Source organism: Eschscholzia californica, unplaced genomic scaffold (assembly GCF_041429995.1).
Source record: "Eschscholzia californica isolate CP2 unplaced genomic scaffold, dmEscCali1.0.p SCAF_1, whole genome shotgun sequence".
Lineage (NCBI taxonomy): Eukaryota > Viridiplantae > Streptophyta > Magnoliopsida > Ranunculales > Papaveraceae > Eschscholzia > Eschscholzia californica.
This window is the reverse complement of record NW_028238198.1, coordinates 42,131,701-42,202,837: the sequence shown is the minus strand read 5'-3', so window position 1 is coordinate 42,202,837 and position 71,137 is coordinate 42,131,701. Positions and strand designations below refer to the sequence as shown.

General features: G+C 36.5%; 6 protein-coding genes and 1 pseudogene across 19 annotated transcripts; 4 read left to right on the top strand and 3 right to left on the bottom strand.

Moving 5' to 3' along the window:
- The first annotated feature begins 26,936 nt into the window (after positions 1-26,936).
- On the top strand, positions 26,937-29,963 carry LOC147566942 (protein IQ-DOMAIN 3-like). 2 transcript variants are annotated; one of them, XM_086653516.1, is made up of 6 exons: positions 26,937-27,265; positions 27,500-27,588; positions 28,033-28,323; positions 28,620-28,835; positions 29,044-29,151; positions 29,244-29,963. In XM_086653516.1, exons 2-6 carry the CDS (start codon positions 27,514-27,516, stop codon positions 29,676-29,678), a joined length of 1,125 nt encoding a protein of 374 aa, XP_086509642.1. In that variant the 5' UTR covers positions 26,937-27,265; positions 27,500-27,513; the 3' UTR covers positions 29,679-29,963. The 2 variants fall into 2 exon arrangements, with proteins under 2 accessions (XP_086509642.1, XP_086509641.1); XM_086653515.1 differs by having other exon boundaries at positions 26,937-27,330.
- Positions 29,964-30,360: 397 nt separating this feature from the next.
- LOC147566941 (uncharacterized) lies at positions 30,361-34,791 on the bottom strand. Of its 10 annotated transcripts, none has more exons than XR_015230621.1 (10): positions 34,543-34,669; positions 34,225-34,301; positions 33,786-33,837; positions 33,313-33,586; positions 33,161-33,225; positions 32,221-32,419; positions 32,018-32,114; positions 31,754-31,836; positions 30,580-30,676; positions 30,361-30,446 (listed from the first exon to the last, which is right to left on the bottom strand). XR_015230621.1 is itself a non-coding variant. In XM_086653518.1 (9 exons), exons 2-9 carry the CDS (start codon positions 34,275-34,277, stop codon positions 30,669-30,671), a joined length of 831 nt encoding a protein of 276 aa, XP_086509644.1. In that variant the 5' UTR covers positions 34,278-34,301; positions 34,597-34,791; the 3' UTR covers positions 30,361-30,668. The 10 variants fall into 10 exon arrangements, 4 of the variants coding, with proteins under 4 accessions (XP_086509644.1, XP_086509645.1, XP_086509647.1 ...); XR_015230620.1 differs by having other exon boundaries at positions 34,597-34,669; XR_015230623.1 differs by having other exon boundaries at positions 30,361-30,676; positions 32,225-32,419; positions 34,543-34,769.
- A 4,933-nt stretch (positions 34,792-39,724) lies between these two features.
- Positions 39,725-40,517, top strand: LOC147566940 (uncharacterized; annotated as a pseudogene).
- A 4,721-nt stretch (positions 40,518-45,238) lies between these two features.
- Positions 45,239-55,566, top strand: LOC147566939 (uncharacterized). The gene is made up of 13 exons (XM_086653522.1): positions 45,239-45,601; positions 45,700-46,123; positions 46,429-46,615; positions 46,701-46,750; positions 47,767-47,859; positions 47,940-48,028; positions 48,883-48,961; positions 49,103-49,185; positions 51,677-51,755; positions 51,843-52,521; positions 54,240-54,314; positions 54,391-54,988; positions 55,166-55,566. Exons 1-13 carry the CDS (start codon positions 45,570-45,572, stop codon positions 55,302-55,304), a joined length of 2,607 nt encoding a protein of 868 aa, XP_086509648.1. The 5' UTR covers positions 45,239-45,569; the 3' UTR covers positions 55,305-55,566.
- A 737-nt stretch (positions 55,567-56,303) lies between these two features.
- Positions 56,304-60,004, top strand: LOC147566938 (uncharacterized). The gene has a single exon (XM_086653510.1). It carries the CDS (start codon positions 56,363-56,365, stop codon positions 59,444-59,446), a length of 3,084 nt encoding a protein of 1,027 aa, XP_086509636.1. The 5' UTR covers positions 56,304-56,362; the 3' UTR covers positions 59,447-60,004.
- On the bottom strand, positions 59,983-63,255 carry PAP16 (purple acid phosphatase 16). Of its 4 annotated transcripts, none has more exons than XM_086653513.1 (6): positions 62,706-63,049; positions 62,350-62,610; positions 61,849-62,070; positions 61,054-61,330; positions 60,509-60,677; positions 59,983-60,312 (listed from the first exon to the last, which is right to left on the bottom strand). In XM_086653513.1, exons 2-6 carry the CDS (start codon positions 62,591-62,593, stop codon positions 60,100-60,102), a joined length of 1,125 nt encoding a protein of 374 aa, XP_086509639.1. In that variant the 5' UTR covers positions 62,594-62,610; positions 62,706-63,049; the 3' UTR covers positions 59,983-60,099. The 4 variants fall into 4 exon arrangements, with proteins under 4 accessions (XP_086509639.1, XP_086509640.1, XP_086509638.1 ...); XM_086653514.1 differs by having other exon boundaries at positions 61,054-61,327; XM_086653512.1 differs by having other exon boundaries at positions 62,350-63,255.
- Positions 63,256-67,100: 3,845 nt separating this feature from the next.
- Positions 67,101-69,880, bottom strand: EMB3131 (Pentatricopeptide repeat (PPR-like) superfamily protein). The gene has a single exon (XM_086653509.1). The coding sequence runs from the start codon at positions 69,552-69,554 to the stop codon at positions 67,362-67,364; it is 2,193 nt and encodes a 730-aa protein (XP_086509635.1). The 5' UTR covers positions 69,555-69,880; the 3' UTR covers positions 67,101-67,361.
- Positions 69,881-71,137: the final 1,257 nt, after the last annotated feature.

Genomic DNA, 71,137 nt, shown 5'->3' with positions numbered 1-71,137 from the left:
GAATAAATACCAAGTTTCCGACTTTATCTCCATTCAAAATTCTACATTCAAGTACCCGAGACGCACATCTGATAACCATCAATCTCGTGACATTACACATCCCATCTTTTGGAGAAAGATTTCGTGACAACATAACAGGACAACCAACTTTCAATTCTAATTTGGACGGTGGAAATCCAGGTGGATTAAGAGAATTTAATAATTCAGAGGGATAGCGAGCAGCGTTAGTGTAATCGTTTGCTTCAGCTTCAACCATTTTGTCGGTAGCAAAATAAGTAACTGTTTCTCTAGGAAATATATTTAATGCCAAAATATTGATTTCACTAACATCGTCATTACGTGCGGAGAGAATGGTTCTTCCCGTAAAAAATTCAGAAGAGCTTGTTCCCACCACATGTAATCCTAGATAAGTCGAAGAAATCAAAGAATGCAAATTATTGCATCTGTTGATAGAAGACGGCAAGTTAACTCTTTCGGCTGTACTTGATCCAACCTCCGGAAAATATAAAAGATGATGTGTAAAAGGATATATAGTTGGAAAAGAATATGAAATTAAATATAATGCTTTATGTTACCTAAAGAAAATAAAAATCACCTCGAGTAAAAAATTTGAAAAATGAAGGTTCGCAGGTTCTTCGAGACATAACCGCATGTTTTGATAAAGAGTGAGGACATTAATAAAGTCCCAAATAGATGACCGCCTAAGCGACGCACCTACGATCTGCTCCCTAACTCCTTTTGGTATCACAGGTAAAATTTATCGAAAATCTCCCCCCATGACGACTGTTATACCACCGAACGGTGTGGTGTTATCACGAACATCTTGTAAGGTACGGTTGACTGCCTCAACGCAATATCTGTGTTGCATAGGAACTTCATCCCTAATAATTAGACGTGTTTGTCTAAATAGATCTGCTTGTGGAGTCTGCTTACAATGTTGCATATTGAATCCTAATGAACATCCAAAGGGATACGAAAAGTGGAATGGGCAGTTCTACCTCCAACTAATAGTAAAGAAGCAATACCAGAAGAAGCTACTGTGATAACAATAAAACCCTTTACACGACAGCTAGCATCAATCGTGTTGTACAAAAAGGTTTTACCTGTTCCTGCTCCACCATTCAAAAAAAATATCACACCTCTTTCTTCATTAACGGATTCAGTTACAGAGTGAAAAGCTGTTTTCTGTGCGTAATTTAGACGTTCAACATTAGAGTCAACATCTGAAATCTCAATAGCAATTTGAAGTTGTCTGTGCTCCCAAATAAATCTATCACCAACAATTTCAGTCCATATTCCAATCGGTTTTGGCATGGAGGGAAAGTCGTTTTGAAGGTTTTTTCCGGACTCTAGAAGTAGCTCATTGAGAAGAAACAATCCAAAATCAAGTATTTGTTCCTCAGTCGGATTAGGAATGTCACGCGTGGTACGAAGGTTATGTGCAAGATCATCACATATATAAAGTGCAAATCGTTCCCATAACACGTGTGGGTTTAACGGACAACATTCAATGAGAATGACACAAAAAAAGCCTCCTCAACTGGTAACCAGAATTCATAAACTTTGCCTCTTCTAAACATTGTATTCACTCGTCGTCATCTTTCAAAAGACCCGCAACGCATGCCAATTTAAAGGTATCATGTACATTACCGTCTACTGTGCGTAAACATTCAAATGATGTCGGACCTGGTACAACTGTGAGTAGCAATCTCAAGTAAAATCTCTCGCCTGCGTTTGGACTAACAAAATACATTCTGCCCATAGAAAAACCTCTTTGTTTAGGTTTCCATATTTTATGACTTTTGTCCCAAACGAAGTGTTGTGGGAACTCTTGATAAGTATAGATTTTTGCATCTGAAAATTCTCTACAACACAAAAAATATCCCATCAACGTCGACATTTGTAGTTCTGCTCTGTGTTGAACAACTTCAGGTAGATCTGTAGGATCGAACACTACATTATGCATACTTGATAGATGTACTGTCAATCTCACAACAGAAGGATTTTTCTCATGCAACGAATGACCGAAGAGTCTCCAAGCAGCTTCAGGCGGAGCAATGTACCTTGAAGCGAGATACTGTTTAATCTCATCTGCCCCCCCCCCCCAATAACTATAGTCATGCGATCCCCCCCTTATAAATATATTTGTTGATATATTTCACACATCTGACGCTTGCACACACTTCAACGTTGATGTAGAGAGGTACGGATTATATGGAACCACATTTAGGTTGTTAACTTTACGACCACGGACAGTAAAAACACGTCCATCATTACGACGACGATAGAGTGGATAACCATCTTCACCCAAAACTATAGAATCTACAAATTTTACAGGATATCCTTTCGTACACTTACCCTTGTTCATACACGGTGCATTTGGTTTTTCTTCTCCGCAAGGTCCGTGGATCATACAATTTTTAACAGTATTAAGTAATAAAGGATCTTCCTCTTCATCTGGAAATTCTGCACAAACAACTCTGTCGACCTGGTCTGCATCTCGAATCTTGTCTTTTTTTCCAAGGAATATAAGGGCATGCATATGTGGTAAACCACGTTTCTGAAATTCAATCGTGTAGACATGAGAAACAACTTCTGGCTAACTACCAACATAATAATCGCAAAATCTCAATTTTAACTTACAAAGTTAAACTCCATTAAAAAGGTTAATGTAGTCAACAATCACAAGATTATAAAGTTATACAAAATTACCAATCATACAACATTAGAAAATTTTAGAGTTCGCATCTTAATAGTTTAGGATCGTATCTATAAAGTAACAATACCGGTTAGGTAAGTCGGTTCATTTGGTTGTAATCACATTTCTCTTATGTCTAAAAAATCTGAATCTGGAGAACATATGAGGTAAAATAATTAACTTTCATAACACAGTCATTTGAATGTGAAACGTGCATTGTACTGTACACATGATTCTAATAGTCACTATGCCATCCTTTTAAACCAAAAGGATTCACTTATCTTTGAAGATTTATTATTTAGTCATGCCATAAAAGTTATTGAAAAATCTGAACATTTTGAAGTCTTCTCCTGTTCTACTACTTCAAACTTTATGTCACATAAAAAATTTGTGTTTGTCAAAACAGTAGCCTTTTTTTTAATCCAACTTATGATAAGTTTTGAAATATCTTAGGTCCGAGTCAAAATGAGATTGGTTTACACACACGCACACACTTGACACTTCATAATAAATGGAAGGGTTTAGTCAACAACCCAAAGGAACACAGATGATAGTATCCATTTTGGTGCAATGCAACTCTGCTAAAGTTGGATGTTATCACGAACATCTTGTAAGGTACGGTTGACTGCCTTAACGCAATATTTGTGTTGCATAAGAAACTTCATCTCAAACTTTGCCTCCTCAACTGGTAACCAGAATTCATAAACTTTGCCTCTTCTAAACATTGTATTCACTCGTCGTCATCTTCCAAAAGACCCTGTGCAACACATGCCAATTTAAAAGTATCATGTACATTACCGTCTATTGTGCGTAAACATTCTAATGATGTCGGACCTGGTACAACTGTGAGTAGCAATCTCAAGTAAAATCTCTCGCCTGCGTTTGAACTAACAAAATACATTCTGCCCATAGCAAAACCTCTTTGTTTAGGTTTCCATATTTTATGACTTTTGTCCCAAACGAAGTGTTGTGGGAACTCTTGATAAGTATAGACTTTTGCATTTGAAAATTCTCTACAACACAAAAAATATCCCATCAACGTCGACCTTTGTAGTTCTGCTCTATGTTGAACAACTTCAGGTAGATCTGTAGGATCGAACACTACATTATGCATACCCGGTAGATGTACTGTCAATCTCACAACAGAAGGATTTTTCTCATGCAACGAATGACCGAAGAGTCTTCAAGCAGCTTCAGGCGGAGCAATGTACCTTGAAGCAAGATACCGTTTAATCTCATCTGCACCTGCCCCCCCCCAATAACTATAGTCGTGCGATCTCCCCCCTTATAAATATATTTGTTGATATATTTCACACATCTGACGCTTGCACACACTTCAACGTTGATGTAGAGAGGTACGGATTATATGGAACCACATTTAGGTTGTTAACTTTACGACCACGGACAGTAAGGGCAAGGTTAATTCGCTTTCCTCTAGTTGGCATTCTTATTGGGTTATCCGCTTTCCTCTAGTTGGCATTCTTATTGGGTTTCATGGACTACAAGGGCAAGGTTAATTCGCTATCCTAATGTCACTCCTAGTGGCTAAGGAAATTGAGCACACGAGATCAAATGAGCTCTTTTACAAGTTACGAGGTTGAGTTGCTCTTCATTCTACTCGGAGTTAGCGCGGAAGAGTACACTCGAATGGCAATTTAGGCTTTGAGCTCTCACATGGGTTAAGTCTCCACTAATGACTACTTTAGGTCTCTTAGAAATGTTTCTTCTTCACTAAGATGTAACTCACATGGCACAACACAAACACTAAAAGACTCGACTTTCATGCAAAGGCCATTAGCAATCACAAAACTCATCAACTCGACACATATGCATCAAAATTCATAAAACTATCACTAGAATCACATGCAAATCTACTTAAAATGTTCAAAATTTTCAAATTTTGGCTAATTTGAACTGTTTTGTCTTTGAAACCCATGGTCATGCATTGGTTATGGTTATATCCCGCATCCCCAAACTTAAACCTAACATTGTCCTCAATGTTCTAAGCATATACTCATCAAAAGATAAAGAGACACATCAATCTAAAGAGAAGAGTGGAGAGATATTACCATAACCGAAGGAGATAAAAGATAATACTACCAAGGCTCATGTATAAAGAGGTTCCAAGTTGATGCCAAGCTCGCGCCATCCCCAAACTTGGAACAAGCCACGCCTTAGAAGTAAAACATATAAGAATTGCTCCTAAAATATCAACAAATATCATGAGAATGAATCACATAAAAGACATGACCACATACAAAGCTACCACTAACGTGGGTATACACGATTGCATTTAGCTATGCAATTAGCCTTTAGTTCTCTTGATTTTTTACAAGAACACGAGTTATGTCTCGTGGAGGGTTTCCAGAGATGATACCCACAAACATCAAGACCCATTAATCGGCCTAACGATCATAAAGCAAAAGACGAAAAATTTGGGGGTCAACCCAAAGAAAGCTATATTCAAATGAAAATCGTCTCACAACTAAGTACAAACTATAAAGTGTAAGTAAGACGATTGAAGAAGATAAGCCATCCCCAAACTTAGTGGATGCACGGTCCACTAAGTAAGCATAAATGCGACGACTAAGAAGTCGTCAAAAGGATCGACATACAAGTGAAGGGCTAAGAGGTCAGTCGAAGGCAAAAAGTCATCTGGAAGCTTAGTGGATAGAACATCCACTATGTCCATAGACGTCTTCGGAAAGACGTCTGAAACGTCCCAAAAGAGATCAACAACCGAGTTTGAGATCATGTGGAAAGTCGAACTAGATTCTAAGGGTAAGGCAATAGGCTCGGGGACCAAGTCAAGGTCCATGGTTTCCTTAGGTAAATAGTCTGACAAACTATCCAACATGTCTCTAACTACTACGTCATCGATATCCTCAAAGGCACCTGGAGCCTCGCAGTCAGTTATAACATCATGTCTGGCATCTAAGACTGACTCCCTACAAGTGTCGAAAAACGGAAAGTTCAATATAGTCTCATCCCCAAACTTGTTCATAGAGCCACCATCTTGAATCTCAAAGTCTAATATAGTTCTATCATGATGAGATGACACATGGTGAGGAAACGAGACCACAGGGTTATCAGTTTGTTCACGCTCCTGGTCCCTCTCAGTTGATTCGTCGACATTTAACTTAGTACTAGGGTTAGACGTATTACCCTCGCCATCGGACCTAGTACCCTCTTGAGTTTGGGGTGGTAAAACCCCTTCCTCGTCGACTAATAACTGTGAAGCAATCATCTCTAATTGATGATTTAGAGACTCAAACTTCTGATGTAACTCTTGTTGCATTTGAGCCTGCGTCTGTTGAAATCGATCTTGTGTCTCTTTAAGTTGTAACATCATTTCAGTCAGACGACTCACAAACTCTAATTGAGAACTATCTTCAAGAGTCTCTTCATGATAAGGCTCACTAGTGTAACGAGATGAAGACTCTTGTTGATAGTTCCCACCATACACGCTAGGATGATACCTACCTCTAAAATCATTTGTCTCAGAAAAGTGTGAAATGTAAGGTCTCTCATACATATTTGATGTCGGACCATATCTATCACTAATCTGATCGTCTCTACACATCCATCCGTATTCTCCTAGGGTCGTACGAGATCGGTCAGGCTCAAATGGTCTATTCCCCTCACTAATCGGAGCATCTCTACACATCCTTTGGTATTCACCTAAGGTCATATCAGGTCGGTTAGTGCGGGGAATCCTTGAAATAAGCTCATCATCATCAACAACAAATGGCCAACCGTTATAAGAACGGGCCATGATCTAACAATGCTCAAGGAACTAACAAACAAGCTATCAATGCAAATCAAAACTTATCCAACCAATCACACACAAGTAAGAAAGAAAGAGATAGAATACGATACTAGCGGATGCTCTTCTCGTTTCGTTCTTCCTTCCGATTCCTTTCTGATTCTTTTGTTCCCCTTCGCTCCTATGTTCCTGTTTTTTGGCTTTTCTCTTAAAGTGGTACCTAAAAAAAAGAAAAGATAAGTAACATCGAAAAGAAAGAAAGAAAAACGTCTAAGTTAACAAATAACACTAAACTAATGAACAAAACGAGCAAACAATATCCGAACTACTAAACCTATCCCCGGCAGCGGCGCCAAAAACTTGATAGGCCCAAAATAGGTCTATTCCCGCAAGTATACGGGGTCAAGTTATAGTATTTATAATAAGATCGAGTATCGTCCCAAGGGATGAGTAGGCAATTTCGGATATTGACGACAAGTTTAGCCCAATAATCAAAATGTCAATATCTAACTTAGACTAAAACACACACACACCCCACTCATAAATTTGATGATTGATTTGGAAGAAGTAAGAAAACAAATAAAACTAACTAAACTATCTAAGAGAGAGGTAAGAGGATATCTAAGGTTATAAATTCCACCGCATAACTTCACTTTATAAAACAAGCACTTAATTACTTAAATCTCTTTTGTATTTACTCGGGATCCAATATAATGAACTATTTGGATTCCGGATGATGTTCTAGATAAAACAATTTTATAATCACTAATTCTAATTGTCTTCCTTATAAAGATTCGGATCACTTAACTATTATTCATCATCTAAAAAGCATACTCCATCTAACAACTTAACGAAAGTATGAAACATCTAATTATGAGGCATGAGTAATGGAAAGAAAATCCAATCCATATAGATAAACAATCAATAGACATTAAAGCACATCAAAGGATTTAATTAATCAAGAACAAGTATTATAAAGATCCAAAATGGGTTTCATTCACAACCTTAGATTGCTAAATTAACTATACATGGAATCTAGAGTAACATTCATTGACATTGTAAAATAAATGAAAATACTAAGAAATTAATGGAAAGAAATCACCAAGAATGTTCAAATTTCATATCCCCATGTATCTCCAATTTGTCCAAGATTTGCTCCATTTATGCTCAAGAATTTTACTCCAAGAAATCCAAGTAATAGCTATTTTATTGCCACCCAAATAAGAAAAAAGAAGGAAAAGGAAGAAATTAGATGTAGAAAGAAGTTAGAAAGAAGAGATGAAATGGGATAAAGATGATAGAAGAATGTGGAAGGAAGAAGGAGAAGACTATTAATGGAAGAAAGAATAGTGGTAGAGAAGAAGATGGAAAAAGAATGGAAAAGATGGATTTAATAGTAGAGAAAAGGGATTGAGTAAGAAGAGGTTTTAGGTAAGAAGAGGGATCTTGAGAGGGTTTGCAAGTCTAGGTTTTAATGGAGGAGAAAGGTGCTATTTATAGATGGGTTAGGGTTTTGGTTGGGTTAAATGGTAAAAAAAACTAAATGGTAAAATGAATTAAAAGGAAGGGTTACTTTTGGAATTTAAGGGGTTTAAAATATAAAAACCCTAAATCACACAAGTATATGGTCGGCTGGGTTAGGGTTTGGAAGTCCGGATGTTAAGGTGCACCGCGGGTAATGAAGATACGCCCGGCAGCAGCAGCATCCGTTAGATCTGAGAAGGCAAGGAAATGGATGGTTCGGATGAAAGACACGTGCACTGGATTACGGGAATCGGCTGCTTCGGGCGACACGGAATAATCAATAAAGGTTGGGAGCTCAGCAGCCATCGGATCTGGGATACGCGGAGAAGAACGGTCAAGATTAAAACGTTGAAGTGGGACTACTGAAGCTAAGTTGTGACGCGCTACACTCAAGTGTGCTTTTAGGCTCCATTTCGGTGCTTAGCGGGAGTACGGAACTTCGATATAATGCTATCGCTGACGCGCCATGTGTCCAGAAGTATACCGCATGCCAGAATCTTGCCCGAAGGTGTCCCACCAGTCAACATCCTTTGACTCAACTTTGACCTTGATTTATTCCTTCGTCCGGACTCCGATTTGACTTCTGTTTTCTCCTACGGACTCGTCTCGACCTCTACTTTTCAACCACGCACTGACCTTGGCCAAATTACCAGAATTTCCTTCACTCCAAATGACCAAAATACCCTTCATGCACCTTTTCCTCGTTTTTAACCGTTTTTCACACCTAACTCTGCAAAAGACACCTAATCAAGAAAACCAATCATTTTATTATAATAAAGATTCGAAACCGACTAACTTGGCTAAATTAAACGACTTAGATGGGACATTTTCATGACCCATCAAACATCCCCAAACTTAGATTTTGCTAGTCCTCGAGCAAAACAAAATGAAAGAAAAACCTAACTCACTTTCGGAGGCAACCCGGTTGCATTTAGCGTATGCAACAAGCCGTTAAACCCCTAGGTTGTCCTAGTGGACGAGTGTGGTCTCGTGAGGGTTTCCATAGATGACACCCACAAACATCTTGGTTTCAAATACATAAGGGTCCAAAATCCAAATCGTAGATAAGCATGATATAGTAAAGGGTTTAAGCATGTCAACACATAATGAATCAAGTAAATAAGCTCTTGTAAAAGCTAAAGGCCCCTTCACTAATGATCTTACCCTAAAATGCAAGTGTCATACCATAATAAGCACACCAATGTTCCGAAGTCACAAAACCTTGATTCCCAAGTTGGTACATTTCGCCTCGACTTCGGCCTCCCGGACATACACTCCAAAAATGAAATCACTCAAGAATGGTTCGCTCGTATGTGTGAGTGTGATCACGACTATAGACTCAACACATAAAAAGGGTGAGGACAACATTTTGGAACAAATGATCTTCGAAAAGGAATTAACCACTAAATAGAGTGGGGAAGCTCACTCGCCCTTCTCACCCATTCTACCCTCTAAAAATGCCTTCTAAAGTTTAGCGGATACTAGAAATGGATGACGATGGTGGATTCCCGAGAATTTCGACCTCTTCATTATGGTAGAACCTCTTAAGCATCTCAACATTTGTTTCTTGCTTCGAATACTTATTCATGGACAAAAACACCAACACATATATACAATCACATCACTCACACAAAAGAGCTAACACATGCTCAAACATACACAAAAATCACTTTATTTCACTCTTTTTTCTTTTCTTTTTTTCATATCACTTTTTTTTTTCATTTTTCATTTTTCATTTTTTTTTTTTTAACACAAATACAATCAACCAAAACAAAATACAACACACACAACTCTATTCTTGCAATCAACTTTTCATTTCATACTTGCTTTCGACATTCTTCATTCTTTTATGTCATGTCTTCATTCTCGGGATATAAGATGATGGATGGTGATGGAGTATCCGCTTTCCTCTAGTTGGCATTCTTATTGGGTTTCATGGACTACAAGGGCAAGGTTAATTCGCTATCCTAATGTCACTCCTAGTGGCTAAGGAAATTGAGCACACGAGATCAAATGAGCTCTTTTACAAGTTACGAGGTTGAGTAGCTCTTCATTCTACTCTGAGTTAGCGCGGAAGAGTACACTCGAATGGCAATTTAGGCTTTGAGCTCTCACATGGGTTAAGTCTCCACTAATGACTACTTTAGGTCTCTTAGAAATGTTTCTTCTTCACTAAGATGTAACTCACATGGCACAACACAAACACTAAAAGACCCGACTTTCTTGCAAAGGCCATTAGCAATCACAAAACTCATCAACTCGACACATACGCATCAAAATTCTTAAAACTATCACTAGAATCACATGCAAATCTACTTAAAATGTTCAAAATTTTCAAATTTTGGCTAATTTGAACCCTTTTGTCTTTGAAACCCATGGTCATGCATTGGTTATGGTTATATCCCGAATCCCCAAACTCAAAACTAAGATTGTCCTCAATGTTCTAAGCATATACTCATCAAAAGATAAAGAGACACATCAATCTAAAGAGAAGAGTGGAGAGATATTACCAAAACCGAAGGAGATAAAAGATGATACTACCAAGGCTCATGTATAAAGAGGTTCCAAGTTGATGCCAAGCTCGCGCCATCCCCAAACTTGGAACAAGCCACGCCTTAGAAGTAAAACATATAAGAATTGCTCCTAAAATATCAACAAATATCATGAGAATGAATCACATAAAAGACATGACCACATACAAAGCTACCACTAACGTGGGTATACACGATTGCATTGAGCTATGCAATTAGCCTTTAGTTCTCTTGATTTCTTACAAGAACACGAGTTATGTCTCGTGGAGGGTTTCCAGAGATGATACCCACAAACATCAAGACCCATTAATCGGCCTAACGATCATAAAGAAAAAGACGAAAAATTTGGGGGTCAACCCAAAGAAAGCTATATTCAAATGAAAATCGTCTCACAACTAAGTACAAACTATAAAGTGTAAGTAAGACGATTGAAGAAAATAAGCCATCCCCAAACTTAGTGGATGCACGGTCCACTAAGTAAGCATAAATGCTAGGGGCGACGACTAAGAAGTCGTCAAAAGGATCGACATACAAGTGAAGGGCTAAGAGGTCACTCGAAGGCAAAAAGTCATCTGGAAGCTTAGTGGATAGAACATCCACTATGTCCATAGACGTCTTCGGGAAGACGTCTGAAACGTCCCAAAAGAGATCAACAACTGAGTTTGAGATCATGTGGAAAGTCGAACTAGATTCTAAGGGTAAGGCAATAGGCTCGGGGACCAAGTCAAGGTCCATGGTTTCCTTAGGTAAATAGTCTGACAAACTATCCAACATGTCTCTAACTACTACGTCATCGATATCCTCAAAGGCATCTGGAGCCTCGCAGTCAGTTATAACATCATGTCTGACATCTAAGACTGACTCCCTACAAGTGTCGAAAAACGGAAAGTTCAATATAGTCTCATCCCCAAACTTGTTCATAGAGCCACCATCTTGAATCTCAAAGTCTAATATAGTTCTATCATAATGAGATGACACATGGTGAGGAAACGAGACAACAAGGTTATCAGTTTGTTCAAGCTCTTGGGCCCTCTCAGTTGATTCGTCGACATTTAACTTAGTACTAGGGTTATACGTATTACCCTCGCCATCGGACCTAGTACCCTCTTGAGTTTGGGGTAGTAAAACCCCTTCCTCGTCGGCTAATAACTGTGAAGCAATCATCTCTAATTGATGATTTAGAGACTCAAACTTCTGATGTAACTCTTGTTGCATTTGAGCCTGCGTCTGTTGAAATCGATCTTGTGTCTCTTTAAGTTGTAACATCATTTCAGTCAGACGACTCACAAACTCTAATTGAGAACTATCTTCAAGAGTCTCTTCATGATAAGGCTCACTAGTGTAACGAGATGAAGACTCTTGTTGATAGTTCCCACCATACACGCTAGGATGATACCTACCTCTAAAATCATTTTTCTCAGAAAAGTGTGAAATGTAAGGTCTCTCATACATATTTGATGTCGGACCATATCTATCACTAATCTGATCGTCTCTTCACATCCATCGGTATTCTCCTAGGGTCATACGAGATCGGTCAGGCTCAAATGGTCTATTCCCCTCACTAATCGGAGCATCTCTACACATCCTTTGGTATTCACCTAAGGTCATATCAGGTCGGTTAGTGCGGGGAATCCTTGAAATAAGCTCATCATCATCAACATCAAATGGCCAACCGTTATAAGAACGGGCCATGATCTAACAATGCTCAAGGAACTAACAAACAAGCTATCAATGCAAATCAAAACTTATCCAACCAATCACACACAAGTAAGAAAGAAAGAGATAGAATACGATACTAGCGGATGCTCCTCTCGTTTCGTTCTTCCTTCCGATTCCTTTCTGATTCTTTTGTTCCCCTTCGCTCCTATGTTCCTGTTTTTTGGCTTTTCTCTTAAAGTGGTACCTAAAAAAAAGAAAAGATAAGAAACATCGAAAAGAAAGAAAGAAAAACGTCTAAGTTAACAAATAACACTAAACTAATGAACAAAACGAGCAAACAATATCCGAACTACTAAACCTATCCCCGGCAGCGGCGCCAAAAACTTGATAGGCCCAAAATAGGTCTATTCCCGCAAGTATACGGGGTCAAGTTATAGTATTTATAATAAGATCGAGTATCGTCCCAAGGGATAAGTAGGCAATTTCGGATATTGACGACAAGTTTAGCCCAATAATCAAAATGTCAATATCTAATTTAGACTAAAACACACACACACCCCACTCATAAATTTGATGATTGATTTGGAAGAAGTAAGAAAACAAATAAAACTAACTAAACTATCTAAGAGAGAGGTAAGAGGATATCTAAGGTTATAAATTCCACCGCATAACTTCACTTTATAAAACAAGCACTTAATTACTTAAATTTCTTTTGTATTTACTCGGGATCCAATATAATGAACTATTTGGATTCCGGATGATGTTCTAGATAAAATAATTTTATAATCACTAATTCTAATTGTCTTCCTTATAAAGATTCGGATCACTTAACTATTATTCATCATCTAAAAAGCATACTCCATCTAACAACTTAACGAAAGTATGAAACATCTAATTATGAGGCATGAGTAATGGAAAGAAAATCCAATCCATATAGATAAACAATCAATAGACATTAAAGCACATCAAAGGATTTAATTAATCAAGAACAAGTATTATAAAGATCCAAAATGGGTTTCATTCACAACCTTAGATTGCTAAATTAACTATACATGGAATCTAGAGTAACATTCATTGACATTGTAAAATAAATGAAAATACTAAGAAATTAATGGAAAGAAATCACCAAGAATGTTCAAATTCCATATCCCCATGTATCTCCAATTTGTCCAAGATTTGCTCCATTTATGCTCAAGAATTTTACTCCAAGAAATCCAAGTAATAGCTATTTTATTGCCACCCAAATAAGAAAAAAGAAGGAAAAGGAAGAAATTAGATGTAGAAAGAAGTTAGAAAGAATAGATGAAATGGGATAAAGATGATAGAAGAATGTGGAAGGAAGAAGGAGAAGACTATTAATGGAAGAAAGAATAGTGGTAGAGAAGAAGATGGAAAAAGAATGGAAAAGATGGATTTAATAGTAGAGAAAAGGGATTGAGTAAGAAGAGGTTTTAGGTAAGAAGAGGGATCTTGAGAGGGTTTGCAAGTCTAAGTTTTAATGGAGGAGAAAGGTGCTATTTATAGATGGGTTAGGGTTTTGGTTGGGTTAAATGGTAAAAAGAATTAAAAGGAAGGGTTACTTTTGGAATTTAAGGGGTTTAAAATATAAAAACCCTAAATCACACAAGTATATGGTCGGCTGGGTTAGGGTTTGGAAGTTCGGATGTTAAGGTGCACCGCGGGTAATGAAGATACGCCCGGCAGCAGCAGCATCCGTTAGATCTGAGAAGGCAAGGAAATGGATGGTTCGGATGAAAGACACGTGCACTCGATTACGGGAATCGGCTGCTTCGGGCGACACGGAATAATCAATAAAGGTTGGGAGCTCAGCAGCCATCGGATCTGGGATACGCGGAGAAGAACGGTCAAGATTAAAACGTTGAAGTGGGACTACTGAAGCTAAGTTGTGACGCGCTACACTCAAGTGTGCTTTTAGGCTCCATTTCGGTGCTTAGCGGGAGTACGGAACTTCAATATAATGCTATCGCTGACGCGCCATGTGTCCAGAAGTATACCGCATGCCAGAATCTTGCCCGAAGGTGTCCCACCAGTCAACATCCTTTGACTCAACTTTGACCTTGATTTATTCCTTCGTCCGGACTCCGATTTGACTTCCGTTTTCTCCTACGGACTCGTCTCGACCTCTACTTTTCAACCACGCACTGACCTTGGCCAAATTACCAGAATTTCCTTCACTCCAAATGACCAAAATACCCTTCATGCACCTTTTCCTCGTTTTTAACCGTTTTTCACACCTAACTCTGCAAAAGACACCTAATCAAGAAAACCAATCATTTTATTATAATAAAGATTCGAAACCGACTAACATGGCTAAATTAAACGACTTAGATGGGACATTTTCATGACCCATCATCTATCTCCAAACTTAGATTTTGCATCTGTTGATAGAAGACGGCAAGTTAACTCTTTCGGCTGTACTTGATCCAACCTCCGGAAAATATAAAAGATGATGTGTAAAAGGATATATATTTGGAAAAGAATATGAAATTAAATATAATGCTTTATGTTACCTAAAGAAAATAAAAATCACCTCGAGTAAAAAATTTGAAAAATGGAGGTTCGCAGGTTCTTCGAGACATAACCGCATGTTTTGATCAAGAGTGAGGACATTAATAAAGTCTCAAATAGATGACCGCCTAAGCGACGCACCTACGATCTGCTCCCAAACTCCTTTTGGTATCACAGGTAAAATTTATCGAAAATCTCCCCCCATGACGACTGTTATACCACCGAACGGTGTGGTGTTATCACGAACATCTTGTAAGGTACGGTTGACTGCCTTAACGCAATATCTGTGTTGCATAGGAACTTCATCCTTAATAATTAGACGTGTTTGTCTAAATAGATCTGTTTGTAGAGTCTGCTTACAATGTTGCATATTGAATCCTCATGAACATCCAAAGGGATACGAAAAGTGGAATGGGCAGTTCTACCTCCAACTAGTAGTAAAGAAGCAATACCAGAAGAAGCTACTGTGATAGCAATAAAACCCTTTATACGACAGCTAGCAGCAATCGTGTTGTACAAAAAGGTTTTACCTGTTCCTGCTCCACCATTCAAAAAAATATCACACCTCTTTCTTCATTAACGGATTCAGTTACAGAGTGAAAAGCTGTTTTCTGTGCGTAATTTAGACGTTCAACATTAGAGTCAACATCTGAAATCTCAATAGCAATTTAGACGTTCATTAACGGATTCCAATCGGTTTTGGCATGGAGGGAAAGTCGTTTTGAAGGTTTTTTCCGGACTCTAGAAGTAGCTCATTGAGAAGAAACAATCCAAAATCAAGTATTTGTTCCTCAGTCGGATTAGGAATGTCACGCGTGGTACGAAGGTTATGTGCAAGATCATCACATATATAAAGTGCAAATCGTTCCCATAACACGTGTGGGTTTAACGGACAACATTCAATGAGAATGACACAAAAAAAAGCCTCCTCAACTGGTAACCAGAATTCATAAACTTTGCCTCTTCTACACATTGTATTCACTCGTCGTCATCTTCCAAAAGACCCCGTGCAACACATGTCAATTTAAAGGTATCATGTACATTACCGTCTACTGTGCGTAAACATTCAAATGATGTCGGACCTGGTACAACTGTGAGTAGCAATCTCAAGTAAAATCTCTCGCCTGCGTTTGGACTAACAAAATACATTCTGCCCATAGCAAAACCTCTTTGTTTAGGTTTCCATATTTTATGACTTTTGTCCCAAACGAAGTGTTGTGGGAACTCTTGATAAGTATAGACTTTTGCATCTGAAAATTATCTACAACACAAAAAATATCCCATCAACGTCGACATTTGTAGTTCTGCTCTGTGTTGAACAACTTCAGGTAGATCTGTAGGATCGAACACTACATTATGCATACCCGGTAGATGTACTATCAATCTCACAACAGAAGGATTTTTCTCATGCAACGAATGACCGAAGAGTCTCCAAGCAGCTTCAGGCGGAGCAATGTACCTTGAAGCGAGATACTGTTTAATCTCATCTCTCCCCCCCCCCCCCCCCCAATAACTATAGTCGTGCGATCTCCCCCCTTATAAATATATTTGTTGATATATTTCACACATCTGACGCTTGCACACACTTCAGCGTAGATGTAGAGAGGTACGGATTATATGGAACCACATTTAGGTTGTTAACTTTACGACCACGGACAGTAAAAACACGTCCATCATTACGACGACGATAGAGTGGATAACCATCTTCACCCAAAACTATAGAATCTACAAATTTTACAGGATATCCTTTCGTACACTTACCCTTGTTCATACACGGTGCATTTGGTTTTTCTTCTCCGCAAGGACCGTGGATCATACAATTTTTAACAGTATTAAGTAATAAGGGATCTTCCTCTTCATTTGGAAATTCTGCACAAACAACTCTGTCGACCTGGTCTGCATCCCGAATCTTGTCTTTTTTTCCAAGGAATATAAGGGCATGCATATGTGGTAAACCACGTTTCTGAAATTCAATCGTGTAGACATGAGCAACAACTTCTGGCTAACTACCAACATAATAATCGCAAAATCTCAATTTTAACTTACAAAGTTAAACTCCATTAAAAAGGTTAATGTAGTCAACAATCACAAGATTATAAAGTTATACAAAATTACCAATCATACAACATCAGAAAATTTTAGAGTTCGCATCTTAATAGTTTAGGATCGTATCTATAAAGTAACAATACCGGTTAGGTAAGTCGGTTCATTTGGTTGTAATCACATTTCTCTTATGTCTAAAAAATCTGAATCTGGAGAACATATTAGGTAAAATCATTAACTTTCATAACACAGTCATTTGAATGTGAAACGTGCATTGTACTGTACACATGATTCTAATAGTCACTATGCCATCCTTTTAAACCAAAAGGATTCACTTATCTTTGAAGATTTATTATTTAGTCATGCCATAAAAGTTATTTAAAAATCTGAACAATTTGAAGTCTTCTCCTGTTCTACTACTTCAAATTTTATGTCACATAAAAAATTTGTGTTTGTCAAAACAGTAGCCTTTTTTTTTTAATCCAACTTATGATAAGTTTTGAAATATCTTAGGTCCGAGTCAAAATGAGATTGGTTTACACACACGCACACACTTGACACTTCATAATAAATGGAGGGGTTAGTCAACAACCCAAAGGAACACAGATGATAGTATCCATTTTAGTGCAATGCAACTCTGCTAAAGTTGGATGTTGGGTGCAATTGTAAGAGGTCTGCTGTTATAAGAGGTGGGATGGTATGGACCAAGAGTCAAGACCACTCAAATGTTGCTTCTTTCAACTATCTCTATCTCTAGCTTCATCTATCTCCAACTCTATAATCCAGCTTTTACTCTCTCTCTCTCTCTCTGTAACTCTCTCTATAAAAAAAACTCTCTTGTCTCTTTCTCACCTTCATTGTTGTGAAAAGGGATACGAAAAGTGGAATGGGTAGTTCTACCTCCAACTAATAGTAAAGAAGCAATACCAGAAGAAGCTACTGTGATAACAATAAAACCCTTTACACGACAGCTAGCAGCAATCGTGTTGTACAAAAAGGTTTTACCTGTTCCTGCTCCACCATTCAAAAAAAATATCACACCTCTTTGTTCATTAACGGATTCAGTTACAGAGTGAAAAGCTGTTTTCTGTGCGTAATTTAGACGTTCAACATTAGAGTCAACATCTGAAATCTCAATAGCAATTTGAAGTTGTCTGTGCTCCCAAATAAATCTATCACCAACAAATTCAGTCCATATTCTAATCGGTTTTGGCATGGAGGGAAAGTCGTTTTGAAGGTTTTTTCCGGACTCTAGAAGTAGCTCATTGAGAAGAAACAATCCAAAATCAAGTATTTGTTCCTTAGACAGATTAGGAATGTCACGCGTGGTACGAAGGTTATGTGCAAGATCATCACATATATAAAGTGCAAATCGTTCTCATAACACGTGTGGGTTTAACGGACAACATCCAATGAGAATGACACAAAAAAGCCTCCTCAACTGGTAACCAATCCAATCAAAGTAGTAAGAAACGATTAAAGGAAAAGAAAAAATAAAATATACCTGATGAAGATTGAACAATAAATTTTTCGTGCTGGAATTCGATTTCTGGATCGAAGACGCAGTCACAGAACCTAAAGAACTAAGGGATTAAAGGATTAAAGAACCAAAAGAATTAAAGGATTAAAGATTAAAGAAGTAAAGATTAAAAGCATACCTTACTCAAAGCTTTAACCTAAAAACAATGAAACTTTAACCTAAAATCAATGAACTAAAACAATGCCAGTTAAGTTTTTAAAGAACTAAATTCTAAAAAATTAAAGGATTATAAAACTAAAGAATTAAACAATGTCAGTAACAAAACTGAAAAATTAAAGCATACCTGACTCAAAGCTTTAACCCAAAATCATACTCCACTTCTGAAAAGCTTTTGAAGACACCATTTGATTTTGGATAGACTTCGATGGAGAAGACGGTTTCGAAAAATCTCGGAGATAGAGAGATGTTCTGAAGATTTTGGGAGAAGACAGTTTTGATTTTTGATTTTGGGTAGACAGTTTTGATTTTGGGGGAAGAAGGTCAGAGTTATCCCTGCGTGGGGTAGACGGTTTCGAAAATGACTGTAATACCCTTTTCATGTTATTGTATTTACATAAATGTAGTTGGTATCGTCCGTCGGATTTAATCAAAAGTAAATCTCTAAAATAAAAGGGACGGCCAGACTTATCCCCTGGAAAACCGACTGAGCTGTTTTAATACAATAGATGGCTTTACTAAAAAGAAAAGTACTAAAAACAACTTTCACAAACAAAAGAAAAGTACTAAGTACAATATCCAGATCAAATCAAATGTCGGTCTAAAAACTGATTCTCTCTCTTCCCTTCTCCCTTTTCCGTTCTCTAAAAACCATAGAACATTATAGGCGCCCCAATTTATTGCTATCAGCGCCCCTATCACCAATACATCATAAATTATTCATGAAATTTGGCTTTAAGGGAGCGCCAAAAGAATAAAGTGGTGGCGGGCTTACAACTTCCCTAAACAGAAACTTGTGTTTGATCGTCCATTAGAGAGAGAAAGAGAGAGTTACAATTGTCATTGAATCAAACGCAGAAGTATATTTTCTTACTGCTATAGCAACAGAAACCTGTTTCCTATAGCAATGAAGAAAGATTAGGTTCTTAGACTTTTCATTCATGGTGTGTTTAGTTGCAAGATTCCTAAGTAGGATTCCTATCAAAAGTGGGATTTGGTAGGAATCATGAATCCTTGGTTTGCTTGGCTACCAAGAATCCTAAGACTCTTGAATTCTAAGGATTCCTAATTCCAAAATTTGTGTTGGACTAAAATCTCACCCTACCCCCTCGGATTCGCTAGGATTTTGGATTAATTTATCCAAATTTCAAACTTAATATCAACAAAAAAATATTTCCTTCGACAAAATAATTATTTTAAAAATATTATTTTTTTCAAAAATCATTTTTTCTCAGAAATCATTTTTTTCCCAAAAATCATTTTTTCCCGCGAAAATATTATTTTTGAAAAAAAATAAAAAAATTCCGAAAAATCAATTTTCCCCCGAAAATCTATTTTTTCAAAATTTTTTTCCTCCAAAACATGTTTTTTCCCAAAATCTGATATTTCCACAAATGAAACGATATTTGAAAAAAACGAGTTTCGAGAACAAGGTTGATACAATATTTTTTTTCTAAAAAAGCGTTTTAAAAATACTAAAATAATAATAAATCATAAGATTCTTATTCGTTGCCAAACAACCAAAAAATATTACTTGGATTCATGAATCCGTGGAATCATGAATTCCAAGGACTCATAAATCTGCGGATTCATGATTCCGTCATCCAAATACACCATCATTTCACTTGAAAGCTTATTCTAATTGGGTATAGGGACAAACTGGGGATATAATTGTAGGGCGTGTTATTGAGGTATCAGTGAAAATCCTGATAACATAACTCAGATGCGATTTAAAGTGTGTTATTGATTTGGTTGAAAACAAATCTAGGTCGCCAATACGTGGACAATAAAATTTCTTAGGTGGACAACAGAATTGGGTGTGAATAACTATAATATGTTCCAACCAAAGTAAAGGATCTAAAACTAATTTATTTTGTTTTTCTCTTAATTCATTTTCATCGCCATCTTCACGGCAGGCAATCCACCATCTACTTCCGGCAGCACCATTTTTCCGGCAGACAATCAAATATCTATCCTGTTTATAATATTCTTCAATCATCATCATTCCCATCTTCATCTTCTTTACAACCAACCCATGAGCTTTCCCTTTCTCTTTATCTTTTCTTACAATCCTATATATTAAAACAGGTCAGTCGGTTATTTAGGGGATAAGTCTGACCGTCCATTTTTGTTGGGAGTTTAATAGAGATCGCATCCGACGGTCGATATAAAATCTTCTTCTTGTAATTCGAATCAAAACAAAAGGGTATTATTGTCAATAATTAAGTTCTAACTATTTGAAACTACCATTAGAGTTTTATATCCTCATTTGTGTTAGAGATCATATATGCCCGCTTCCAACAGATTAACTACAAGGCTGTTGTTGACATTTAATTTACTATATACCCAACAATTATGGGAGAAGATCCTGGGAGGAAGATAAATTAGTGGGGAGAAAATCTCTCTTCCACATTCTTGATCGGTTTTTTTTTTATAAAAAACTTCCCAAAGTAACTACTTCGAAAAATATATAAATAGGACTCTTGTGAGTGATATCTTTTCAATGTAAAAAAAAACAATCTCTCACGTCTATTTTATAGTTCAGGCTTCAATGAAATATTATTTTTCTTTTTTAAATGTAAAGAGTGATTGAATGAATGAAACAATATCTATTTTTATTGAATGTTAAAACCCTATAAACAACATGAACTATAAATTACTATAAATTAGTTTCCCAAAGTTTTAGCCTTTTTTCTCTCTTTCTCTCTCTTAAACTCTCTTGTTGCAATGCGGCAATAGTTTGCTTTACTCCATTAGGTTTTCTCCTTTCTCCATATCACACATTGTTCTTGTTGCTTACTATCATAGATGAAGGGGAAGAACCCCATTATCGGCCACCCCAACAGGAAGAGGGGAAACCCTAATTTCTTTTGAAAAAAAAAAAAAGAAAAATTGAAAAATACAGAAGATAATATGTTGATGGTGATGACGATGAAGAAAGGGACGATGAAGAGAGGGACGATGAATGTGGTAGTCGTCGGAGAAAATGGTGTTTGCCAACCTAGGTGGTTGCCGGTGAAAATGGGTGGCTGCCGGTGAAGATGTTGATAATTTCCACCACTTAAAATCGATCATCGTGCAGCTCGAGAATGCTCAATTGCTCACAATACCCCCTTATTTAGTAAAGAGACTAAAACAACATTTCCACCACTTAGAAGCGCATGGCATTGATACAATATGATTATTGATGATCAAGAGTCTAAATCAGAACATAATAGTAAATACGATCTTGTTGTCAAATGAAAAGATAATATTAACACAATTAGATTCTTCCGCACTTGAGATTATTTCATAACTTGAATGTCATTCTTAATTTCTGATATGCCCATTGGCACAACTTTTTTTTTTTTTGTTGAGGTCCATTGGCACAACTTGCCATATCAAATTACAAACTTTTTGGGAGCGAAAAATAAAAAAAATCAATCAGATAAAACAATTTAAATTCCTATTCAAACAAGTTAGTTTCAATCACATAAGATTTAAACCGGTCAGACTGAGACACTAAAAGAACATGGACTACCTTAGTCCTAACTAATTATCACTACTACTTACACCCTCAAACTTTATACTAATACTGATTAGACATAAACCCTAATTTTACCCTTCAAAAAAAAAATACTAATAAGAAGCATTTAAGACATGTCTCTCTTGTTGTTGTTGTTTCCCATCATAGAAGGAAGAGTTTCGTCGAATAACTCATTCCACTGTTCTTGATTATGATTATGATTATGATTATGTTGATGATGAGGATGATTCATCCGATGAGGATGATTCATCTGATGTGGTGATGATGATGACGACGACCCCAAATGCATCATATGAGGATGCATCATCGGCCCTTGATTATGATGATACATCTGAGACGAATGCATTATCGACGGTTGAAAGTTCATCTGACCCGTCAAAGAACCTACCGCGTATCTCGATGACGATCCATGTTGTACAATCGATGGTTCCGATGCAAGCATTGGCTGCTGCTGTTGTTGCTGCTGGGGCATATAATACATAGATGATCCTCGATTTACGTACTCATTTTGATCGTAAAGCGATGGATGGTTATTTCCCATTGGATAAGAAAAATTACCAATCGGCCAACCGCCTAAATTCCCATAGTCGAAACTATTGGCCGGGATAATATCCTGAGCATCCTCGAAAAACGTATTCGGGTGATCTGATGAATAATCGGTTGGTATTGGACGATGATGATCCACCGGTGCAACATAACAAAGTGGTTCCATCTTCAGAATATCATTATTATCAGTATTATTACTACCACCAGTATAGTAAGGGTTCTGATTGGGTACTCCAAATGAGTAGTCAATCAACTCCTGGTTTCCACTCAACAAATGATCCTGACCCTTGATCAACGCAATCGTCCCATCCAACGATTCCATCTTAGATCCTAACACATTGACTAGATCTCCAAGTTGGTCAACGCTAAAATAGTTGACTCGATCATCCCACAAGATTTGATCATTCTTTGACCTTAATTTAACAACTTCATCTTCCATTTTCTTGGTCTGATCAATGAAGTAATCACATATTTTGAGACTACGTTTTCCGTGATCGTCGTTGCCGGTTTGATGATACCGATTGATAATTCGATGAACTTGATCTTCGTTGTTCGGCCATATCTCAGGATCGATCGGACGGTCACCTTGTTTGGGACCATAGAGTATCATACAAGCATCAACACCACATAATATCGAAAATTCTTGGATTTTCTTCTTTAGTCCTTTCCTTCTTTTGATATAAGTCGAATTCCTCGATTTCTCCTTTTGTATCAAATTCATGCTCAATTTTGCTCTTCCCATATTTTAGTTCTACACCCTCAAATCAGTGTCACACAAAAACATCAGAATACTGCTAATACATTAAAATTACAACAGTTATATATATCAACATACTATTTCTGCATATATACATAACTGAAACCAATAAAACTATAAAATAACAATTACCTCGATAACTGTATTACAACAAAAAATAAGAAGGTCTTCATCAAACTAATAATACAACCAAACCCTTAAAACGAAAAACAACTTCATACTACGATTTTAGTCAATGAAAAATAGGTTTTATGTGAAAAGAAATTACTAACCTTAAATAAAGCAATCGAGTTATGTTGTTTCCTTGAATTTCTTGTTAGTTCACTCCTTTCTAATCTTGAAAATCCTTCCCCCAAAGTAACTCCTTTGGAAACCTTTAATGTCCTATAATGGAGCCCTTATTGTAATCTATGTTAGGGATGAAAACCCTAGAAGAGAGACAAGTCTGTGAATGAATAAATGTGAGGAGGAAACATTGCAAAAAAAAATTGATTAAAGTGGGACAAATGGTAACTTGGGTTTTAAGACAAACATTTAACTTACTATTAATATCTATTGATATTACAAAAATTACCAATTAGAATCTTTTAAATAGATTTTTAAATTTTGGAAGGTTCCATTTATATGTTCAATCAAACAGCTAATTAATTTGCATATCTTATATATTTTGGAAAATATTAAACTTTTAATATCTATTGATTTATTATTTCCTATTTTGTATAGTTTGGATGAAGTCCGACTCATCCGCTGGATTTTCAAACATTTTGTATTTCTGCTTGGGTGACCTCATTGGAAATAATCTAGGGCCACTTTATTTACCCGACTAAAAATTACTATTATTATTTTTTGCCCACAAACAAAAATGCTCACAGTAGTCAATCTTATTCACCAACTCTTATTTCTAACTATCCATAATTTTTGAATGATACAAGTTTTTTTTTAGAGAGAGAAACAAAAAAAACCTAGATAAAATCATCATGAATTCCAAAATCAGAAACTTAGTTTTATAACCCATAATTAAAATAGGCCGCGGCTTTGGAGAATAAAGAAAATTCTCCGGGGAATAAAGACTTTTCTTAAAACTAGTCAAATAAGATTGACTTTTTTATGTTTCTTTTTATTGTTAAGGGGCTTCTAATTTTAGAAGATGCTATAAAAAAGGTTCCTCCATCTCATCACCTCTCTCTGCCACTTCATCTTCTCGACACCTCATCATCTTCTCCGGCGAAAGTCGTTGGCCGGAAGCCTGCCGGCGACCTTCAAACATAAAAAATTTCTCTCTCTCTCTAAATTTTTTTTTTCTCTCTCTCTACAACAGATCTAGAGAGAGAGAGAACAGACCTTCAATGGTTAACTCAGATGCAAATTAACTCAGATGCAAAATAAGTAGTAGCAGCAAGCCACAAAGGTTCTATATCTCTCTATTTTGGTTTGGGTGTTCAAATCATGATTATGGACTCAATTAAGAGATGGGTTGGTAAAAGAAAACTCTAACATTTTCCTCATAAATCATATTAGTACACCTCCAATTCACACTACATAATAGGGTAGAACAGAAACCCTAAATTCCCAATTGAGAATCCATTCACAAATTACAGGAACCAAGGCCATAAAGCACCAAAATTCAGCTCACATCTCTATATAACCACTGTAAAAAATCAATCTTTTTTTTTTAAAAAATCAACAATGGAGAGAGAGAAAGACCTGGTAGACGACTAGGGCTAAATTAGCAATGAGGAGAAAGAAAGCAAACACCCATGTTAAGAGATCCCACACCATCCTCACTTATTTTCTTTCTCTCTAAGTTTTAGATTCTGGATTGCCCCCAACCTCGTTGACGATCCCGTTAGATAGATAAAGAGAGAGCAAAAACTAGGTCTCGGAGGTCCTTTCTCAATCTGCAATAATACAACAGTTGACAGACAAATAGGGTTCCTTGACTTTCCTCTGAAACACGTTAAGCACTTATTTCATACAAAAAGTTCAAAGAAGAAGAAGATGAAGAAGAAATATGGTCAACGAGAATCTGTTCGTGAATACCTTCTCTTTCTCTCTAGATCTGTTCTAGAGAGAGAGAGAAAAGAAAAAAAAATAATTTAGAGAGAGGAGAGAGGAAATTAATTTTTTTTTTTTTTTTTTTTTATGTTTGAAGGTCACCGGCCGGAAAATTGGCCGGCCGGCGACTTTCGCCGGAGAAGATGATGAGGTGTCGAGAAGATGAAGTGGCAGAGAGAACAGATGAGATGGAGGAGAACTTTCAAAAAAATGTATTCTGTATTCCCCATAAAAATTTATTCCCCGGAGAATTTTCAAAAAAATCTGGATTCCCTCGAGAATTTATTCCCCAGAGAATTTTCTTTATTCCCCAAAGCCGCGGCCTTAAAATAAAAGATCCAGTTCCATACTTCCATTTGAGTTGAATGATACAAGCTCTTTTAGATTTTTTTTAAACCCTAGATGTATTAGGATTTTTTTGTTGAAACATATGTATTAGGATTTGGGAGGAGGGAAGTTTTTTTTTTAATAAAAAAGAATGAAGTCTTTAGCTGTTAATAAATTATAATGTAGAAATTTTTTAAGAACACTATGTAAATTACTAGTTTTGAGTTTTGACCCATTTAATTCGTGGGACTTTAGACCAGTAGTAATTCAGTAGTTATCGTGCTTATCACATCTAGGAGCGGAACTACATGTGAACTAACTTAGGCTATAGCGTGGGTTAGCTATTAATAATGCCGGACCAAAAGCCAATTACTTGTATGAGTTAACCCTGCTGGATGAGATTGGTTTCTTGCCCACTCAAGAACACATGTTCGAATTCACCCAAAGTGTGATTTTAAATGTTTTTTTAGCTGTTGGAAACTTGGAATGGAATAATTCATTTTTGACCCCCAAGTGATAACAGAGTACTGATTTGGCCCTTAACTCGTATCTAACGGTAATTTTGACACTCAATTATTTCAAAACATTCTTTTTGACACCCATTTTTTGTGCTTATTCTTTTGTATTTTAATTTTTTTTCTTCTTGCATTTTTATCTTTCTTTTACTTCATCTTTCTCTCGTGTATATTTTATATTTCTCTCTCGTATACTTCGTCATTCTCTCTTCTTTTTCGTCTTTCTTCACTTCCATTTTTCTCTTAGTTGTTGTGGCGAAAGGGAGGGTCTCCTTTCCCGAAAATTTTCGTCTTTATAGATGGGTAGCATTATATGTTTACCATATTTTGTTTCATTTACTTGATATGGCATAATATTTTATGTCCTAATTTTTTGTTTATTTCGAATTTAACTTCAAAAAATTTCCCCGCTTCCCAAATCCTAGGTACGTCTATTAGTAGAAAAATAGAAAAAATATATTATCATAAAATGAATAAACGTATAAAGCAATTGTAATTGAATAAAAAAACGTCGTTACATTTTGCAAGCACTAGCCTTTGAATACAAATTTAATATGCAAATTTTACTTAAGTTAACCCTACTTAAACCTAAATCCTAACTCCGCCTCAGATCACATCGTATCAAACTATGAATGTGGTATTTGTCATGACCATTCTTAGTCAACATTCAAAAGAAAAAAAAAACTCTCAAGGACTCTGTAAATACCTCTGGCCAAAGAAAATAATTGGACAGTTTCCTCTTTTCTTTTTTTTTGTTGAACAAAGACAGTTTCCTCCTTGATTTGCAGTTTGAGAGAGAAGTGAGTGAGCCCCTAGGGCTAGAATAGTGAATGAATCATTGAGGAGCAACTGGGTCTTCCTTTTTGCATGATATCCTTTCGGCTTCCAGGCCCCTCACACACTTTGATCACTTTGATATGACCACTTCAAGTCATTAAAAAAACAACTTTTTTCTATCCATTATGAATGATAGATATAATACACACTTGTTTATGTTTTCTTCTTTTTTGACAGATCATTAACTCTTATTTGGAATCAGAAAGTTGAATGTTCTAATCTTCATTTATTCATTCACTTTTCTTTCAGTTTTCAGGTCTCTATTTATCACTCACTATCTTTTCTTTTTCAGAACTATAGACTGTTGTCATTGTTTTAAAGGTAACTAAACATTTTGTGTTAAGATCACACATTATCTGATATTATTTGTCGAAATGTTATCGAATTAGTATTTTGTAACTCTTTCGTACAATTGATTTTGTTCGAGGAAATGGGTAAGAGATATTTCTTAAAAAATGACAGGTTAAGATTCTGAAAGTTATTTGTACAGGTTATGATTCATCAATGGCAAGGAGGAGGAGCTGGTTTCATTTTGTAAGGAAATTCTTCATAGCAGACACAAAGGGTAAACCTGAAAAGGTAGAGAATTTATAGTTGATATGTTTTTCATGGAATTCATTCTATCCCAAAGAAGAATAAGAGAAAAAAAAAATCATAGTTTTCTTGTATCTTGATTTTCGAACACAAACCAAACGCATTTCATCGACTATTGAAGTTAGGTGGTGCTCGTTTTTTCTTCTTTCTTTCTTGTGATTCTCTAAATCTAATTCGTCTGAGTCTGACTCGGCTAAATTTGAATAGCCGGAGTCTAACTTTGTTCTGGTTAGGGGAATAAATTGTTATTTCGAAATAATTAAGACAGGAAGGCTCTTTACACTTATTGTATGTCTAACTTCACTAGACCCAAAATCAGCCCGAGTTACCTATTCAAACGAGTCAAGATGCATGATTAGACAAGAAGAAACATCCTGAAATCTGGCTCGAACATAATAATGAAATTGCTACTCTTGTATTGAATTTCAGAAAGAAAAAAGGAGATGGTTTCTTGGGAGGTTGAAGTTCAAATGCTTACCACCAGTACTCGTACCATCACATAAACAGAGGACATTAAGGGAAGCAGAAGATGATCATAAAAAACATGCATTAACTGTTGCCATTGCAACTGCTGCTGCAGCTGAAGCTGCAGTAGCAGCTGCTCAAGCTGCCGCCGAGGTTCTCCGTCTCACAGGAGCTTCTCAATCATATCGTCGAACTAAAAGCAGAAGATGGAACCCAGCTGCTATTGTAATTCAAACTGCTTTCCGGGGCTACCTTGTAAGCTACTTGACACTTTTGCCTCTTCTTCGGTTAACGTGTTAGCCTGTTTGTGGTTGTCTAACTTGTATGAATCTAAGTCAGTCTCAGCTGACTTGTTTTATTCAGGTTATTTCAGTCTATAAGCTCTTAAACCATACTTATCTTATGTGTAACTTGTCCTGTACCAAAACTGAGTCATTCAGACGAGTCAGACGCAAGAATATAGAGTGTAACTTTTAGACATTCATGTGATTCTTTCTCAATCTTTTACCTTCTTTAATAGAACTTAACTTTTACTTGAGAGAATGAAACAGGCAAGGAAAGCATTACGCGCACTAAAGGGACTCGTAAAGCTTCAAGCTATAATTCGAGGTCAAGCTGTGAGACGCCGTGTATTGACAAGTCTTAAGAGGTCGGAACCCCTCTCAAAGATACAACAATCTCATACTCGAGAACGAAGATTTGTAGTTGTTAAGGATAGTCGAATCAATGAAGACGATGAGCCCTCATTCCGACCGAACAAAGATATGGTATTTCAACGCCTCCTCGATTCTAAACCTTAGAAACCTAATTTATCGACTAGTTTATACTTGGTTATTGAAATTTACTTTCACATTCCAACTTACAAAGCTCAGTACAGCTTACCTGGAGATAATCCGAAGGCTGATATTCGTAGAGGTTCACTTTTTTTTATCCCACTACAAGTTGGTTAAAATTTACATATAATTGTTTAAACAGATCGAATTCATTACTCAAAAAAAGCGGATTGAGGATCCAACTTCATTATTGGAAAGATGCAACTCTATAATTTTAAGCAGGCAGGGGAGCTTGACTAGGAGAACACACGTAAAATAATCTTTACTCAATTTTATATTCGTTTTGAGTTGTTTGATTTCTCATTTAGTTTCTTGAGTTGTGTAATCTTAATTTCTTTTTAGGAGAAGACTTCAGATTTCGTTCTTCGTTCATACCCATCTTACAGAGAAATAGAAAGACGATCAGAACGTAAAATAACAGAATTATCAGATGAAGAACAATTTACAGGATTGAGATCAACTGCTATATCACTTCCAAGAAGATCATTTTCAAGTTCATCATCTTCTTCTTCTACTAGAAACTACATGTTGACAACAGAATCAGCTAAAGCAAAAACAAGATCAATTAGTATACCAAAACAAAGATATGGGTATTCAGATTCTTCTTATTCTGATTCTGGTTTCTCTCCATCTAAAAACAGACTTTCTTTCTCTTCTATGAGTGCTGATTTCGGTGTTCCTTCAAGAACTCTTAAAACTTCTAGTTCTCAACCTAGAATAAAAAGTCTGGGAATTCCTATAAATATACAGAAAAACTTTGAAGTTTCTACACATTGATCTTTTATAGATTCATGAGTAATGGAATGAAGAAGAAAAAATCATGGGGTTGGATTCGATCAATCGATATGTTAATATCTCTGTCCCATTGATTGTTTTAGTAATTTCTTAGTCAAAGGAGTATTGTGTGGGTGTGTGTGTGTGTGTGGGTGGAAATGGTGGGTGTTTTTAATTCTTGACAAGTACAGTATGATTTATGTTGGCTTTTTAATTGGTTTTGGGAGCAGAGATGATGCCTGTAATTACTATTGGGTTTTAATGAAATACACAGATTCTTCTATTTTAGTGCATTACCTTTCATTAACTTTCAATGGAGAATCTACCCATTCATCATAAGATATCAACAAAAATTTCTAAACAGTTCAAATACTAGTTAAATCAGATTTGACGAAATGCGACAAGCATGTGAGATGTGACCTGCCTACCGCAATAATTTCGACCAAACTACACATACTAGTTAGTTTGTTGCTCACAATCTACTTATACCTTCAATGCCTATCACGGAGAACTTATTTAGTAGACCCAATATCGAACTTATTTAGTAGACCCAATAAATCCGTCAAACTTTTCATTGACATTTACAGATTTCAATATTTCTAATCAAAAACATTTATAGGGGTTTAGAGACTGAAACATTCACTCTTCGTCTTCTAAAAATATCAAACATTTAAAGACACCGAGCTTAAGGAAAACATAGATATAACTTATCTCCTCTAAATAATAATTTGTATGCAAATCCCATTCTAAAAGGTGCCTATAAGTTTTGACCTACACAATATAAAGATTTCGGTATGAGCTTAAATTTATATAAGTATGTTTTACTTAAAGTATTTATCTTGTTAAGAATTGTTTACAACTTCCAAATGTTAATAATAAACTAGTACTAGTAGTACTCACAAACCTAAAACGGAGTAGTATTTGGGTGCGCCCCATTGCCTTGCTTTTATTTCCATTATCCGTGCCTTCGTGCTACTCAGGCGCCATTACGAGTTATGTACCTGATAACATTGACATTAGTTTATTATCAAATAACAAAATACTCCTGGAAGTAGAGTAGAATTAAATGACAAGTAGGAAAGTAAGGAAATAAAGAGCAGAAGAAACAAAACGAAGAAATTGGTGTCTCAACTGATCTTTTTTTTTTTGAGTTGTCAGCGTGCCTCAAACCCTTTTTTTTTTGAAAATTTGAATTAATATTAAAACGAAAAGAACTAAACAAAGGGAAGACCAAGAAAATCCCTCACGAGATCCAAGCCTCCCAATTCCGAACTACATCATTAAACGAGACATGACTATACTTCGGCAAACATTTTGCCCAAATCAAAATACATGCTTTGATATCTTCCACGTCTAGGCTAGAGTTGATATTGGTGTCTTTAAAAATTTTGTTGTTGCGATCCTTCCAAATGCACCAAATTATCGCCACTGGAAGCGTGCCTCAAACCCTTGACCTCTAGGGTGGAAGATTAAACATCTTGCAGACTCCAACCAAGAGTTGTTGGCACCTCGACTGATTTTTTCTCAGATAGCAGAACCTTCTAACTTTAACGGATATTGAACAAGTGTAAGATTGGACGGGGTTTTCTAATAAACCATGAGTCTCTCATGACACAACCCAAGTTCTAATTTTTGGTTCATTTGTCCAATTTACCATGAAGATTATCCTCAGGAAAGTCATGTTATTGTGAAACTTCTAACCCCGCCAAAAGGTATTTGATTATGCTCAAAATCGGTGGTTCAAAATTAGTGCATGTTAGCATATCGATTTGGCATGGGATAATTTTTATTAAGCATGATTTTCGTGGTTAGAGTTGACCACATTCTGTAATTGGACCATTTTCATGTGACCCAAAAGGGAGTTAGCATTAGAAAAATCATTTATCAATAAATACTGATTAACCAAATACTCAAAAGAAAAAAGATAAGACCAGCGGATCACTAAGGTTAAAAGAAATAATAATAATAAATAACAATGATAATAATAATAATAATAATAATAATAAATAATGATAATAATAATAAATTCCTAACCATATAACAATAATAATTATTATTATAATTTTGAAATCACTAACCATAGTTTTGTTTAACCATAGTGAATTCTTGAATGGTTTTCAGTAGTGCACCAAATTCCATAGACTTGAGTGGTCCCATATGCCTGTATAAACACAAATGCTGTTGTTAGTACTAGGAGCCAAACAGATGGCCGCTGCTCACATCACACCCGGTGTAGAAATATGTTTAGAAAACAGACGAAGCAAACAAAGGTTTTTCGAAGATTCTGTAATTTTGAAGTGATCAGTAAAAATAACTATTGAAAGAAGTCAAAGAACACTCACACAATCTCTGTATATCGCATTCTCCAGGCAGGAAATCCGAAGTGGCATCTAACAGATCCATAAGTTAGAAGCAGATTAGGTACTGGCCCCTCACAACCTAAGATGAAAGAACTTCATCGAGTAAGAGAACTACGGCAGAAAAACTTAATTGACAAAATAGATAATACGAAACCAAAGAAATGTAGTTAGAGAACGAAATAAACCAACAAGATGCAGAACCGAAGAAATGTCAGTTTCTGTAAAGATTGGGCCCTCCGAAATCCCATCTGAACTACGAGTTTGCAAATGCTTCGAACAAAGAAGATCAGCTGCTTTAGCCATCCCTTCTTTCCCATCGGAGATTGAAGCAAAATCCACAATCATTTTCTTTTGATCAAGAAACCTATCATTATAATCATTTCCCTGCAAGAGAGCTCTAACATCAATAATAATATTCATTTACAGCATACAAACAAAAATATCAATATACATAAAACTAGACCAACATGAATGCCATAATACAATACTACAAATAAGAATTGGAAGCAAAAGAAGGCAGTTGCTTTGGAGACGGAGAAAATCATTGCAGGAACGGAAATTTTAAGGGGACGAGGTGAAACTTTTCCAATTTTGTGGGTATGAAAGGTTTAAGGCCACTCATTTTAGAACTCCCTAAACTTATTTTTCACAAACAGCCCCCTTCATCTTTACTTTACCATCATAACCACCATCACCACTGACCACAACCATCTCACTCTCCTGCTATGAAGCCCAATAAAATTAGGCTTCCCTCAAACCCAATAAAGTCAAATCAGATTGACCCGTTTCTCATAAAAGTGTTCCGTCCCCGCAACAATTCCGTCCCCGAAGCAATGGCCTGAAAGAAATACATACCATTTTCTCGACCAATCGTGACAAATTGTTTATTCAACCAAAATTATTTGTCCTGAAAATGAAACTTGAGTACTTGACTGCAATAATTTGGTTAATTTGTATTACTTATTGATTAACTTAACCGCAGAGCTCAACAGCTCAACCGGAAGAAAATGGGAATGATTATAAGAAAAGTCGTGAATGTACTTTTGATTCTCCATTGTTTAAAACTTTTGATCATATGTTTCTTGGCTTTTCGTAGAAGACCATTATAAGGAGACTAGATCATACCAGTTCTCGTGATCCAGCATTGTCAAACTCCTGCAAAATGACTCTCTTGGCTTTTTTCAGCTCGCCTAAAACAACAGAGTGTAAGCCTTGATCACTTAGTTTAGAGATCAAATTGTGAAATATTAACTGCGGTATGTGAGATGCATCCTTACCCTGCATATCATATAGGCAGACATGCTTCAAACCAATTCCTGACAGCCATTGCAAAAGCTTAATAACTCTTGAAATATCATAAGCATCTTCATTCTCTACGACAATGGCTAGGCACTGAAGTTCATTCAAATCCAGAGCATTGTACTTCTTGAATAATCCACTCGAGACCATGTAGCTCCGAAGCATTTGTGTCACAGACAACAGAACATGCCAAATGCTTATGATAAGGTGAACAAAGTGCCAAAGTAATTGAAGCACAATAGTGCAAATTTTCTGAAATAGATCACAAAAATACACCAGTCAACAAGCAATTTCCATCCGAAAATGTAGAATTAAGATTGGGTAACTTGATGAAAAGTTCAGCGCCTCAATCACCAACATGCATCTAGCTCACCTCTAACGGACACAATACGAAAAGACACGAGACAATTATTTAAGATACAGGAGTAAAAGATAGAGAGGAGGAAGTTACCTGAGAAAGTAGATTAAATATTATCATGCTTCCATCTTTAAGAACCTTGAGTCTGTTTTGGTCATATCATCCGTCAACTTAACTTTTAATGTATAAATAATATTTTACACAAGCAATTAAAATTTATGGAATTCCTTTTCTATACGATAACATTAGTTTCAAAGTTTCCGGCTTTGCTTGTTACTTTCAACTGCACTCTCATTGAGGTATCAAAGTATAAGACATAGAGTAACTAAGAATCTATAGCTCTAGACCATTCGAAAATAACTTTTTTGTGATGGGTTTCTCAGTTTTGCAAATTCACCTTTTAGTGTTACTAGCAAGTAGATTTTCTTAATAGAATGAAGCGACAAATGAAAGGCCGAAGAGAAAGCATAAACAAACAACGAAAAAAACGAGTTGAATGTAAAATTAGAGTTGTTACTGAAAGGTAGATAACCTAATGTAATTCTCCATTAGCTTGTGCATTAATGTTTTTCCCTCTACTTCCATAGTCAGTGATCAGATAGTTTTCGGCTGGAGTCAAATGTCAAAGCAAACCAAGAAACTCTAATCAGATTGATTTCAGCATCATATGATCAAATATAGACCAAAACAATAAAAGGAATCCCAACAAATGCTTTCCAGTAGTGATTAAAATTAATAGATAGATATTAAGTTAGGGTTTTAAGCTAAATAAGAGAAGTTAGACATGCTCCAATTTGATCTCACAAATAGCAAACAAAAAAGAAAGTATAAGTTTAGAACCCTAACCAACCCCACTAATATAAGGTTGAGCAAACGCATTATAGAAATTGAAGAAAACCCTAACCAGTCAGGTACAATCATTCAACAAAGATAGACACACTAAAATTCCTTCCGCAATTAGAGAGAGATTTGGGAGTGAAAGAAAAAGAAAGGTGACAAAAGAAGTTTATAGAGTGAGTGAGAGAGATAGGTTTTAGCGGGAGGAGGTTCTTTGCCTGGGGTACACATCCCAACCGTGTGTGCAACTGAATCTGACCCCAAGTGTTGAGTGGTTTTTGGCTTATTTGTCTGAATCTGGCTCGTCTGACTCATTCAATTGAATTTCGATCAGCAGACTTGTCTGAATCTCACTCACGTTATTCATGTTAATCAAATGGATCAAGAGTATATGTCGATAATTCGACCTAAAATGCTTATAGAAAACTACCATTGTGCAATAAGAAATAGAAAGGTCCAAACCCATTTTTCTTAATCCCTATTACCCTCTTCTAAATGTAATATAAAAAAAAAAAAAAATCTGGATTTAGTGTCTTAATTTTCTTTCTCTCTAGTCATATTTTCTTTTGCCTTACGGAACTTAAAACCCGCCGTCTTCATGAAAGCAGATCATTCGACTGGTTATTTGTTCTTTGCCTCTCAGTTTCATCAAACAAGCCTATAGATCGTATTCATTATGTGTTGATCTACTTGAATTTCATCATAATTGAGTAAGGATATTTTTCGTTTTCTTCCTCTAAAAGATTTGATGTATCGAGCATAAAATCTTTCTTTCATGTCTTTTACTTAACAAACAATCTAAACATTTGTCTCGTGATCAGAACAACTTTTATGTAGTTTTAATCGATACTAGGGGTTTCTTGCTCTCAAGATTGAAACTATTAGATTCGTTTTTAGGGTTTTAGTTATATATTTAGAACCCTTATATTTTTCATAACACATGAACTACCACAATACATTATGCACTGCCAAATTCGAAAGAATTTTTTGAACTTACCTTGAAAATATTGTGATTAAACTTGCACCATTTTTGATTGGCAGTTGGATTTATCCCTTCCGTTGTACCGCCTTTCAATGGGGCGTTTAAATTGCACGTGGAATTCACGTGCTTTGTCTGAGACAAAGGGGTTGTTGATGGCAAAGGGAACTCCTCTGTCGACATGAGAGAGTAAAGGGAGGAATGTGGAGAGTAGATATGGTGGGCATAAATAGATGATAGAGAGAAAAAAAATGAAAGAGATACCATGGTCGTAGTAGGTAGACGTCGTGATCCGGGATGGTGGTCCACGACGGTAGTGGCGAAGATGAAGGTCGGGATAAAAATGAGTGTTTCTGCCAAAGAAAAAAAATGGGAGACTTAGACATACACCCCCATATTATATAGATATTAGGACTTCACCCCCGATTTTTGTAAACTTTTGATCTGTACCACCACTTGGACGGAAACCGTCAACTCAGTGTTAACGTGTCAGTGTGCGAAACACACGCGTGAAGTATGACATTTTTGACCCTTCGAATCGGACGGATATCTGTATCTTAGATCTAACGGTTCAAAGAAAAACTTAATATTAAATAGGCTTTAATGGAAATCGTTTTAACTGCCAATAGCCCGCGCAAATTTTTCCACAATTTTCTTCTTCAGCTACTTCACGAGAGAGCTAGGGTTTCCTTGATTTTTCGAGATTTCTTTATTCTTTTTGGTGTTGGTCGATCAAATTGAACAATAACTCGATATCTCAAGCCTTAGAGTGTCCGTTTCTCTCACTAAAATCAGGAACATTTGAGTATTATTTGGTGATTTGAAGATACAATTTTTGGCTTTCTTGTGAAGAAGGCCATCAATGGGAGAAGGAGGAAGATCTGGTAGTAATCAGTAAGTTAATCCCTAACTTCTTCAGTTGTTCTAATTTGGGTTTATGTACTGATTAAATTTCAATCAATTTGTTCATATATTTAGGGTTTAGAATTTGAAATTCTCACCAAAATCGACTAAAGAAGTATTTGTGTTTGCTATTACTGTTAAGATATATCAATAAACTATCATGAATGTTGTTATATATCTCATTCTCTTATTGTCTTTTTCTGTTGTTATATGTCTGATTCTCTTAATGTCTTTGATTTTAAACCATTTTCTTGATGTGTTGAGGTTTCTTGTTACTGTTATATAATCTCTCTTATTATTTTTCGTTCTCTTAATGTGTTGATGTTTGTTTCTAGTATTATCTTTGTTACAGTTAGGGTTCATGTATACTCAAATTTCAGTCAAGTTGTGCATATATTAGGGTAAAAATATCTCATATTCTCCCTTCAGTAAGCAAATTGCTGATTTTTTTTATCAAACCCATCTCAATTTTTGAAATTTTAAGTAATTTTATGGGTTATTTCCCAAATGGCCCCCAACTTTGTGACCAGCTTCCTGCCTAGCCCCCTACTTTATCAATAATTCCCATATGGCCCCCTTTTTCAGTTACCGTTAACCAGTCATCATTTATCTCTCCTCCATCTCATCGCCTCTCTTTACCACCTCATCGTCTTCTCCGGCAAGGTCGCCGGCCGGCCAATTTTTCGGCCGACGACCTTCAAACTTTTAAAAAAGTTTTTTTTCTTTTTTTATTATTTTCTCTCTCTTCTCTTTCTCTCTCTAAAAAAATTTTTTTGTCTACATCTGGTTCTTAATGAACCATATCTGACCTTGAAGGAGGTCTGCAACAGACCTTCTTCAAGGTCTGTTTCGGATCTTCAAGAAGGTCTGTTGACCTTGAAGAAGGTCTGCAACAGACCTTCTTCAAGGTCTGTTTCGGACCTTGAAAAAGGTCTGTTGTTGACCTTGAAGATGGTCTACAACAGACCTTCTTCAAGATCCGAAACAGACCTTGAAGAAGGTCTGTTGTAGACCTTCTTCAAGGTCAGATCTGAACCAGATCTAGACAGAATTTTTTTTTTTAGAGAGAGAAAGAGAGGAGAGAGAAAATTAAAAAAAAAATTTAAAAGTTTGAAGGTCGCCGACCGGCGACCTTGTCGGAAAAGACGATGAGGTGGCGAGACGATTAGGTGGCAAAGAGAGGCGATGAGATGGAGGAGAGATAAATGATGACTGGTTAACGGAAAGTTAACGGTAACTGAAAAAGGGGGCCATATGGGAATTATTGATAAAGTAGGGGGCTAGGCAGGAAGCTGATCACAAAGTTGGGGGCCATTTGGGAAATAACCCTAATTTTATCTCAGCTACAGGCAAGTTTTAAGGTTCATGAATATATTTATTCATTACATCCATTGATTGACAAGTTGTATGTGTAGATTTTTTTATTCTGACTTCAGAACTAATCTTAGGACCTCATATCGACAAGAAGAAGTTTAGCCTATTTGGGAAACTTCCTATGTATTTTTTTTTTCCAAATGATTGGCTAGCACAGTGGCAACATTGGAGGACATTATTTAAAATCCTTTAATAACAGTGATTTGTAGTAACGAAACGGGTTTTCATGGACACCATATAATTTCCCAGTTAGGGTGACATTTTGAAGTACTGCACCACTCTGGCTTTTGAACATCTAAGAATGGGTTCTTTCGATATATGCAATTTCTCTATTGAATAAGTAAGTTAGCTTTTTATCTTCAAGTTTTATTTGGTGTTAGAAAAAGGTACTATTATTTTGTTATTATACTGTTTGAACTTGTTATGTACTACTCAATTTTATTACTGTCATGTACCACTCAAATTTATTAGTTTTAGGTCTGCCAATGGTGTTTATCTATGTTTTTGTTGTTGGTTTGATTTTTAAAAGTTTGATTCTCTTTGCTTCATCATTGTTTACAGAGTAGGTTTTGCTCCTATAAGAACTATTGTTGTCAATTATGATGGTCACTGGAGGATTTCTCCTAAGAGTGGAAGGTGGTCTTGTGATGATTATTTAAGTGGGAAGATAGTTATATTTGTGAATGTAGATGGTGATGAGCTGAATTTGATAGACTTGATTAATGGGATGGGAAACAATGACATAGATTTGGTTGGGCATAGTAGCTTTTCATGTATTTGAAACAGGGGGTTAAATGCGACATCAACAAAGAAAGTGACTTGCTAGAATGGTGGATGGAAGGTGATTTGGATGTAAAGGAAGGGTGCACTTGTTCTTGGATCATCAAACTCCACTTGCAGTCCAACCTCTTGAAGAAAGTCAATCCTCACCTTTGTCTGCCAATATTACTAAAGTAAGAACAAGAACACCATGTTTACTTAATACTTCTGTTGTTAAGAGAAAGCTATGTGTAGATAACACTTCTAGAAATAGATCTCCACCAAAGATGAGTGATGATAAATGTGATGATGGTGGAGGTAAAGAGTTGTCTCCTGAATTTTGGGAAGATTTGATTGGAAATGACATGCCTATCAATGGAAACCCTAAGAAAATGAAGAAAACAAAACAAAGAATGTCTCAAAATGATATTGATTTGAATGAGTTAGCTGAAGAACAATTAGATGAAATGCCAAATGTAGATGGTTTTGATCCCACTGTTGATGAAGAGGAAGTGCCTAACGAAGAAGTGTCTGAAGCACAAGATGTAGCTGGGGATGAGTCTAATGAACCTCAGGATCATCACACTGAGGGTATTCCTAATGAGATTGATGATATACCTGTAGAAGGGGATTATTTCACTTTGAATTCATCAAGTGACGATGAGTATGACCCTAGCAATGACCAAGAAGCAAATGAATCTGATTTTGAAGAGGAGCCTAAACCTACCACTGATGAGTTCAATGACTTTATTGCAGCCTCAGATAACTTATACAGGAATGATGAGTCAATGGAGCATCAAAGACTTGAATTGCCTAGAGATGTGATAAGTGAAGGTACCAAATGGGACAACATACATGAAGCAAGAAAGTTTTTAAGAAAATTTGCTGTGAATAACAGATTTGAATACAGATACATTAAAAATGAAGATTATAGGCTTAGAGCAAAGTGTGTTAATGCAGACCAAGGATGCCCATGGTTCTTTTATGCACGCAAAAATCCCAAAGATAATTTTTCAATTGAGTTGAAGTCAATTGAAAACACTCATACTTGTGAGCATAGTTCGAGGTTGAGCAATAAAATGGTTGATTGCAATTTTGTCGCAGCAGAACTGGAAGACACCATTAGATCCCAACAGAGAAAAAACTTCAAGTCTTCAACCCAAGGAACATCAAGGATGCAATGTGGAAAGAGTATACAGTGAAGATTAGTTACTGGACTGCTTGGAGAGCTAGGGCCATTGCATTGGAGAAGATATTTGGAAATTATGAGGAAGGTTATAAAATTTTACCTGCAATGTGTATGAATTTGCTTATCTCAAACCCAGGAAGTGTAGCAACTTGTTCTAGAAATATCTCAGACCACAGGTTCAATGGGTTATGTATTGCATTCAAGCCTTTCTTGGATGGTTTTATAAAAGGGTGTAGACCAATCATTGGGTTGGATGGCTGTTTTCTCAAAGGAAAGTATGGTGGTGTGTGTTTGTTAGCAACTGCATTAGATGGAAACAATGGTCTGTACCCCTTAGCCATATACATTTGCAAGTCAGAGAACTATGAGAATTGGTTCAAATTTTTGACTCAACTCAGTGACCATGTGAAGCTGCACCCAAGTTTGCTCACAATCATTTCAGATAGGCAAAAGGGTTTGATTGAGGCAGTTGCACAAATTTTTCCTAACAACCATCATAGGTTTTGCTTTCGACACATGTACAAGAACTTCAAGAAGAGTTATCCTTCTGGTCATCTTAAGAATTTAGCATAGGGGGCAGCAAAGGCATACAAAAAGGAAGACTATCAGCTATGGGCAGACCAATTGATGAAAGATGATCCAAAAGCATACCTTACATCGAGTTAATGTGAGTTTATGGGCAAGATCCTTCTTTGATGTAAGAGCAAAATGTGAACATATAACAAATAATTTTTCAGAAAGTTTTAATACTTGGATCATGGATCTAAGGGACATGCCACTATAATCTATGATTGATAAGTTTCACTTAATGATGATGTCTTTACTTTATGAGAGGAAGAAGACAGCAATGACATGGGATGCAAGTGGAATTATTTCAAGAGCTCAAAGGGTCATTGATGGGTTCAAAACTGGCATAAGTAATTTCAGAGTGCAAGGAGCAAGTGACTTCTTATTCAATGTTTATGAAGTGAATAGTACCAATAGATGGACTGTTAACATAAGAGATATGACTTGCTTTTGTTGTTTATGGGACATGACTGGAATTCCTTGTATGCATGCTGTTTCAGTCATCTTACCAATGAGGAGAAAATGGGCAGAGTAAGTTTTCTTTACTTTCTTTAGATGTTGGTGCATATATTATGTCTTATAATGTTCTAATATGTGAGTTTGTGATTTCATTACCAGATTTTGCAGTAACTTTCATAAGGTTAGTACATATCTTGAAGCTTATGGAGGATATATCACACCTATGAAGCAGATGATGGAATGGGGCAATGTAAGTACCTTTTTCTATTCATTTTTATACCTTCTTATTGAGCATGAATGGAATGAATATGACTTCTCATTTGTTATTAATGGAATGAATGTTCTTTTGGCATAATTCATGTTTTGTCATCGAGTGTTAAACTACTTGAATTGTTGTTTAAGAATGAAAAGTATTCTGTTTTGGTATGAATCATCTTACCAATCAGTATTAAACTACTTCTCGTGTTGTTTATTGAGTATTCAACTACTTCTCATTTATTTTAAATGAAATGAGTTCCTTTAATTTATTCCTTCTCATTGAGCATAAAACTACTTCGTTTATTCTTATATATGAATTATGTTTTGTGATTGAGTATTAAACTACCTCCTTTGTGTTACTTACTGATGCAACCATCATATGAAGTTCTTCCTCCACTCATAATCAGACCAGCTGGGAGACCAAGGAAACAAAGGATAAGGGATATGGATGAAGGGCCATCAAAATCAAAGAGTTTGAGAAAATCAAAGAGTTTGAGAAAATGCAAGACTTGCCAAGGTTTTGGCCATAACAACAGAACTTGCAAAGGTGCTGCACAACCAAAAGTTGTTCAAACAAAGCTGTCAAGAGGAATAAATGGTTCATCAACCTCTATTGCTCCAATCACTGAAGCTGGAAGTTCAATGAATCAACAAAGGCCTACAGTTACTCAACTAGGAGCTTCACAACCTCCTTCGCATTCACAACCTGGTTCCCAGTCTTTCTTTGGTAGGTAGGTCTCCTACAATCCCACCTACTCAAGTCTTTAACCCAACCAAATACAGGCCGAGAAAACCTAATAAAAAGTAGGAAACCATAGCTATTGTGTTGAAACTAGACAACTTTCGGTCATTTATGCTCTTTATTGCTTCTTTTTGTGGCACTTTATGAATAGAACTAGCACAAATATGATGCTTGACTCCTTTTTGTTCTTATTTTGAATGTGAGGATGCTCACTGAATTATTTTGTGGATACATGATGATGGATTTTGTTATGAATGTTTTGTTTTCTTATGGATGTTCTTTCCTTGTCATGGGTGTTCTTTCTTTGTTATAGACTGAACTATGTTGCTGAAAACATGTTACAGAAATGTAACCTAAATTGGCACAGGAAATATGTTACTTTGCACAGTCTAACCTTCGTCGCAACCAATATATGAAATCGAATATAATGTCAAGCCCACGGAGTTGTGTCAAGCCCACTCGAGTTGGCGGTAACATGTGTGTCGCTCCACTAAGGAGACCAAGGTTTGAATCTTACTGAATCCAAAAGCAGAATTCAGCTAAACCCCCCGAGCAACATTAAAATGTGTGACATACTTTGAAAACATTTTCTTTTTTATATAATGCTCATAGTGGGTCTAGTTGCATTTTTTTCTACAGTAACTTAATTGAATTTCCATTTTAAGAATTCCATCTACGATCGTAGAAAATAAGATCCAAAAGATGAAACGATAACTAAACCGCATTTTTGTAAGACATGTCTCTGACCTCCTCGAAAGCTCCACGACCAATAATGGTTAAGAGATCAAAGTCATCAACACAAATCTTGTTCCTTTTAAGTCTCATAAACTCTGTCTCTTCCCGTTCTAAATCTTTTAACAGATTCATTTGTTTTTCCTCAAGTACATCTGAAGAAGCTAATTTCTTTATCGTTACCTTGATCACTCAATTCTATTAACTATTCCCCAATTTACCTTTAGTCGCTAAGAACAACATCCGGTGGAAAACAACCTCCAAACCACATTCTCTTGACTTCTAATCAATCAAACACAATAGGGTCGAAATTACAACCGGGAACCCAAAAAAAAAGAACGTATGTCAGATTAACTAATACTTTTCAGTTGTACATACTAAAACGTTTTATCACATTTGTCTTATTAACCACACAAGGAACATAGATTTCGTACTTTAATCTCCGCTTTCTAGATTCACAAACCTCCACTACATGACTAAAATAGCGTAGCCCATTAAACATAGTTCCTACCACTATAATCGTAAACTATAATTCTTCCCCAACTTGCAGTTAATTATTTCAATGGACAAAACTAACAACTAAGTAGATTATCTTTGATCCCCCAATTGGAATTTAAACACCATTTACATCACCAATTTGGGTTTAATTATATGATTTAGAGCTCAAATTTAAGCACACGCAACCAAATTCACTTGGAACCTCAATTTGAAAACATATGCAAATCTTGAAGCTAATTATGTCATCAATTGGAAGTTTGAACAACTCTACATCATCTTCATTTTCAGGTGCTACCACTCCGATTCTAGCCTCAGATTAAACAAATCAACGTCATCAAAATTCAAAATCTGAACAAAAACTTCAAAAAAGAAACTACAAGAACTTAGATCGGATATTAACGAAGCTCAATTAATGAGCGACTTAGAAACCTAAAAATTGTATCTTCAAATCACTAAACAATACTCAAATGTTCCTGATTACTACCAGACCTTCCTCCTTCTCCCATTGATGGTCTTCTTCACAAGAAACCCAAAAATTGTATCTTCAAATCACTAAACAATACTCAAATGTTCCTGATTTTAGTGAGAGAAACTGGCACTCTAAGGCTTGAGATATCGAGCTATTGTTCAATTTAATCGACCAACACCAAAAAGAATCAAGAAATCTCAAGAAGACATAGAAACCCGAAACCCTAGCTCTCTCTCGTGAAAATAGTTGAAGAGAAAATTATGGAAGAAATTTGCGCGGGCTTGGCAGTTGAAAGGATTTCCATTAAAGACTATTTAATATTAGGTTTTTCTTTAAACCGTTGGATCTAAGATACAGATATCCGTCCGATTAGAAGGGTAAAAAATGTCATACTTCACGCGTGTGTTTCGCACACTGACAAGTTAACATCGAGTTGACGGTTTCCGTCCAAGTGGGGGTACAAATCAAAAGTTTTCAAAAATCGGGGGGTGAAGTCCTAATATCTATATAACATCGGGGGTGTACGTCTAAATCTCCCAAAAAAAGTTCCAAAGTGAAAGGCCTCAACGTTTCTGTCTGCACAAAATTCGAAGAATGACATACACATCATTTCTCATAGGCCACCGCTTTGGGAAAACAAGAAAATCTCAAGCTACAAATTTTTAAAGGGACATTGTCGGTTTTATCAAAAAATTTGGGGCAACAGAACTTCTTCCTCATCTCTTCCCAACTCCGACCACCACCATTGTCATCCCTCTATCCCACTCCTTATCTGTCTGCCAAATATTGGTGTTTTTTCTTTCTCTAAAACTCTCTTTCAATCTTCACTATTCAGGCGAAGGGAAGAGTTTCCTTTGCAGTGACTCTCTTCATCTAAGACGCTGAAAAAGAATTTCATGTGAAACCCTTATGGAAGGTTTCAAACCTTCGATCAAGAGTTTTATGGTCGGTCGATCAACCACAACACCTTTTGTGGTTGATCGACCACGAGATGTTTGTGATCGATCGACCACAAAACTCTCGACCAAGGGTCTGAAACCCCTTCCGTTCATATAAAACGAAGGGAGTCCGAACGAAGGGAGTCCGAACGAAGGGAATCATTCTCGTTGCTGGAACAATGAGATTAGAGAAATGAGATAAAAGGTGATGTGGCGGGTGTAGGAAAAAAGAAACATCTGAAAAATAAAATTTACAAAAATCCTAATGAACTTGGAGAAGAAATGGTGGTGCGGAGTTGGGGAGAAAAAACCGTTTGTATCCACCATTTTTTAGGTGGGTGATTTGGGGAAATAAAAAAATTATCTGAGGTACAAAGTTTGGGCGAAATTTTTTTTTTTTAAATTTTTTTTATTTCCTCCAAACACTTAAACCCTTATATTTTCAACTTCTACCTCTCCCAATTCTACCATGAACACCGACGACTTCCACCATAAATTCTGGCGACCTCCACGACAAATTCCGACCACATTTTCATCATCTCCGGCAACTCTCGCCTCATATTCTCTCTCTATATCTTCGGCGAAGAGGTTTCTCCCCTTCGCAGAAAATAGTAAGAGAAGAGACAAAGAGATAGAGAGAAGAAAGGGAGACAGAGAAGATAGAGAGAAGAAAGGGAGACAGAGAAGATAGAGAGAGAGATAGGAGAGAACGAAGTCGCTGGCCGTCGTCACCTGCTAACTCTGGCCGGCGACTTTAAGGGTATGTTTGGTTTATGTGTTATAGGGTTTCCACTTTTCCCCTTGATTATCTTTTTATTTCCCCAAATCAGCTGCCCTTTTTTATTGTCTCGGAAACATGTAGCCCGTAGCCCAAAGTCCCTAGAATTAGATACCGGCACCAAACCATTCCATTTTGATAGGCAAAACCGAGCCCAAACTAACCCTAGCCCGAAATAACCCAAAATCATTTTGGGTTTCTCGAAGAAAACCCGAGAGACCCACCCTTGATTTATTTCAATCTGTGTGTGTATTCCTCCTCTTCCTCCTCAAAAGAAGGGAGCCATTTTTCTTGTCGACAATAAAAAGAAAAAAAATTGAAGACTGTCAGAAGTGGGTAGTGAAATCCCTTCTCTGAGAAAGGATTTCAGAAATCCCAATTTCACAAATCTGAAGATGGCTTTTCATGTCGCTTGCCCAATTACATGGTTTTCTTTCTCTCTCTTCTTTCTTCTTCTTCTTCTTCTTCTTCTCTCTCTCTACAGTATTTAAGTAACTGAATTGTTTGTCTGAATTGCTTTTGCAGTCGAACTATATGTTTCTGCACACTTGGGTTTCCTCAGAAACTTCAAACAGTTAAAGGGAAGAAGGATTTCTTGGACCAAATTTTTAGGGTTCAAGACTTCTTCACCAATTCCTTTAACACTCCAAATGATACAACTATTAGTAGTACTACTACTGTACAGGTTTTGGTTCCTCGGGTTGTGCCTTCTCCTCCTCCTCCTCCTCCCCCTGCTTCACTTCCACCTCCTCCTTCTGTTGCTCCAATTGATGGATTGGGAGGTAGAGACACTCACGGTGGTGGTGGTGGTGGTGGTGGTGATGGAGAGGATCGTGGGGAGGAGCTTTTGTCACTGCAATCAAAGCGTTTCGAGTTACAGAAAAAGGCTGTTGAGGCTTCTCTTGCAGCTGAGGATTATGCCCGTAAGTTCGAAACCGGAAGTTTGGCTGTGAGTCTCTCTCTCTCTATAGTTGTTTTTGTTGTTGTGTTTCTTCCTCCTTGTAAAAACAAGTAATTGAATTTCGTTCAATGTGTTGAATTTTTGCCCTAATGAATTGAATGAGTGATTATATTGTGAGGTTGTTAATAGCATAGAAAACTATGTGCCTTTTTAGTCTATACTTTATAGAGAAGAGAGAACAAAAATTCAGTGATAATTTGATCATTAGTTTTTGAATTATTCGGTAGTAATTTCTTTGTTTGATATTGTCTCATTGCTTTAGTTGTTTCCTAATTCTATTATTGTCATTTCAGGTCTCTGGAGAAGCAGGGGCTGATGCATTGGGAGAATATCAAAATTCTTCCTCTACTAAAGTAATGTGTCGTATATGTTTTCGTGGCGAAGACGAAGGAAGTGAAAAAGCGACAAAGATGCCTTCATGCAAAATGTGCAAAAAAAGATATCATGGGCGTTGCCTAAAGAAATGGGGTCAGCACAGAGGTTCGCTTGGCGATGCGTATCATCTGTAGTAAATATTCCGTGAAATTCTCTTTTTCTTTGCGTTAATAACCTTCTTTTTTTGCAGATTTATTTGATTGGAGTTCATGGGTATGCCCCTCATGCAGAACTTGCGAGGTATTTGGTGTGTGTGTGTGTGTGTGTTATTTTTTAGTTTATTATTTTTCTCTTGTTTGAATTGTCACCCTTGTTGTCAAGTGTTCGTCAAAAAAGTAATATAGGTACATCAATAGGTGTACCCATGTTGCATGGTTTGGTGGGTCAAAGATATCAGCCCAACAGCAATCTACTCCTCTAAGTTAGGAGACTCAAGCATACTGGGATTTATTAGTTTTGGGTGTAGATATGGAGAAAATCTTCTTTATTTTTCTTGAGTTTTGGATTAGCTCGATTTTGATTAGTTTGACCTTCCTTGCGTCAAAATTACTTTCTAGTCGTCTCTCAAGGGAAGGCATTTGTCGATTCAAATGATTAAAAGAAGAGTTCTCAGGTTTTGAAATCTAAAGCTCTCTTTATTTAAGTTTTAGAAGCTAGTTTACACTAGGATTTATGGTCATTTCCAAACAACTGTTAATATCATTTTGATTATTTGAGACTGATTCAAATCACTACCGTGAGTTCGAACTGGACCAGCTTTAGTATGGGTACTGGCAACTGTTAAGAAGTAAAAAAGAAATCTGGAGAAGATGATGGAAAGTAAACTTCTATTTATTGTCCTTAAGTAAGAGGTTTTGAGGACTACTTTTATTTATCTTTTTTGCGGAGGTATATTGATCTTCAAATAAACTCCAACTGCTGAAGTGAAGAACAACCATCACTAGTGATTACTATGGGGGTTCAACCAGCCCCTACTGAAAAGATAGGTCTTTTATAGTCGAAATAGAAATCTAAAGGAATTAGAATATCATCTATAGCCCAAAGATTTAGCTGCAAATACAGTAGCAACAATAGAAAGATCTTTAAACTAAACTCTTTTTTAGCATGCATCAGTTGTGTTGGATTATGTGGCCCTGGGCCTTATGCTTCTACGTTCATGTCAGTCTCATAGTAATATTCTTTTAAAAATTTGGTTCTATATATCATGTTATTACTTCCCAGTTTTACTCTTTTTCTGATGTGCTTTCTCTTTCTAGATATGTCGAAGAACTGGAGATCCAACAAAGTTCATGTTTTGTAAACGGTGTGATGGTGCTTACCATTGCTACTGCCAGCAACCTCCACACAAGGTGGTATTTGTAATTTCGTAGCTTGGACTTCCATAAAATGGATAATTTACTTAAATTTTTCTTTTGGTTGGATACTGCAGAATGTTAGTACTGGAACTTATTTGTGCCCAAAACACACGAGGTGTCACAGCTGTAAGTCCACTGTTCATGGTAGTGGGCTAAGTACAAGGTATGTTCTGTTGTCCTATATATTGTTTCAACTTGCCACAATTGGAGAGCGGAAGCCTGTTGGTGCCAATTGCGTCACCATGATTTTGATCACCCATTTCATTTGTCTTTCATTTAGTTACTTCACTTGGAAGAGGACTTAAATGCAATTAACATTTAGAAGATTTGAGAATGATCTATAAACATCGTTTCTTTTATTTCTTTGTCTCCCCTTATAGTGTGGGTAAACTGCCTAGTTACATCTTAGCCCATTAAATGAAGTAACCCTAGAAGGCAATGAACAAAAATTTAATGCATTAATTCTGTTTTAAGAATAAGCACAAATTAATTGATAGGGCTGAAAGAAAATAGTACATATATGTGTGGATGAATGTGCGTAAAGGCAATATCAGGAAATGTATAAAATTGGTTAAAATAATACATGCCACATGGGGGCACTTCCAGGTAGAAATAATTGGTTATATCTTTTCTCTCAAGACAGACTCCCCGTTACAAAATATCCTTAAAGGAGAAGGTTGATAGCTTGGAAATCTGAAGTTAAACGTCATTAGGAATACCAATCCTTGCTTCCTAATTTAGCCTCGACCGTCTTATTAAACCTTTTTAATTTTTTTTCTCTTTACTAGAAACTAAAGTAATTCCTTTTTAAGCTTCAAAGACTTAATTAGCTGACTGTGATCAGTGGAACCAGAGAAATGTTAATATACTTGACGACAAAAGAAATCTCCCTTTCGAACTGTGTTATCCAGTACTGCTTCCCTATACGTCGATTAATTTTAGATTTAACATTGAATTTTGATTTTTAAATGTAATGGTGGATATATAACCTATTGTCTACGTTAATATAATATGCAGGTGGTTTCTAGGGTATAGTTTTTGTGATGCTTGTGGGAGATTATTTGTGAAGGGAAAGTACTGTCCTGTTTGCTTAAAGGTACTTATTTCTTGCCTCATACATATAATTGGTGATGTACTGCAAGACCCAGTAGCGGGCACTAGTTGCTTCATCTTCAGGCAAGCACGCCAGTCATACTTTCTTTGTAGAAGTTGACTGGAATATGTTTTTTCTTTTTAGGTTTACAGAGATTCTGAAACAACTCCCATGGTCTGCTGTGATGTTTGTGAACGCTGGGTTCACTGCCAGTGTGATGGGATCAGGTATTTGCTTTTCCTATGTTTCAGACTTCTAGAACTTTAAATGAATATTTTTTGTTTATCGTTCATCTATTTTTTGCTCCTTACCTATTCAAAGAAAAAGGATCCGTAGTTTCTTCATAGAAACTGAAGTGGCATTCAACCTGATCCTGTAAAAAGCTAATTACACGAAATGCTTTCAACTCCTAATGCATTACTTCACATGAGATGCCACATAGGTTTATTTGGACAAAAAAAAATATGTCCAAATCAACCTCTTCCTTGTATGTTGTTACTTGTTAGAAAGTACTAGATTTTCTTATGTAGGTGGTGGTCTTACGATCTTAGGCTATGTTGTAAAAGGCGTCGCCTAGGCGAGCTTAAGCGCCAAAAGCGCGAGGTTGATGGAAGAGGCGCTTAAAATTGAGGCGAGAAACCCAGATTTCCCCTGGTGGCGCCTTTAGCCGCTTAGGCGAGGGCCTTTAGGCGCCCCAGGGGAAGCGTGAGGCGGCCCAAGTCGTTAGGGTGGTGCCCTCAGTTTTTTTTTTTTTTTTTTTAGGGCTTTAGCCCAAATCAAAGACAGATTCCCTAATCTGTTTCTCTCTCTAAACCTCACGGACGGCTCTTGAAACCGAAACTTCATCTTCTTCTCCTTCAATCTTCATCAATCTTCATCAATATCATCAGGTAAGTCGGTTATTCTAAGTTCTAACCTGTTCATCTTCTCCCTCTTCTTGTTTCTTTTTCAAGAACTTTTAAAATCGATTTTTTTGCTGTTTTTTATTTTATTTTCAGCAACTAATTTTTTTTTTGTTTACTTATTCTTAATCTTAAGTCATAACCTATGTTATTTACTAGTTAGTTAGTAGTTACTAACTTATTAATACTATTAAAATCTCTTTTTTTGGCTGTTTTTTTTTATAATTTTCAGCAACTAATCTTTTTTTTTTTTACTTATTCTTAATCTTAAGTCTTAACCTATGTTATTTACTAGTTAGTACTTAGTAGTTAGTAGTTACTAACTTATTAATACTATTAAAATCTCTTTTTTTGCTGTTTTTTTTATAATTTTCAGCAACTAATTTTATTTTATTTTTACTTATTCTTAATCTTAAGTCTTAACTAATGTTATTTACTAGTTAGTACTTAGTAGTCTTAACAATGTTTTTGAATGCTTGGATGTTAAGCTTTATACCTTTAATTTTGGCATTTGAGTGTTTATTTTGTTATTTTTATGTTAGGTACTTAGGTATGTATGTATTACTAAATATATATATACTATTTGTTTGAGACAAACGCCTCAGCTCGCCTAAGCTCGCTTAGGCAAGGCGATGGTTCTGTCGCCTCGCCTCGCCTCGCGCCCGAGACAACATAGATCTTAGGTAAAACTAGTCAAAATTTTGAAGTTACTAAAATGAACTATAAAATATTGATTTAATTTAGAATCGAGATTTGAGAGGATGTCAAGACATGTAGTGATGTGGGCAAGGAGGATCCAGAAGCTGCCTAGAAATGAATCAGGGATTAGGAAACAAAACAAAACAAAACAAAACAAAAAGTAGCACCAAGGTAGCTTTCTCTGAATGCGAACTCACATTTAATCCAAGTTATCTCACAATCTACCATTTCATTAAGTGCTTCTTTAAAGTTTGTCTTCGGTACATAACACCATATTACTCAAAGGCAGTAAACACACATGAGAAGGGAAAAGTAGAAGAAGTTTGAGTGGCTCCATTTTCTATGTGCAAAGCAGTTGCCAAAAGGTATTTCATAACATTTATAAAACGACAATTGACTGAAAAGAAACATCAATAGGGTTTTAATGCCATTTTAATGCGTCCTTGAAGATTAATAATTGCTGCTGGACCATCATATGCATTTGGTATCTAATTTTATTAGTTTATTTTTGCTTCTGGTGGTCCCAAGATATTAGTGGTCGTAAAAAATTTCATAGGAAGTACGATTATATCCTTCATACTAGGTAGTTGCCCCTCTTTTATCTCTATTTTTTTGTTGTGTTTGCCATAATGAGAAGCATTTCTTTGTGTGTGCATACCAAAGATAGCTTATCAGTGCTTGAAGAAAAGCGCTCAAGAAATTGGGTTACACTTAAATGAGGCTTAGGCCTGGATAATAGCCAAGTAAGTTACTTCTCCCTGGGGTCCAATAAGTGGTGTCAAATGAGTACCTTGAAGAGTTCTATTTTTGCTTTCGCAAGTTCAAGACTTGCTCGAGTAAGGTTCTGGAACTCATACTCAGATGGCTATTTAGCCACCAGACTTGGGACTTGGGAGCATGACTTCCTTACATTGATCCACTTGAGCCTACATATTTTGTTCTTTAGAGTTCCATACTTTTTAAATCCTTGTATATTATAATCTAATTATCTTCTGTTATTTATGAAAGTGCTGTGTGGCAAACTACTTCATACCTCTCATAAGGTTTTAAGATTCCTTGTTAATAATAACATACCAAAGTGAATAAACTCTTCATATACGAACTGTATCTTATGCAGTGATGAGAAGTATTTGCAGTTCCAAGCAGACAAAGATCTCTACTACAAATGTACTGCATGCCGTGGGGAGTGTTACCAGGTGTTTCTCTGGTTATTTGATTCTAGAGGTCGGGTTGGGTCAGTTTGCACCTTATTATTAATATGGTTATCTGTTACTTAATTCCAGGTCAAGGATCTTGATGATGCTGTTCAAGAGATTTGGAGGAGAAGAGATGAAGCGGATCAAGATCAAATTGCTTCCTTGAGGGCTGCTGCAGGACTTCCCTCTCAAGCAGGAATTGCACCTTATTCAGATGATGAAGAAAACAGCTCCATTTTACCGAAAAGTGATTATGGACGTATCTCTAAAACTTCTTTCAATAGTTCCGGTGATATAAGTGCAAAGAAACCTAAAGAGTCTGGAAAAAAGTCAAAGAAGAAGTATGAAAAGAAAAAAGGGAATAATGTAACGTCAATTTGTGCAGCAGAAGATCCTCAAAGATATGACAGACAGACATTTAAGTTTAGCTTGGAAGATCAAAGGAATGATAGAAGTGAGATACAAGAAATCGTGAAAAGTTCAGGTGAAAGCAAAGAGAACTGCTCTATTAATCAGGCAGGAATTATGAAGCACAACTTTGGCGAGGAGATTAAGGTGAATAACAAAGATAAGTCCCCGGGGATGGTCCATAGTCGGAAATCACATGGTTCCTACCTTGGAGAAGGAAGTGGAAAAAATTCTAGCAAGTCGGAGAATGTAAAGGGGAAGAAGCTAGTTATACATCTTGGTTTGAGAAATCGAAATGCAGCCAATTCTCCTACATCTGAAGCTCATCATAAAGAGCAGGACTTAACAGCTTCATATGGTAAGCGTAACTTGTCTTATGTTTTTCTGTCTAATTTAACAATTTTTGGTTTTGTTTAAAAGGTACGGTTTATGCTTCTGTATGCATTGTATAGAACAGCTAGTCTAAGCCCGCCAATGGATATCCGAATATTCGACATCCGATCCGCATCCGTATTCGAATTTCAAAAAAATATCCGAAATTTCAGATTCGGATGCGGATTCGGATATTCCTTATCGGATATCGGATACGGATACACTCATATTCGATCCGATAAATATCCGTATCCGATAAGTAATATAAAAAATTAATAAAAATTTAAATTTATTCATAATAATATATAAAATGTATGGTTGAGATTTATTGTTTAGATCTAATGGTTACAAGTTTAAAGAACAAATTTGAAATTTTGTTAAAGTTTCAGATATCGGATATTATCCGATATCCGTTAAAATTATCGGATTCGGATTCGAATATTGAACTCTAATATCCGTCAGATAATTATCGGATTCGGATATTCAGATAGCTTATCGGATTCGGATATGCCTATATCCGGTTCGATAAGCTACCGTTTACAGGCCTAAGCTAGTCCTCTTTTTTCTATGCTAATTTGTTATTCATATTTCATAGAAAAGCATATGGAACAATAATAATACATGCATGAGATGGGTATTGGGTACTAGTACGTGGTATTGGAAAATACAGATATTAGGTCATTAATTTTTATTTTACAATTTATAACTTTTGCATCAACTGAAGTTAAGTTGTACAAAAATGACGTTAACCTAGAATAGAGTAGCATTTTACGCGCATAAGATTATGTGTGTGTATGCATAAGATGTATATAGAATTGAAGTGATTCTAACTTCTAAGTGTTTGTATATGACCTGGCAAAAAATACTAGAAAGAATTTCCACTAGACAAAGTTCGGTATTTTTAGACTTTACATGTGTGATATAATCTTACATATCTTCCTCAGTTTGGTATCTCTTACCTTATATTTCTCCTTGAGAGAGGACCCAATTGTAGAATTTGTACACTAGAAATAGTTTCAAAAAAACCAAATCTTGTGTTATTCTATAATGATAGGTGAGCTCTTTCTGACTTGTTTTGTTTCCTTTAGGGGTTGCTGATATCTTTTTGTTGCCTTGTCGTTGGTCGTTATTTGACCTGCTTTAATATGATATTCTGATATAGCAGCAGGAACCAAGTCTTGAAATAAAAGGAAATTCAGAGTAGATAGTAGGAAAATCCGTATGTAATATGGACAGAGGAGGTGGTGGCAGGGCAAGGTCGAGTGGAGCAGGAGGCCAAAAAACCATAAATTTATTTTATGGTCCTAATACAATTATGTGCATGCAGCGAAGCGAACACAAGATAGGATACAAAGTCTCCTAATGTGGCCACTAAAATGATCAGAGTTCACAACATGGCAAAAACACGGAATATCCATCTTATATTGAAAAAATAATGAATAGAATAACTTGTCAGTAGTTTCTTGTGGTCAATCATAACTATAGATTTTTGAAGCTGAATGGTGGAATAATATATTTTCTCATCAACTTAACAATAGCTATTTTAGGTTGATTCTAGAAAGTCATGGTCTAAAAAAGTTCCGGGATGCCAGTTTAGGTCTAACTATGCTCAAGAAAAAGTATTCTGTAATCCTGCAAATAAAGTGTTTGTGGGGTAATTTGCTTCTTGCGTAAAATGATCATTTGGTTGCTAAATATAAACAGGTAGCGAAGATGCCAGTGACCTTGATGACAAATATAGAGTTGGAAATCAGGAAAGAATAACAAAACATGGTTATGGTAAAGGACTTAACTCTTCAATGTGCCCTTGTGCTTTTTGAATATGTTTGTTTAACAGAATAATAAAATATTGCAGGAAAGAAACTCGATTTTGCAGACCAATTAGGTTCAAAGCACAGCGACAAGGATGGTAACAGAATAAACTTGGGAAAAGTCAAGCCAGAGATTTCTTTCTTAAACCCCAAAAATGGCAGAGGAAATCTCATAGATGCATCTAGTGCAGTGGGGAAGAGCTCTTTATTTGGAAGTACTGGAGTTAGCTCAAGTACGATAGAGCTTGGTGAAACCCATCTAAGAAGGCATTCCAAAGGTATGCCTAGTACGGCAAGCGAAATCAACAATAAAGATGATCATAAAACATCTGGTTCCAGTTCGCTGCAGAAAGATCTAAAACCTTTACTCAAGCTGAAATTCAAAAATCCTTATCTGGACCACAATTTATGGGGTTCCCAACATGACGAGGAGAAGGGTTTCGTCAAAGGCCAAAGGTCGAAAAGAAAACGACGCTCGCCAATTTCGGGGAAAACCCATATTGATGGAGGTCAGGACATCACACCAGTGCATCAAGATAACCCAATAAATGAAGTTATTGATGCAAACTGGATATTCCAGAAGTTGGGCAAAGATGCGATTGGGAAAATAGTTGAAGTCCATCAGCCATCTGACAATTCCTGGTAAGTTTGCTTGCTTCCTTTTATCTTGGAATTGTTCAAGTACTCAACTTGTTTGATTTCTGCATGGGAAGTAGCTCTACTTTGGCGAGTTTAGGATAGTTCTGAGTAGTCTTCTTGAGATGCCTTCATTTGTGGTTTGGGTAAGTAACTATCTAGTTGTTGTTTTCTTTCCTGTAGGAAGAAGGGTGTAGTTACTGATGTTGATGTGCCTTCGACAATAGCTGTTCGTCTAGAAGATGGAAGATCAAGAACGTTGGAACTTGGGAAGGATGATGTTCGGTTTGTCTCTCAGAAACAGAAGCGCTCGCGAAGATGATATTTATATATATTGTTCGAAAGGATTTTCTGTGAATGAAGATTGTCAATAGTGTACAAGATCTTTGTTCTAAAATCGATTTTCGAGTTAAAGAACTTGTTCTAGCTTGACTGGTGGTGTTGTTTGTTTTTGTCTGTGTCAGTTGTCCCTATGAAAAGAAAATTTGTAGTAACATTCACCTGATAACTCTCCTCTCTGTGGTCGACTTCCATATTAATCTTCCCTTGTTTGCATTTGAAATGATATCGACTTATTGATGTTCACATTTTGGAGCTATGTACGGAATGAACGTTTACTCTTAGGCATCAATGCTGCCGCCTGCCGACCTCTCTAGTAATTAAAGAAAGGGGAATGAACGTTTACTCTTAGGCATCAATGCTGCCGCCTGCCGACCTCTCTAGTAATTAAAGAAAGGGCTATTCTGGTCTGAGTACAACTGAAAACTCTATTGTCATTTGACAAAACATGTAAAATTAAAACCTCTAGCACTTTCCCCTGTCATGATCAATCCCATTACAAGTTGAAAAGTATTACTAAAACTTAACATTGAATTTAGGGTTAACCCTAATATGATTGGCCCAAATGTCTCGTATAATTTGGTTAAGGTCTCGCTTTCACATTGATAACTCATCAAGGTTGAGTAGGGAGGGTTCTTTAGTTGAGTGACAAGTGTGTGATTTTCACTGGCCCACTGCCAAGCTAATCATTTAAATTGTGAGCAGTTGTTTGTTTTTTTCTAAATGATTTCAAAATCTAATGGGAACACTAATTTGATGTGAGGTCAATTACAGAATGTTTGTTTTTGTCTCACTCGTTATGAATAGATGTGCTAGATTTCGATTCTATCTAAAACAAATTAGTAAGCTAAGATTTGAAAAACAGACTTCTCTTTTGAATTCAAATGTGCACTTTGGTCTTGTGGAAGTTGCATACTCTTTTCCAAAGTCCCTTTGCAGTGAATATAAAGTCAAAACATTGACTTGAAAATTTCTCAATTACCCACTATTTAGTGCTAGTATAGCATCTCAAAGAACTATCTGTAGTTTTGCAAATCCACCATGAAATTCAATCATTCTCATCTTCTTCTAACTCTTTTATTTCTCATTGTCTTCTCTCAAATCTCTATTACTCATTCTTTCTACGATCACGAAAGAAACTCTCTCTTGAGCTTCAAGTCATTGCTTACCGACTCCTCAGGTCGTTTATCGTCATGGCAAGGCCAAAACTGTTGCACTTGGCACGGAGTTCGTTGTTCTAATTCGTTCAATATTGTTGCAGTTGATCTTCGAAATCCAAATCCCCATACTACTTTTACGCGCGGCTATTATTCAAAAATAGTTTTTACCCCTTCAACATCTGCACTTAATGGTACTATCTCTCCTTTGCTCTTCAATCTTATTCATCTCGAGTATCTTGATTTAAGCTTCAATTATTTCCACTTCTCCGCAATCCCCTATGAGCTTCATAAACTTAAAAATCTCCATTATCTTAATCTCTCTAACTCAATGTTTTCGGGCTCTGTCACTAAGCAATTCGCCAACCTATCTTCATTGAAGTACCTCGATATTTCGTGCTCTTATCAAATTAATGACTACTCATCAAAGAGAGTTTCCCTTAAACAAAAACAAACTTACTTGCCCACAAGCTATATTTCTTCAAGAGATTTAAATTGGTTGAGAGGTTTATCCAAACTTGAGGTCTTAGTTTTGACGGGTGTCGATTTATCAGTGTCATCTTCTTCCATATGGAATTGGGCTGAATCGTATCTTTCCAATCTTAAGGAGTTATATCTCTCAAATTGTAGTATTTCTGGTCCAACTCGAACTCATAACTTGCGTAACCTTCCTCGTCTATCTATTCTTGAAATGAACTCAAATTTCTTTCATCACCCAATCCCACACCAACTTGCTAATATAACTTCTTTGACAATACTTCGACTAAAAAATTGTCACTTAAAAGGTTCACTTATTCATATTCCACAATTAACAGAACTTGACATAGATTGCAACGGGGATCTAACCGTCAATCTCACTGAAGTGTTTCATCATCCATGGTCAAAACTCAAAAAAATTGATTTATCATCAACTAAAGTAATCGGAATACTTCCCGAATCAATTTCAAATGCACCATTATTAAAATATTTCCGAGCATCCCATTGTTCAATTCGAGGACCTTTGCCCACTTCACTTACAAATCTCCCACAACTACGGTATGTAGATTTACCGTCTAACAACATAACAAGTTTCCTTCCGTCCTCGATATCAAATTTAAAGAATCTCGCGTACTTGAATTTGAATCAAAATAATTTACAAGGACCCATATCCAATTCAATATGCAAAATTTCATCTCTTAGATTACTTGATTTAGGAGGTAACAATTTGAGTGAAACTATACCAAGTTGCATAGAACAACTCCAATACCTCTCTACTTTTGATGTTAGTGGGAACTCAATTAGAGGCATTGTCCCATTGACTTCTTGGATAAATAAATGCAATTTCACTTGGGTTTCTTTGAAAATGAATAAGATTACAACACTAGAGATGAATCAACCCTTATTTCCTTGGAAAACAATATACCTAGAGACTTTATACCTACAATCTTGTAACTTGAATGGGTCCATTCCTAAATTTATATGTAATTTGACTAACCTTATTGATTTGAGGTTGGCTGATAACCAATTAACAGGAACTATTCCATCTTGTGTTTTCAACCTCCCTAACCTCTCTATTTTAGACCTATCAAGAAACAACTTAGGAGGACCACTACCACATTCTCTTCATCTAAACCTCAATTCTAGGATTAGGGATCTCCTTTTATCAAGCAACAAATTTGTGGGTTCTCTTCCTCTTCCACCTAAAGATTTTGAAATTCTTGATTTATCACAAAATCAATTTTCAGGTGAGATCTCAAATGAAATTGGAGAAAAGCTATCTAGTGGTGCATTTGTTTTCTTATCGGGAAATGAACTTTCGGGCAATATACCTCTTTCCATATGCTCAAAAAAGCATAATTTAGTGATTCTTGATATATCGAATAACACTCTATCTGGAACTATACCGTCTAGTCTACACTTTTGTACGTCTCTTGTTTCGTTGAATCCAGGAATAAACAATCTCTCGGGAAATATCCCGTACGAGTTTAAACGAATAAAAAATCTCAAAAGCTTGCAATTAAATAATAACAATCTCCAAGGTACTTTTCCAAGTATCATCCAATATCTTCAAGACTTGGAATTTCTTGACTTACAAAACAACAACTTTGAAGGTAACTTACCCACTTTCATTGGGTCACTCCATAATCTTAAGATCCTTTCTTTAAGATCAAACAAATTCAATGGATCGATCCCAAATGAAATTGTACATTTAGAAAAACTCCAAATCTTAGTCTTATCACATAACACATTTTCCGGCCCTATACCGAGAAATGTAGGAAGTTTAAAGATGCTTACAAGTAGACCCAATACAACAACATTGCTTGATGTGGAAGTCTCTGTTGTTAATACTATTTTGCAAGTTGAAATGATAACCAAAGGAATGCAACAATCTATGGCATTACATGAATACAGCTCAAATATTGATCTCTCATTCAACAATCTTAATGGGACTATTCCAAATGAGATAGGTCAACTTAAAGGGCTTGCCATGCTAAATCTATCACATAATAGTTTATCAGGCGAAATACCTTCGAGTATCGGAAAAATGATTGGTTTAGATTCACTTGATCTTAGTTTCAATAAATTATCAGGAGAAATCCCTCAGTCTTTAACATTAATTGACTCTCTTGGAGTTTTCAACATTTCTTTCAATAATTTGAGTGGGATAATTCCAAGATCGCCTCATTTTGATACACTAAGTCTTGATAGTTCAGCTTACTATGGGAATCCTTTTTTATGTGGGTTTCCAATGAATAAGACTTGTAAGGTTGATGATTCTACTATATTTGAAAAAGATGAAAATGAAGATGAAGATGGGGATGAAAGAGAGAAATGGTTGTTTTATGGTGTTGTTGTTTTGGGTTTTGGAGTTGGGTTTTGGGGTTTGTTCTTGGTTTTGCTTTTGAGGAAAGATAAATGGTGGGTTATGTATTGGAATCTTATTGATAGTGTTTCACTAAGAATGGCAAAATTCGTGCTCCGAAGTTAAACCTTAATCGATGTTTTTAGGAATTTTGCATCTGTCGTAGATTTATGTTTATTTTACATGTAAAGTTTTTATTTAGTTGAATCACTTCTCAAGATATATGTATAAAGTTTTGTTTGAGACCTTTAATGGTTACTTTGGTCTACTCTTGAACTTTATCCATATACTAATTGTCTGTAAAAACATAGTTTCCTAAAAAAATCGTAGCACCATTCGCACTCGCTAGACTAGTGGTGAGCGCAAGCTTAGTTTCAAGCAGCCTCATACATGAGGTTACGACCGACCTGACGTGTGCTAGGATGGCACATATAAGCAAATAGGTAAGTGGACCAAGACTAGGCCAGGAGCTCTAGTTTGCCATGCAACGGAAGGTGTCTGTTGCGTTCAAGTCTGGAACAAGGACGTATAGACTTCATTTATTCGAAGAAGTATGTTTGGTGCTTTTGGCTAGTGTACCACACTATTGAGTTTGTAGTTTTTTCGTTACACATCGTTTTCTATGAAAATTTTAAGTTTAAGATATATTGCAAATAATCAAGGAGCATAAAATTGAATATGTTGTATAAACTGTTGTAAGTTTGTTGTATCAATAGATTTAATCATCTGATAACTGAAATGTTCAGAACAAACTAGATACATATAGGGCATGGTGGAGATTAAGACAAAACAACATGACTGTGTGTATCTCCATTTTCCATTCTAATCCATGACTTGATGGAGAAATCAGGTTGTTGATTAATCTCAATAATTCTAGCTCCTCTTGGCCAATCCCCATAACCACCATAACCAGTATGTCTAGCAAAGCACAACCATAACTTCTCATAAGGGCAACACCAATCCAGTCCATGATTGTGCCCAACAAACACTGCCTGCATTTTATTAAAATTTGAGCAAAAGATAGGAGCACAACCATAACTTCTCATAGACACAAATTAGATAAAAAAAAAAACAAACAATTCGATATCTGAATCGACCAAATTCAGATCTCGAGTCAGATTTCATAATTGTATAAAGTAAATGAACACTAATCAAGTATCATCAGAGTATATATGGCTTTTTGATTACCTTGACAGATGGTCTATTGACAAGAAGTTTCATGATGCCCATTTCAGCTTCTTGGGGAGCAACTTTTTCCTTATTAATTGAGCCAACACAAGACTTATCTATACCAAATTTTTGTCCAGCTTCCTCATATGCTTTGCTTGGTATGTGCCAAAAGATAAGTTCAGGTATGCTACATTAACCCAAAAAAAAATTGAAACACTTCAATGATCAACGATTGGGATGTTGTTAACAAAATTTATTACGTCTATACATGTAAATATCACGGGAAAAATTCATCAATTTTTCGAATTTAGCGCCTTATGAAGGTTTGTACGGTTGAACATGTAAACATAGAATAAAGTTTGAACACGTTTGCATATATTGTGTAACATTTTTACATAATTTGGCACAAGTTTGCATATGTTTGTACAATTCACACAGTTTGTGCATAGAGTTAAAGCCTAAGAATATACTGGCATGTCTTTTTGACGAAGACCGACAAAAAATTTGGATTGTCAGACTAAATTTCTGTAATATTTATATTTGTATTTTATGTAGACTTTTACCTTGAATCAGGGTTGATTTCTTGTGATTGATTCTGAAACCATTTTGCTTGGGCACTTGATATGACTTGTGGGTAAGATCCACCCCCAGAATCAAGAAAATATAGAAATGCAATCGGTTGATTTCGACCGTCCGATGATGAGACTTGAAGCACATAGTTGGAAACGCTAGGCCAGAGATTTCTTGGGCCATTTTTTGAGAAGGATAATTTGTTATGTTTTATCTCGTTTTTCATCAGTTCCAAACGTGGTGTGCTTTTGAAGCTGCACTTATCTTCTGCTGAGATATTAGTTAGGAAAACACAACTATATTAGCAAATCCATTGTCGAAACACATTTTACAAATTTTACTTGAAAGCAACATGGAAATTGGAAATAACTATCTTTTCACAACAATTGTCCACCCAATTGAATGTTCTTTCCAATATTTCAAAAATTATGTTTTTCATGTGGTAAGCAGTCGGACTCGGTCGAGTTGTCGGGATTGACTTTGGCTGAAAAGAAACCCGGGCCAATCTGTGGCCACATCCCCAAGTCAGAGTCCCGACCCATCTGACTTTCTGGAGTGGTGGAGGACTCAGTGTGGATGCAATGCCCGCACCCCACTACACGCTTCTGCAAGTCGATCGTCCATGTAATTCATTTAGTAGCAACTATATGATAGGAGTGTCTAGTGTAGTCCTTATATACCTCAAGAATTCATCTATGTTAGGCAGACTTTCTTGGCCAAAAGAGGCACCAAATTGGACAATTGATGCGATTTGAAGAGTAAAGTTAGCATTTTGTAGCAGTGTTTACCTGAATGTGGGCAATCGTTGGAGCATTGAAGGGGAGGGATGCCAGTGGCAGAGAACCAGTCGATAGGCCATTCGAAGGAGGCATCGTCGTGGTTACCGAAAAGAGAAGCCCAAGGTATTCCTCTGTCTCTTGTTGGGGAGATAGCTTTATCCCAATACAAGCTCGCGTTTTTAGTTGCTATGTTATTCGCCGTTACCACATCTCCAAGATATATTACGAAATCTAATCAACCAAAAAGAACACATATTTTTGTTACGCTCACTAACTTCATCAAGCTGCATTTCGTATGAGGGTTCGGAATTGCAAAGAAATCTTAGCCCTTGAAAAACATATGAATTCCCTAAAGATTACACTTCCCAAATTTATCTCCAAAGGTCGAGATTACGCATTTGACATAACTCTCCGTGCTCGGCCGAAGAATACTATGTGTGTGCATATATATTTACCAAAACGAAATACTAATAAATAATAATAATATTCAAAAGTAAAGATGAGACCTGCCTGGTAATTCAAGATCAAGGACAGTAGACATAACCTTATCTGAACTGAAATCTTGTTTTGGACCCCAATCACTCCATCCATTCTCTCCATAATGAAGATCAGCAAACAACCCTATCTTGAAACTCTTCTTATTCTTTCTTCTTAAACTAGTTGATGATGAAATGATTCTTACTGATTTTTCCTGTGTATTTCTACTACTATGAAGATTGACAAAATTTCCATTTTCATTCTTATTCTCATTCATTACTTGATACCCATTAACTGATTTCACATTTAAACAAATGATGAGATGAAAGCAAGTGATGATCAATAATAGAAATGAAGAAACAACAACCATTGATGATCTAAATTCATACCTCATCATCCCCATTATCATCTTCATCTTAATTTTCCAAGCAAGTGAAGTGATGATGGTAATCAATAAAATTGAGTCCTACATGAGGAATAATAGTAGGTATTATTATGGGAAGAGAAGCATGTTTTAAGGAACCGTTTCCAGAGTTGGACCAAAATGACCTATGCTATTCAATTTTCTTGGTGAGATATGGACACTTTAGTTTTAGGTTTCATTTGAATGAAAGGTAGTGGGTGAATTAGTAACTTCTTACTAGTAATAATCTTGGTATATTCTTTTCCATCTTAGATATAGTACACTAATGAAAGGGAAAAATATTTTAGGAAAGACAGACAAGAACAACTTAGTGGTGAAAAGTTAGTTTCTCGCCGGCGCCACCACTTTGGGCGGTGGTTTTTTATTTTCGGGGAAGTTTTTGTTCTTTCTCCTCTCTCTCTCCCCTCTTTACAGATCCATTATCTCTTTCGCGGTTTCAGTTCTGAGAAGTAGTATGGAACCCTCGTCGGATCTGGCGAGGGCTCCTCTTTCCCTATTTCTTGTTTCAATGTTTCTTTCTCCTTCTCTCCTTCTCTTTCTGTTTAAGTGGATTAGTTTGTGGTGGTGTATGTGATGTTGGTGGTGATCCATCTGGTCGTGGCGGTGGTTTTAGTGGTGGTGGTAGAGTACGGTTCTGGTGGTGGAGAGATTCGATACCCATTTGGATTCGCAATTTCATGTTCCGAATGATAATCATGTTGGTTTAGATATTGATAATCTAAGTTCTATTCGAATTGTAGATCTTCAATCACAAATAGTTGATCTCAAGAGTGGAAATCAAAAACCGTGTGGATTGATTTCGAGAATGACCAGTAAAGTTTGACTTTTTGTTGAGTTATCCTAAGGGAGAATTACTGAAACCCCCCAACTCTGATAATGCCTTTACTGAAACGCTCCACTTTAATTAGTAATTACTGAAACCCCCCAACTCCGTTTGATTTAACGGTATTGTGCCGTTAGAGAGAGTGAAATGTCCAAAAGACCATTTACTAAAACCGGAGTTGGGGGGTTTCAGTAATTACTAATTAAAGTGGGGGGTTTCAGTAAAGGCATTATCAGAGTTGGGGGGTTTCAGTAATTCTCCCTTACTTCAAAAACCATTCTCTCTTTCTTTCTTCATTATCCCACCAACATCAACCAACATGTATTCATCTTTTTCTTTTCTTCTTTGTTTTATTTTCCTATATTTATGGTTGTTTTAAGTTTCATAATTCGCCCATTTTTCTTTGTCTGTCTTAGGATTACAATTGCAACTACATCCTATTAGTGATACTTTTGTGATACTTTAGCGATACTTAAGTGATTAGGAACATCATATTACTAACCGAGAGAAAGTAGTCTGAACCGAATAATGTGATACTGTTAATTTTGTTAATGTTTGCACTTCATGTCGTTGGATATGTCTGGAATTTACAACTACTAGTGATTTGGTTTAGCTAAAAGCTTCGTGACGACATACATTATGAGCTCGAGATGGTAGGGGTGAAGTTTGTAGGGTGGTTTCATGGGTTTAAATAGAAAAAATAAGGCTCAAAAAGGTGTAAAACGGTAAAAAAACGGCCATAATTTTGTGTCATCTTGGCCATCCATTTTGAGCTTCTCCATTCATTTCAAATAGTTGGGGGGTTTCAGTAATTATTAATAAAAGTGGAGGGTTTCAGTAAACGAATTATCAGAAGTGGGGGTAAAACGTAAGAGGGCAAGAAAGTCTTATTTAAAATATAAAAGTTAAATCAAACGGAGTTGGGGGGTTTCAGTAATTACTAATTAAAGTGGGGGGTTTCAGTAAAGGCATTATCAGAGTTGGGGGGTTTCAGTAATTCTCCCTTATCCTAATAATTCTAAATCAGAAAAGCTTGAATCTAGTAGTGAAGATGTTATTAGTGGTGGTTAGGGGTTCGGATCTGGTGGTGTTACAGGGAATATGTTGGTGATCGAATCAAGTGGTGGGTAAGTGGTGGTGGTGGCGGCGGGGTGGTGGTGAAGATGGGTTCTGTGATTGAGTGGTTGTTTGGTGGCGCTGCCGTGGAGTTATGAAGAAGATGGATGTGCTTATGATGATGGTGGTGGTGGTGTGGTGGTGGAGAAGAGGGGAGTGATTCATGGTGGTGGTGATGGCGATTTTTTCTATGGTGGTGGCGGTTTCCTGGTGATGACGGCGGTTTTCCGGCGACAATGACGGTTTTCCGACGGAAGCGACGGGGATTTAAATTATTATTTTCTGTATTTTGTATTATTAAACATTTTGTTGACCTTTAGGGTCTTTTAATTCGCGACCTTTTAGGGTCTTCTCATTCACGACCTTTAGGGTCTTTTCATTCTCGACCTTTAGGGTCTTTTTATCGAGTCGGTGTCTAGTCCAATTTCTTTCTCTTCATGAGGTACTTTGCATTTAAAGGTATGTAACTCTCATGAAGTTTTCAGAGGAGAGAAATAAGAATTATCATCCTTGTAAATTGTGATTTTTATCACTTATGAAATGAAATGTTTCGCTTGGATTCAAAAAAAAAAAAAAAAAAAAAAAAAAAAAAGAACAACTTAGATTTTATTTTGACAGAGAGGAACTAGGTTATATTGAAGTCTTACTCGAGAGCTTCTCTCTATCTTCTAGAGAGAGAAAGTGGATCTAACATCTTCTAGTTCTCAAATCGTCTTAGATTTTGCTCACTGTTGCGGTTTTTTGTTCAGATCTCGTCCTGTCACTTACTTTCTCCATTGGAGGGGCTTCAGTCCTTGGTATTTCTACTTCAACCGATTTCCAGCTTCGTTAAGTCGGAAGCAATGGCGGTGTCATGCCTTTAAATGACCCAAATCTCCATCTTTTTTGTTACTCATTCCCTGGTGATCCTAGTGTTGTGTTAGTTTTTAATGTTCTTCCTTCATGTTCTTGGAAATATTTAGGGGTTAATTCTCTGATGTTCTTAGAGTTTGTGTTATTAGATATTTAGGTTTACTACTCTTTTTTCACCTCATCTTCTTACTTTCAAGCACTTTCTGTCTTGGCCCCATGATCTTCAAGGACGTCCTCTTCGTTGCCGGTGAAGAACACCGATGGGTTTGGGATGACATAATACCCGTCATGCACTCCTTTTGGGGTACTACTGTCACGTGTCCCTTTTCCTATCCAGGTGGTATTTCTTCATCTTGGGGCTCGGTTCCTACTTCTGGGCCCTCTCACGCTTCCACATGTAGGGCCGGGTCTTTATACCTGTTAGGCACGCCTTTCAATCCTGGAGTGTTCTTGGGGGTCTGGTTCTTATTTCTCCTCGGCCGCCCGTTTGACCCGGGCAAGAACATTTTGCCTTTGTTAAATATGCTCTGGACTCCTTCTATGTCGGTTGGCACCGTTATGGTAATATCAGCTTTGCCATTACTCTTAACCAAACCAATTATGATTTCATGCCTCACCTTTCACCCGTAGCAGTTTATCTGCGTCTTTTCGCTGACTTCGCCAAGCTTCCTGGCTTGTGCTTAGCCGGTAACCCTATTTTCTAGGTGTCGGATTACGGTCTTTATCGATTGTGGTGGGACATTATTTCTCTTGTTAGAGAAGTCTGGTTGGGTACTTTGGAATCTTCGGATTCTGCTCTTAAGAAATCTCAAGACTCTTGCGAAGTTTTGTATTTCTTTTTCCATGTGTTCTTTCTGGTGGGGTTTGAACTGTTTCAAGTTTTGAAGTGGTGGTTTTGTTGACGATGTATCTTGACGGTTGTTCACTTTTAGGCAGGTCCGTTCTTGAGCGATCGAGTGTATGGTCGCAGGTAGACGGGGAAGTTGCTGCTTGTCTTGAGAAGTTTAATGTGAAGGTTTGTTCTAAAGCCACGAAGGTTACAATTGGGAGAGTGTGCTTAAATTTGAATCTTGTAGTTTCTTTCTTCGAAGTTGTAACTTTACTTCTCATTCTGTAAACTCTGCTTTATAAATAATACGATGTTTGCAGTTTAAAAAAAAAAAAAAAAAAGTCTTACTCACTTCCACCAGTTCCCTAGATAAAAACATTTTTTTATTATAGATTGCAGGTTTTGTGTTGATGTTGGGCCAAAGAAAAGTATGGTTAAGTTACATGCTAGATTTTGTCCAATTTTTAGGGTACAAAAGTTTAACACAACAAAACTTCATCCTTTTCTTCGTCTCCTTTCATCTCCGATCACCAATTCTGGTCACCACACCTCCGGCCACCACCATCATTTATCTCTCCTTTCTCTAAAGAAAAAATTGAGCTGGTGGATACGAGGACAAAGAAAGATCTAAAGAAAAAATATTAAAAATTACCACCAATAGCAGTTTGTTTGAGACCCTTAGGAACATGAAAAAGAAAGTGATAGGGATTTGGAGGAAACAAAACGGAAACAATAAAATCTGGCCCAAATCAATTTATTTTACTTAATCCCCCAATGCAGTTTTCATAAGCCAGATAGAAATTTGATTCGAATAAGATTTTATAATGTTTAGAACAAATCTTCAACTTCCAAAAGCAATTTACAATTTTCACTTCGGAAATTTACAGTAATAAATTAGAACAACAGTCTTCATCAAGTCAAGATGAGGCAACACATACGATCAAGGTTGAAAATGGTGAGAGTTGTCAAGATGCCTTCTTGTTCCTTCTCTCGTATATTAGTCAACTTGGTAAAATTGTCCCACCCCTTAACTTCAATTTAGATTCCAACCCGAAAAACTTCAAGCTAGAGAGCACTAAACCTGCTGTCTTCTTCTTCATATGATCGATAAGTAACTCATCATACTCGATCACATTTGCTTCACTAAGAAGTTTACGATCTCTCAGACTTGAGAAGACTTTCCTAGCTTCCTCTATAGTCCCATGATCCGTCATACCAGAGATAATTGCAGAATGTATAACATCGTCAGGTGGAAATCCTTGTTGCATCATCTCATTTAGTACATCAATTACCTTCTCGGCAAGACCAGATTTACAGGCATGAATTATTGTCAGATAGTACTTGAACTCCATGGGTCCATCGGTAACGTTTGCTAAGCAGTCACGGACTAGTTTAAAAACTGCATCGAACTCTCTGATCTTACATAATCCTTTCACAAGAGAATAATAAGCAGAAACAGCAGGAACTAATGAACTCTCTTTGATCTTGTTATAACATGCGCATGCCTGCTCAATCTCGCCAACATTCACAAAACAAGGAATTATGTTATTGTATGTATGTGAATCAGGTTTAAAATCCGAATTTGGGTCCTTCATTTCCTCGTACAAGTCTAACGCTCTTTTAAACTCACCTTGATTTTTTAGGGTATCAATGAGAATGTTGTAAATCAAAACACTACAATATCCTTTAACCTTTAGGTAGTCAAACACTTCTATAGCTTTCAATTTGCTCTTTGCCTTATCAATAAACAACAAGAAGAACTCGGGAAGATCTTCATTTACAGGTAACCCTAGTTTCTGCATCAGAATAAGCAATCTATGGAAGTCATCCATTCTGTTAGCCTCTGCATATGATACTAATATTGGATTCACAGTCACGTAATTTGGGTTGAGACCCTCCTTAACTGTTACTTCAAAAAGTTTATAACCCTTATCGACCCAATTAGCATTACAAAGTCCTTCTATGAGAGTATTGTATATAGATAAATCAGATCGATACCCAGATGCCAAAAGATCCGTTAATAGATCACACGCTGAACCAATTCTACCATCGTCGACAAATGCTTTGATCAATGAACCATATATTGCCCTATCTATTAAGTATCCTTTCTCTCTCATCTCTTTAAAGAGTTCATAACCCTTGTCAACTCTACCACTCTTGCACAAACCAGTAACTAGAGTTGCGTAAGCCATGACATCTGGATTAACACGATCCCTTTGCATTTCCTCCCAAACTCTTAAACACCCATCTAAATTCCCTTCGGAAACTAACACCCGAATCATCGCCGTATAAGCGAAAACATCAGGCTTAAATAAATTTTTCCTCATTCGATTCAAAAGCTCGAATGCCTCGTCAATTCTACCCATTTTACACAACCCTTTGATTAGAATCATAAAAGTAACACTCTCTTCCACTAAACCATCTTCTCTAAAATCTTCATAAACAGACATTGCTAAATCTAAATGATTAGTTTTAACTAAACCATCCATTATTCTATTATACAAAAAAACCCTAGGTTTAACCCCAAATTTCTTCATTTTTTCATAAACAAAATAAAGTCTAAGACCTCTACCAGCATCTGAATGCATTCTAATCAAAATTTCAAATTGTTTCTCAGTAGGTGGCATTCCTTGCATACTCATAAGTTCAAGAACTTGATCAGCTGCCCTAAATTGATTGTTCCTATTCAAGCAATAAGCAAATGCATTATAAGCAACAAAATTGTGACGATAACCCTTTTGTTTACCTGCCCAATGAAAGAATTTTGAAGAAATTCTTGGATCAGTCTGAACCTTTAGAACTTCTGCAACAAGAAAAGGCGAAACTCGTCGAAGTTTATTGAGATCTTCGATTATCGAAGCTCCCCAATGGTTGTGCTTTCGAAATGAATCACATATGTATCTGGCAAGTGGTGACAGAGTTTGACCAATGGAGAAGAATTTCTCTGATGAAGATTTTATTGGTGATGATGATGATTTCTGGTGTGAATCTGGATCCCATTTTTGTAAATCAAATTGAGATTGTTGTTTGGGATTTAGGGTTTTGAATGAAGGTTGATTAGGGTTAGGGTTTATGGTTTTACGATTGGAAAAGAGACCACCTTGAACAATGGGTCGATTCTGAGAAGGTTTTCTGTGGCCATAGTAGTAATAAAGTTTGGAGGAGGAGGTGGATTGAGACGACTGATTGGGCATTTATAATTTTCGTCTAATCTTCTTCTTCCTTCTCTTGGTGGTTAATTTCGTCTTTCATTTTTCCAAGTCGTGGCGGAATAAGGAAAATCCAGAGACTATATATTATCACTGTGTTATATAAACAAAGTTTGAGTTTTGTAGTTGAATCAATGGCAGAAGCATTCAGCTTCAGAAATTCGGATCTGATTTTTAAGGAGAGATTCATCAAAGAAAAGACCTAGGGAGGGAAACTTCACAATAATGGGCAAATTGGAACTAAAACCCTAATGTGTATTTTGTTTGGATTTACACCCTAATAATCCCAAAGGAGATTTGCTGTTTGGACCCCTTTCGTATAATTGACTTGCTGTTTGGACTAGTGTTGTTAGAAAGGCCGGGCCGGCCCGAGTTGGGCCCGGGACCGGCCCGTTCCGGCCCGGCCAGTTAGGATACCGGGCCAGGTTAGTTACGGATCTGTTGACGGTCCCGGGCTGGGCCTATAGTTTTGGACCGGCGGGCCATACCCGGCCCGACCCGGAAAGAACCCGGATTTCAGCCCGGCCCGTCTCAACGGTCAGATTTCAATTTTTTTTTTTTTTTTTTAAACCAAGTACAAAAACGGCTAGTTGGGGTTTTTACCATTTTTACCCCCCAACTAGCCGTTTTCTAGTTGTTGGGGGGGGGGGGGGGGGGGGTAAAAGGTGTCATTTTACTTCCCCCCTTTTGTTATAAATATCTCCTCTTCTTTACTCAATTTCCATTCAAAACTATCTCATCTTCTCTACTTCTCTTAACTTCATCTTCAAGCTCTATATTCTTCAAGCTCTAAAAATTTTCATCTTTATTATTTTACCTCTCATTCTTTAGAACTACAAATATTCAAGATATCAACATTTTCAAGTATTGATTTAGTAATTAAAGAGGACTATTATTCAAGAGTCAAGTGATCAATTATTGAAGACTTCAATTAATTACTTTAGTAATCAATTATTCAAGACTTCAATTAAGTGTATCAAGTAAGTAATTTACTTCCTTGTCAACCTATTTGAGTTTTTTTACATATAATTTCTTTTCTCCTACCCTCTCATTTTTATTTTAGTTATGGATAACTATGATTTTGGTAGTCCCTCCGGACATGATAATGTCCAAATGTCCGGTGAAGAACCAACCGTAGAGACTAATACCCCCGGAACCCAACAATCTAAAAGAAAATTGAAATCCGATGTATGGAATTATTTTACGCTAGAAGAAAGAACGGTCAAAGGGGTTAAAAGTATGAGGGCGGTTTGTATGTTTTGCAAAAGAGATTATGTCGGAGACCCTTCGAAAGGATCGTCTACTTTAAAACGACATTTAGAAACTTGTAAACCTAAGCATGAAGGGAGTGCTCCAACTCAAACAACCATAGTTGGAAGTGAAAATAGTAGTCAACCATTATTTACATATAATAGTACAAAAATGAGGGAAGATTTAGCTTTATATATTGCAAGTGGTGAACAACCTTTAACATATGCCGAAGATCCAAAATTAAAACGTTGGCTTAAGAATTCCGTTCAACCCTTATATCGTAAAACTAGTAGACATACCATTAGGAATGACATCAT

Coding starts and splice junctions, on each gene's coding strand:
- LOC147566942 (XM_086653516.1), top strand. CDS start 27,514: ATGGCAAGGAGGAGGAGCTGGTTTCATTTTGTAAGGAAATTCTTCATA. Junction 28,324..28,619: donor CTGCTTTCCGGGGCTACCTT/GTAAGCTACTTG, acceptor AGAATGAAACAG/GCAAGGAAAGCATTACGCGC. Junction 28,836..29,043: donor TCCGACCGAACAAAGATATG/GTATTTCAACGC, acceptor TTGTTTAAACAG/ATCGAATTCATTACTCAAAA.
- EMB3131 (XM_086653509.1), bottom strand. CDS start 69,554: ATGCCCAATCAGTCGTCTCAATCCACCTCCTCCTCCAAACTTTATTAC.
- PAP16 (XM_086653512.1), bottom strand. CDS start 62,731: ATGAAGATGATAATGGGGATGATGAGGTATGAATTTAGATCATCAATG. Junction 62,071..62,349: donor CCTTGATCTTGAATTACCAG/GCAGGTCTCATC, acceptor TTGGTTGATTAG/ATTTCGTAATATATCTTGGA. Junction 60,678..61,053: donor GAAATCAACCCTGATTCAAG/GTAAAAGTCTAC, acceptor GGGTTAATGTAG/CATACCTGAACTTATCTTTT.
- LOC147566939 (XM_086653522.1), top strand. CDS start 45,570: ATGGCTTTTCATGTCGCTTGCCCAATTACATG. Junction 48,029..48,882: donor GGTAGTGGGCTAAGTACAAG/GTATGTTCTGTT, acceptor TATAATATGCAG/GTGGTTTCTAGGGTATAGTT. Junction 48,962..49,102: donor ACTGTCCTGTTTGCTTAAAG/GTACTTATTTCT, acceptor TTTTCTTTTTAG/GTTTACAGAGATTCTGAAAC.
- LOC147566938 (XM_086653510.1), top strand. CDS start 56,363: ATGAAATTCAATCATTCTCATCTTCTTCTAACTCTTTTATTTCTCATT.
- LOC147566941 (XM_086653518.1), bottom strand. CDS start 34,277: ATGGAAGTAGAGGGAAAAACATTAATGCACAAGCTAATGGAGAATTAC. Junction 32,420..33,160: donor ATGCTGGATCACGAGAACTG/GTATGATCTAGT, acceptor GCTCTCTTGCAG/GGAAATGATTATAATGATAG. Junction 32,115..32,220: donor TTCGGTTCTGCATCTTGTTG/GTTTATTTCGTT, acceptor CTTTCATCTTAG/GTTGTGAGGGGCCAGTACCT.